The sequence below is a fragment of the Callithrix jacchus genome, chromosome 12 (genome assembly GCF_049354715.1).
Source record: "Callithrix jacchus isolate 240 chromosome 12, calJac240_pri, whole genome shotgun sequence".
NCBI classification, from domain to species: Eukaryota; Metazoa; Chordata; class Mammalia; order Primates; family Cebidae; genus Callithrix; species Callithrix jacchus.
Window position 1 is genome coordinate 99,361,744 of NC_133513.1, and position 72,089 is coordinate 99,433,832.

General features: G+C 38.4%; 1 long non-coding RNA gene across 1 annotated transcript; it reads left to right on the forward strand.

Annotated features, from left to right (window-relative positions):
- Nucleotides 1-2,524: 2,524 nt before the first annotated feature.
- LOC144578506 (uncharacterized) lies at nucleotides 2,525-27,643 on the forward strand. Its single transcript, XR_013524414.1, has 3 exons — nucleotides 2,525-2,720; nucleotides 20,625-20,994; nucleotides 21,848-27,643. It is a non-coding gene; the product is annotated as an uncharacterized LOC144578506 (long non-coding RNA).
- Nucleotides 27,644-72,089: the final 44,446 nt, after the last annotated feature.

Sequence of the window (72,089 nt, forward strand, 5' to 3'; positions counted from 1 at the left end):
AATCAGAATGATATTTGTTTGTGTAATTTTAAATAAATAAGACATTGATATGGGTTTAATGAAAACAGCTACATCTTGAATTTAGGAAGATTACCATAACTTCTAATCCTGTGGCTCTAGGAAGTCTAGTCCACAGACAATAAGGAGGCTTGTTTTGGGAAAGGATTGTTATTGTTTTTATTTCAAATATAAAGTATAAACTAAGTTACTCCCAAAGTTAGTTGAGCCTATGCCCATGAATGAACAAGAACAGCTTGAAGGTTAAGAGCAAGATGGAGTCAATTAAGTCAGATCTTTTTTTACTGTCACAGATATAATTTTGCAATGGCAGATTTATAACTAAATTTATGACTATCACAGTTTTTATAAATAATCTAGTTAAATAATTAAAATAAAATAATGAGGTAAATGTAATGGGATAAATACTTGTAGACAAATTGCTCATTATTTAGAATATAAAGTTATATTAAATTAAATAATAGATATTTTATTATTTGGGTATTTTCCAATAAATATATATTGTAGGAAAATATTCTTGCTAAAAAGAAAAGAGAGAGAATTGTGTCATTTTAAAAAAAAGTTGAACAAGTTTTGTCCAGTTCAAAGCTGTTTAAACGTTAGGTACAAAACAGTGTAAAAGGAATCAGTAATAGAAAAAGATGTAAAGAAAGTTATTAAAATACAGATGATTTTTTAAGGTAAAAATAGCTTAAAGAAATGTAATTTAACATAAGAACGTATCTTGTATTGTAAATTCAGTCCTAAAATAAAATAACTGTTTAAAAAGGAGGGATGTTCAGAACATACCAGGTAGTCCAAGCATTCATGTAATGGTCAGTGTAAGTCACAATAAGAGGATTTATATATTTTTTAAAAATAGTTTTTTTCTTGAGATCGAATTTCACTCTTGTTGCCAAGGCCGGAATGCAGTGGCACAACCTCAGCTCACTGCAATCTCCATCTCCAGGGTTCAAGTCATTCTCCTGCCTCAGCCTCCCAAGTAGCTGGGATTACAGGCACCTGCCACCACACCTAACTAATTTTTTTTTATTTTTAGTTAAAACAGGGTTTTGCTATGTTGGGCAGACTGATCTCAACTCCTTACCTCACATGATCTGCCTATCTCAGCCTCCCAAAGTGCTGGAATTACAGGCATGAGCCACTGTACCTGGCCCAAAATCTTTTATATAATCAAGTTGTCATATTGTAATATTTTGGTTTGCTCAGGAAAAAAAAACTGATATAATTTTTTTTAGTAAGGTTATTTACATCCATGTATATTTCCATATGTGCTTTTAAAGTCCTTGTAACATTGAGTTATAACAAGAGATACAGGGCTTTAACTCTTGGCTCTATAAAGGACAACAATTTCTACTAATTCTTAAACACTGACAGCAATTGAAGCCTCATCTTCAGGCCCATAGAAGATGCCAATCAAAAAAAAAAAATCTGCATTCCTGAGTCACAGGGCAAAAAGAAAAATTAAAGCTATTCAATTCTTCAGGGTCCAGGAATCATCATGAAATAGGTGGGTATGTAAGATTGTAAGGGCTGATTTTGAAAGATAAAATTAGTTCAGTTTCTTTAAAAATTAATCATTAGTGTCAAGACAAACTGATGCAAAACCAGTGTATGGACCACTGTGTCAGATTAACAAAGTTTTCTTGAAGCATTAACCAGCTTCTTAATAGAGGTTATAAAAGGTTTACATGAGCTATATTTTACAATCAAGATTAGGTTTTATATTTGTTTACAAAATTTTGGAAAACAAATGTAATTGGCTTCATGCTGTTTTTATTAGGGTTTCTCGTCTAGGAAATTAAGTCTCCTTGCTCAAAGAATGAAGGTGTTCACTTTTTTTTTCTTTTATAATCCTTGAATGATTACTTTGGTTAACTAAATGAATTTACAATGACCTGTAATCCTATTTTGTAATATCAAGTGTTTAAAACCTTTCATATTTTACAAATTTTCCAAAATCAAATAATAAATTATATATTTTTCTAACCTAAGTAATCCTCTAAAACATTAGTTTCCCTAAAGTCCAGAAATGACCTAATTTGGCTTTTTTGGAATAAAAATTATACAGGAAGCATTTGTCAAATATGAAATGGTATTTGGTTTTCTGTGTTTGGTTTTATTTGGGCTGTATTTGTACAAATATGTTATTGGCATGTGTTCCAAAATTATGGGAAACTCCTGTAATTCTGATATAACCTAGTGTACATTATCAGTAATAATCATAATTGTTATGTTAAAATCATTGGGTGCAGAAGAGGTAACAAATATCCTTGTCAGTTGTATCTATTAAATATGACTGCCTTAAAACATTTTTTTCATCCATGGTCCATTTTCTTGTTTTGGTCCTCATTAGAAGGGGGTTTAATAATCAGCTTTAAAACTCAAACAGGTGCTCTTCAATGCAGGTTTCTGATAACTTTGGAGATTGTGACATCAGAATAGAGGAATAACTTTCAGGACCCCTGAAGAGTAAAATATTCATGATTATCAAGCAGAACAGGCATGAACTGCATGGACTGAACAAATCTTTTTGACTTTTTGCTTAAAATGTTTGCTGATCCTTCGTTTTGTTTTTCAGAGTCTTAAAACTTTTCTTTCAAGCTAATGACAGCCTTTAACAGTTTAGTATACTCCTATGAACAAAATATGGAGCATATTTGTTTCTTTCTACTGAGTTCTCCAGAATTTGGAAACTATCTGTAAGTATTCTTAACTTCTGGCAATATAGTTATTTGCATAAGTACAACAAGAATCTGTTTTCATTTGTAGGAGGACACAATTGGAGAAACTGGTTATTTTACCAAGGCTTTGACTGGATTGGTATGTTTTCCTTTAAGGAGTCAAACTTGACTCATGGGGCCAATGAAGCCCTTGGAAAAACTGACCTTGTGATCCACCTGCCTCGGCCTCCCAAACTGCAGGGATTATAGGAATGAGCCACTGTACCTGGACTATGTAGCTATAGTTTTACCCTTTTCTTGATTTTTGTGGTTAGAAAATCTGTATACATTGGAAAATTAAGTAGATAAATATGCGTCTATGTGTTCTCCAATTATTTTAGCTTCATAGTTTACATTTAATATTTTTAATACATGTTTATGTATCTCTTATTATGAACCCCCAAAATTTGAGACAGATCTAAGTTCATCTAGAAGGTTTATTTTGCCAAGGGGGGGCATATACCCATGACACAGCCTCAGGAAGTCCCGATGTCATGTGCCCAAGGTGGTCTGGGCACAGGTTGGTTTTATACATTTTAGGGAGACATGAGACGTCAAACAATATATGTAGAAAGTACATTAGTTCTGCATCCATAAAGTTGGAGACAACTGATTCCTAAGGATTAGGAAAACTGATTATTTGTAATTGCAATTCCTTAGGAATTTTCCTTAAGGAACTTTCAGAAATAGGAGAAAAATTATGTGCAAGATGTTCATTGCAGCACTATTTATAACATCAGAAAAATTTAAATTGTATAAATTTTCAACAATAAAGGACATTTAAAACAAATAATGACACACCTATACAAAATAATAATGCAGTCATATTTTATAAATATTTTTAAATGGAATAATTTATTATATAGTAATAAAAAGATTACCAACAATATGTATAATACAAATTCAAATAAATAATTTATGCATTAAAAAAGCCTAGCAGGACACTCATCATGATACTGACATAACCTTTGGGCAACTTGATTATCAGTGATGTCTTTGTGTTTTTTATTTCTATTTACCAAATTTTTTTAGAGTGATGTGAGTTTATATTTGTTTCTAAAATTAAAATAACAATAATAACAGCTTGTTATGTGCTTACAGACATGGAGAAAGGAGGTTTTAATAAGATATAAATAAGACATTTTGAATAGGTAAAATATGTATCTGTGTATGGGTGTATATGTGTATATGTGTGTGTGTGTGTGTGTGTGTGTATATATATATATTTTTTTTTTTATGTAACCTCATCTTTATTTAGCCATGTAATCTTGGTTAAGATATTTTATCATCAGGACCTTAATCCCCTCATCCATTACTATGGAATAATCTAATCTTTGTATGAATGTGTATGAATGGTGTAAGCTATTTTAACATAGTTAGGAAACTTACTTAGATGCATCCAACACATATCATTTGCTGACTGTGTAGCAGTGCCCTACTAAGTTTTCCCTCATTGAGCTTACAGGCTGATTGAAGCAGAGTACATCGAGAAATACAATTAAAAAAAAAACAAACAGTGAGAACAAATCATTCATTGGCTTCCCACCCATCATGTAATATATGAGATCATGTACACATTATGATCTCACAGGTTCTATGGATAAGAAATCCAGATAAACCTTAGCTGGGTCACCTACTTAGGGTTTCACAAGCTTTTAGTCAAGGTATAGGCCAGGGTTGCAGTTTCATTTGAGGCTCCTTAGGGTAGGATCTACTTCCTAGCTCACTCACGTTGTTGGCAGAGGACACAGTTTCTTGAAGCTGTAAGAAACAGGGCTTCATTTTCTTACTGATTGTTGGCTAGAAGTCTCCTTCAGTTCTAGGGACCGCCCACAGTTCCTTGCCATGTGAGATTCCCCACTCGCTTCCTCAGAGCCAGCCAGCCAGAGAGAGAGGGCTTATAGCAAGACCAACATTACCATCTTATGTGACCTAAACTCATGATCACAATCATGTACATCCCATCACCTTTGCCATATTAATAAAAGCAAGTTACAGGTTCTTACTACCCTCAAGGAGAAGGGATCACATAAGGTCATGAACACCAGGAGGTGAAAATTATGGGGCCCATCTTAATATCTGTCTGTTCTATAGGGGCAGAATAAATATTTAAAAAAATTTTTTTTTCTTTTTTTGAGACAGAGTTTTGCTCTGTCACACAGGCTGGAATGCATTGGCACCATCTTGGCCCACCACAACCTCTGCCTCCTGGGTTCAAGCAATTCTCCTGCCTCAGCCTCCCAAGTAGCTGAGATTACAGGTGCCCACAACCATGCTCGGCTAATTTTTGTATTTTTAGTTGATACAAGGTTTCACCATGTTGGCCAAGCTGGTCTCAAACTCCTGACCTTAAGTGATCTGCCCACCTGGGCCTCCCAAAGTTCTGGGATTACAGGTGTGAGCCACCTCACCTGGCCATATTTATTGAATAAATTGAATTAATGCTTTCCGAAAAAATTTTGGCATTAAGCAATTATTCCTTAAACAGAAAAGTGAAATAGGGTAAGATGCTTTCTATTCATTCCGCACAAATCTGGGAAGGAAGGATAGAGTACAGAGGCATTAAATAAAACATATTAGAAATTTGGTTAAACTGATAAAAAATATATTTTCTTATATATTTTTGACATTACTTTTATTATTTAATCCTAAGAGAAACAATTGAAAGTGAAAGATTGAGTAATTAAGGTAGTTTATAAGGGCTTCCAAGGATTTGCTTCAGTTCCCATTATCTCTGAGCACATCTGTCAATATTCTTGACTTCTTTTAGATGAGGTAGAAAGACCTCTGACATTTCAAATGTAGCATGCTAATCAGATTCCCATTCTTTGGAACAATTTCAGAGAATGTATTTCAGGAATAAGAAAAGTTGTGAATGTCTAACATGTCAAGCACAATAGACTAACTTGAAGGCAGAGGTAGAGGAAGGGAAACAAGGGGCCAGAGGTGTTACATCAGGTGCCTTTAGGTTCTTCATTATACAGGTAGAAAATTGTCCATATATTCTTTGGAGCAAATGAAAGCATAAATCTACTCAGGCATTTAACATCACCTCTTTGAGTGACATATTTCAGTTTGTACCATGTTTTAATGACAAGTTCAACATTGTCTGGGGCAAAGGAGAAAGAAGCTTTATGCATAAAACCTTTCACTGGTCAGAATCTATGTGTCTGCACGTCTTCCCAGACTCCAAATTGTCAAGTTCAGGTGATTGCACTTGAGGTATTTAGGCTGAAGATTTCTAGTTTATGGTATGTGTGACTTTAGGGAAAATCCTTTAACTCCTTTAGACCGTAATTTCACTCTGTAAAGTGAAAACAGAGGTACCTGTCTGCTATTTCCACGCTGAGCCCACTAATGTGTGTCAGCCTTTTTAGAGTCACTGTTTGGGAAGTTCATATAAAAATACAGATTTCCTGATCCCTCTCCCTGGAGATTCTGATCTAGCAGCCTGGGCTGGTCTGGGACTATGCATATTTAAATTTTTCCCAGGAGATTACAAAATATATTTGGAAACTGCTATCAAGTTTATTTTATACCCAACACTCTATGTTTATCCTATCAGTAGAGTTCTAGGTCTTCTAGGTCTTAGGGCGAAATGCTAATCATGATAGTTTGAGCACTAGGTTAATTGTATCTGGACAAGAAAGTCAAGAGGGAGAATCTGACAGTATTTCTAGTTGAAACAGGCTTGGCCTCAACTTTAAACTCTCTTTTATTTTTTTTTTTTTTTTTTTTTTTAGAAGGATCTCACTCTGTCCCCCAGGCTGGAGTACAGTGGCATGCTCACCGCTCACTGCAGCCTTTACCACATGGGCTCAAGCAATCCTCCCACCTCAGCCTCCCTAGTAGCTAGGACTACAGGTGTGCACTACCACACTTGGCTAATTTTTTAAGTTTTTGCGTATATGGGGTTTCATCCACCCTCCTTGGCCTCCAACAGTGCTGGGATTACAGGCATGAGCCACTGTGCACAGCTAACTTTCACCTCTTGTCGTGTGTATTGGTTGCTCTGATTTATTTACCCATTTCCCTGCCTTAGCCTCTGGCCAGTCACCACCATTATTTTTAAGAAGGAATGTTTTCTGTGAGCTTCTTCTTTACCCCATGGCTACATGCTCGTTGTAACTTAAAGCTAAAACTTTTATTCCAGGTCTGCCCCTGAGAATTCTAGCTCTGGTTTATTTATCTTCAACATTGATTTAGATGACATGAACAAAGAGGATGTCCTGACTCCCATTAGAAAATTTGTCAATGGTAGGATCCTAGTTGCATTATAAGTGGTAGCAAAGGTGCTGAATGATAGTCCCAAGTGCTGAAGAATTGAGTGGATGAAGCAGGAAGGCCAGATCAAAAGGAGAAATAGAAATAAATTTGAAGGTTACTAAAATGATGGAAACACTTCATTGTGTGTGATGATGATGATAGTGGTGATGATGATTGAGTTGCTTTATGAAACCGGAATCTCTTCAACAGCTCCTCCTTCCCTAGAGAAGTTGAGGGAATACCTGTATGCGGTGATTCAAGGCACTCTCCATTTAGCCAATCCATCTGTGGTTGGCAGAATGATGCCCTCCACTGCCAATATATTCACATCATAATTCCATAACCTGAAAATATGTTACTTAATATGGCAAAAGGGACTTCATTTAACATGATTAAGTTAAAGACCTTGAGATAGGGAGAATTTCTGAATTATTTGTTTATGCAAATCTAATAAAATGAGTTCTTAAAATCAGAGTGCCTTTGCTGGAAAAAAAAAAAAAAGCCAGAGAGATCCAGCATGTGAAGGGCTACACCTGTTGTTTCTGGTTTAAAAAATGAAGAAAGGGGGCCCTGAGCCAAGGAATGCAACTTGTCTCTAGAAGCTACAAAAGGGAAGGAAACAGATTCTCCCCTAGATCCCCAGGGAAAATCACAGCACTGCCAATGACTTGATGTTAACCCAACGAGGACTTCCAATAACCATACGAACATACATTTATGTTTGTTTTAAGCCTTATGTTTGTGGTAATTCGTTATGGCAGCAATAGAAAAGAAATTCAACATCCAATAAAATGTTTATGATTTCCCCTGGACCTTTTTCTCCAGCTGAACTGGTTCACAGACTATATTCCCTTTCCCAAATATTTTTGCTTTCTGGAGGTTTTTTTTTGCTTTTACTCACTGTTTTGTCACTTGTGACATTTCACTCTCTCTTTCTTTCATCTATTCTACATTTTCTTTAAAGTCCAGGCAACATTCTACTTTCTCTGTTCAGCTTGTTAATGTTACATTAAAAGTTGTGTATATTTTACTCAAACTTTCATAGTATAGTAGTCACCATTCATCTCACCTTTATTTACACGCTTATTGTGTTAGTGTTTTTGTTTTCAGTGTTTAACTCTTCAAGTGATACATTATTTAAATGCAAGCACTATTTTATAACAATGTAAAATCCCAATTGTGTCCTGAAGGGAAATAGTAGCTCTGTATTGTAATTATATATACAACTGCTTTAAAATCTAAACACATTAAGGTAGAAGTATAATAAAGAAGCTATATTTAAAGATTTTTAAAAAGAGAGTAAAAATATTTAATGATAGCTACTTGCCCAGAAAGGGGAAGGAATCACCAGTCTATCATATTCTAGCTGCAGAAGGGAAGGGTAATGGTTAAAGCGCCTATGTAAGAGATGGTAAAGGATATAGCAAGATCTTGAATGGAAATTTTTATCTCCCACAGAGCAAAGGAACCAAGTAAGACAGTGGTTCTCAACCAGGGTAATTTTCTCACGAACAGGACATTTGACAATATCTGGAGACATTGTCCTCACTGGGAAGGGGTCCTACTGGCATTTAATGGATAAAACCCAGGCATGCTGTTGTTGAACATCCTCCAATGCACAGGAATGCACCCCAAAACAGAGGTTATCCAGCCCCAAATTCAATCATGCTGAAGTTGAAAAACTCTGCTCAAGGGAAACTCTAACTCTAGCCAAAAAGGAACACTGATTAATGAAACAAAAGTGAGAAGACTTCTTAATGGGTTTTGAAATGAAAATTGTGAATAAAATAAACAATTATACTTACTAAGATCTACTATCTAAAGATGTGAAGTCTGTCTATCAAATAACCAGCATAAACTTTTAGTAGGTAAATTTTAAATGTTGAGGTCATCGGAGTGATTCCCTGGCAGATCACACTGAAAGATGGCTGGAGAGGATTTAAGGTTGTAATTCTGACCTTGCAATTGAGAAATATCTCAGTGAGGTGGAAAATGGAAACCAGCATGATTGCATTAAAAAAATTTTCAAAGAGCCCAAATGAGCAAGGAAATATAGAGATCTTATGAAAAAGGACATAGTGATAAATCATAATGATCCTGTCAGCAAAATTAAAGTGGCTTTGCAGAAAGTACTACAGAAATGAGAGTTCCACAAGGATTCTATTGTTTTAATGCTGTTGTTGATAGATATTAGCTTAAGCTAGTCAATCCCTACATTTTCTGATTTCTTTGCAGAAAGTACTACAGAAATGAGAGTTCCACAAGGATTCTATTGTTTTAATGCTGTTGTTGATAGATATTAGCTTAAGCTAGTCAATCCCTACATTTTCTGATTTCTTTGCAGAAAGTACTACAGAAATGAGAGTTCCACAAGGATTCTATTGTTTTAATGCTGTTGTTGATAGATATTAGCTTAAGCTATTCAATCCCTACATTTTCTGATTTCTTTGATGAACAAAATGATATACAATTAATTATGGTAAATAATTACAGAATTCTAGCCAGGCTCCATGGCTCATGCCTGTAATCCCAGCACTTTGGGAGTCTGAGGAGGGCTAATCGCAAGGTGAGGAGTTTGAGACAAGTTTGGCCAACATGATGAAACTCTATCACTACTAAAAATGCAAAAGTTAGCTGGGCATGGTAGCAGACACCTATAATCCCAGCTGCTTGGGAGGCTGAGACAGGAGAATTGCTTGAAACTGGAAGGCATAGGTTGCAGAGAACTAAGATTATGCCACTGTATTCCAGCCTGGATGGAAGAGTGAAACTCTCAAAAAAAAAAAATGCTTAGAGAATTCCAACATGAATGAAAAACTGAGACAGAATATAGCAATTCCAGGCTCAACCTTAGGACTACATACTGGGATGCTGAGGGAAGTAGGTTATCTTAGCCATATCCATGTTCTCAGAAGAATCAGATAGAATGAGAATGATACAAAGACATTAAAAATGGGCAAGTAAAGATCTTTTCTAGCCTCAATATGAAGAAGGCAGATTTTGCTAACTTCTGACTGGCAAGCTTTATGTAGGAAGGCTTGTAGAATGATGTTGCAAAGGAGTGATTTGTGGGTTTTAAGAGGATGAAATAGGTTTGCTAAAAACATGAGCAATTTAAAATGGGCACTATCAAGTGAGTCACATTCCATTTTTGTAGAGTTGAAAGATGACTAAGTCAGACTGACATACACATGATTTAGTAGGATGGCAGTAAGGCATTTGAAAATCCTTTCTTGATAGCTGTATGTAAAGTATTAAAATAAGTTTAAGCAACTTGTAAAATTCAGTAAATTCATAATTGATTGAAGTACCATGTCCAACTAATGAATTGATTCCCTGCAGGGTTTGGTCCCCAGTCTATCTTGATCAATATTTTTGTCAGTGACTTTGGGGAAGGTGTTAGAGGCACTATTTTTCAAATTTGCAGTGACATAAACCTGAAAGTATTCTTGAATAAAATACATAAAAGAACCAGGAACTTAACTAGCTGAGATTGTAGGGGAAACCCAATAAATATTCATAGATTTGTGTATATTACAGGTAAAGGAAATTTTAGTTCAAATCTTCATTTTGGGAGCAAGGAGGCTAGGGTATGGGGTGGTAACTTATATAGCTCACATATGGGTTTACGGGAAAATTGAAAACCTATGGGTTTACAGGGAGGTTAATATGAAGTTACAGGCAGATTATCTCAAGTAGTTATCTTAATATTAATACATTATAACACTTGTAAAAAAGAAAGAAACAAACAAAACAAATTATCAAAAAGCCATCCCATTCTGAACTAATTAACCTGTAGTTACTGATGTTAAGGAGGTAATTGCTTCCAGATTTCTTTCCTCTTACTTTCAGTGTCTTTAAAAAGCATTACACAGCTATTTATAGACACTAGAAAGAGAAATCCATTTTTGCTCGAAGCTGAAATTACGTGTCTGAAAAATGACCTATATGGGACTGACTAAACATATAAAGAATGCCTTTGTAAGGTAAACTGATGTGATAAGAAAACAAAAAAAGAAAAATGAAACTTCAGTGGCTGCAATATTTATTATAAAAATAATGAATATATGTGCAATTCTGAGTTTCTGTGTCATGTCAATTAGCCTTTGCGCTGGCATAAGAACTTGCTATTGCTGTCATATAAAGTCAGATCAGAGGAGGGTGTTAATTTATTTTTCTAAATATGTATCACACTGCTTTAAAATGCAAAAAAAAAGGTCATCTGATGTCACTGTAAGGACAAGGAAAAGTATTAATTATAGCCTCACTCAAAAGAATGACTGACATGTTCATGGCTATCCCAGGGAATCTCAAACTAAAGAAAACTCAATCTGTAAACCTATGAAGGTTGAAAAATAGAGTTCCTATTACCAGGTCACAGGACTAAGATTGAGAGTAATTGAGCATTAAAACAGGGGTGATTATATCTATTGATATAATAAAATATCCATTGCAATTGCATGAATATCAAACTTGATGAAATTAATTAAATCATTGATGTCTTCCTTCCTGCATTCATTGAGCAAATTTTACTGAATGTTTATCATGTGCCAAGCACAGTGATAAGAGCTGGAGATACAATGATAAGTGAAATCCAGGCATTGCACTCAAGGATTTAGTATTTAGGAGGCACATAAATCTCCACCAACGTTTTGCAATGAAACACAATATATGCTATGAGAATCAATTCTATTAGGTAAATGGTGATCTCATGGAGAAAGGGATAAACAGAGTAATGCAGTAAAGAAAGTTTACTAAGGAAAAGAGAACATGAAGCCAGCCATTAATAATCTCAGAAACTTGTTCCGAGTTATAGAAACCTCTTCTTAGAACAGAAGAGCTGAGTTGACATTTTTCCTGGTACAGTGAGCCCTCTCTATTTGCGGATTCAGTATCCAGGAAATCAACCCACTGCAGATCAAAAATATTTGTAAAAACATTGTTTCATATTAAACATACATAGAATGTTTTTCCTCATGATTATTCCCTAAACAATACAGTATAACAGCTATTTCCATAGCATTTAGATTGCATCAGGTATTATAAGTAATCTAGAGATGATTTAAAGTATGTAGGAGGATGTGCATAGGTTATATACAAATAACATGTCATTTTACATCAGAGACTTGAGTATCCAGGAATTTGGGCATCCTAGGAAGGTCCTAGAACTAATCACCCATGGTTATGGAATATTAGTTGTTAATCTGTAACTGAGCTTCTACTGGGTGGAACAATAGGCAGAAGATATAGAAATACTCAAGTCCTACTTCAGAGTACAACTCTACCTCTAACTTTCTTAAGAGAACAATATAAACAAGAAATAATGGTACCACAAAGTAGAATAGCAGTGTATGATGATCCCCAAATCATACACTGAAACATGAATCTCAGATATTGCTGCACTCTAGCTAAACGTGGATACATAACCACAGAAAGAAAAAGATGAGTGTGAATAAAATCAGATCCACTTCTGGACTGATCCTCTTAGCACTCAGGAAACATGGAATAATATAAAGTGTGAGAAAGTCAGCTACACCTATGCACAATAATTATAGCCATGCAAAAATCAGACAAATCCATAGTAATTCTTCCTTGTGTAATCTGGGTGGGGATGAAGACAAGTGAGAAACTAAAGGAGCTGTTTCTGGAAACCCTTCACTTAAGGGGTACAGTGACCAACTGAGGAATGACACACTAAGTTGTCAATTAAGAATGCATCTTGGAAGTACTTTTTCCTTAACCTTTATCTTACAGCTTACATGCATATTACAGTCTACAGAGTAGAAATATAAAGAATTCCATACCTATTTCTAGATTCCTGATCGTTAAGAACAGCACTCTGTAAACAGCAGTTCCTAGAGTTATGCCATTAGATTTTAAAAAATTTAGTGGCACTCAAAGTTGTTTCCTTTAAAACTGTTCTCAAGTGAGGGCATTAATAAAACATTAACAGCAACAATAACAACTCCTACCAAGTACCATCTCGATATTTCATAAAAGAAGTAATCATTTTAAAACCAAAAATATAGGAAGGGCAAATATTATAAAACAACTTTTTAAAATGAATAACAATAGCAGTAGGAAGGACAGAAAGCATTCTTACTGTGGTACAGACCACTGAAACTAGAACCATACACTTGTACTGATCCAAAGATGCGTACGTGGAGAAAATTGCTCTATAAACTTTATACTCACTTACTTACACTCACGCTGTTTAGAATGAGCATCTTAAGAATTTTGGAAACTGTCATCCCTTAACCTATTGGACATAAGACACATTGGCACATTATCTTGTCTTTGGCAGAGGGAACTATTTATTTATTTATGTATTTACTTATTTGAGACAAAGCCTCTATCTCTCACCCAGGCTGGAGTGCAGTGGGTGATCTTGGCTCATTGCAACCTCCACCTCCCAGGTTCAAGTGCTTCTCCTACCTCAGCCTCCTAAGTAGCTGTGATTACAAGCATGTGCCACCACACCAGGCTGATTTTTGTATTTTCAGTAGAGAACGGGTTTCACCATGTTGGTCAGGCTGGTCTTGACCTCCTGACCTTGTGATCTGCCTGCCTCAGCCTCCCAAAGTGCTCGGATTACAGGAGTGAGCCATCACGCCTGGCTGGGAACTATTTATTAAAAGCCACTACTGTTACTCAAATTGTATATATTTGAAATTTCTTGAGTTCATAGATTTACCTCTGCTCACACAAGTCTTCTAAATCCCTCCAAACTTTACCTCCCCAGTCCTCTGTGTGAGTGAACATGGTTGGCAAGCAAGGACATAGAAAGAGTGTCTGAGGGAGATTTAGGAAATAAGCCTGTCTTCAAAGTCCATTAGAATGACTTCATTATCAGAGATTATTTTGATTTTTGTCAATATTGGAAATTTTTCCATAGTACAAGAAGGTAAACAATGTCATACTAACTACAAAATGTGGGGTTTTGCTCAGAATAATGAAACTCAAAACAGTGTTTTTAGGTTCATTAAAAAAGTTTTATAAATACATGGCATGGAACTGTCAAATTGAAAATAACTTCTGAAATAAAAAATAAGAGGAAAATAGTTGCTTTACGAATTGTATGGCAAACTGCATAATTCAGAGCAAGGCTCTCAAAAGCCACTTTCACTTTCCCAGAGAAAGTATGAGCTGAATTAGCATTCTAGTCAGAGCATCTATTGGGAATTCCCTTCATCAGCATGGCTTTATGTGTAACCAAAACAAGGCAGCTTATGAACAACCATTTAAAGAAGAGGTCTAGTTATGAACTTCTACCAGAAAGGCATTTCCTCTGCCCATTCGATCTTGATTCCTGTGCAACGTTGGCCTTTATTGAGAGTTATATGGACAGAGCAGATTCTATTTCATAAATATTTCTCTCCTAAAAAAAGGAGACAGTATTCTCTCTAGAGAAATCTCTGTCACATATCATTCTCTTCAAGCTAAGTTCTAAGCATATTTGCTATGTGCAAAAAGGGACTAACTAGATTTAACCACTAAGCCCAACATTATGGCCCTAAACACACAACACTGACTTGGTAAAAAGAGTCAACTGGGTCTCATCTGAATTTAAAACTTCAAACTGCTGTTCATCACTTGAAATTAAATAAGTGGATTGAGGTTCATGTTACAGTTTCAGCCTTCATGCTCAGTGTGTGTGTCTTAATGAGTCATTTCCCCTTATAATAGACCTTCAGTATCCTTCGCCATACTTTTTAACATACAGGTGGATTTTAGAATTGTTGAGGTCCAAATATCTACCTTGCATAACTGGACATTGCTATCTCAATTCTGTACTTAAGCAACACTTTTTGTCTCCCACAAAAATCACATTCATTCTTTTATTGCGACATGCTAGAGTCATTAAGTAATATTCATTAACTCAATGCCTTATACTCAAATCACTTGGATAACTTGTCCTCACCACTATATAGAAGATTTCTTGGGCTGGGCGTGGTGACTCATGCCTATAATCCCAGCACTTTGGAAGAATGAGGGGGGCAGATCACTTGAACTCAGTAGTTCAAGACCAGTCTGGCCAATATGGTGAAATGCTCTCTCTACCAAAAAAAAAAAAAAAATTAGCAGGGCATTGTGGCACACACCTGTGGTACCAGCTACTCTGGAGGCTGTAGAGGGAGAATCCCTTGAATATAGGAGGCAGAGGCTGTAATGAGCCCAGATCGTGCCACTGCACCCCACCCTGGGTGACAGAGTGAGATTCCTTCTCAAAAAAAAAAGTAGTTTAGAGTGCTGAGTTTCCCCCTCTTCTCATTCTCTGCCCTGATTTGTGCCTGCAAGGCTTAAAACTAAGCACTTCACCCCTCCAGCTCCCCTGCCCTCTGCTTTCCTATTGGATTTGGCCAATCATAGTGGGAAAGGGAGTGGGAGGCACCATGAAGAAGAAAAGGAGAGTGGCAACCGGGCGTGGTGGCTCACTCCTATAATGCCAGCACTTTGGGATGCCAAGGCATATGGATCACCCGAGGATGGGAGTTCAAGACTAGCCTGACCAACATGGAGAAACTGTGTCACTACTAAAAATACAAAAAATTAGCCAGGCATGGTGGCAGATGCCTGTAATCCCAGCTACTCAGGAGGCTGAGGCAGGAGAATCACTTAAACCTGGGAGGCGGAGTTTGCGGTGAGCTGAGATTGCACCATTGCATTCCATCCTGAGCAACAAGAGCAACACTCCATCTCAAAAAAAGAAAAAAGAGAAGGAGAGTGATATGAAAGCATTTGTTCACCCCGCACCCTGCTTTCCGCCTGCCTTACTGTGGTTCTAAGAACGGCAAAGTTTCCTCAGGGGATCACTGCCATGACAGTGACTCTCACTCTGCTCCGATTGCACTATTTCCTTTTTTGCCTGGGTTACTAATGGCATTTGAGGAGTTCAGCTTCTTGTTAAAACACTGCATGTGCTTTTTCAGGCCTGAGCCTAGGCAATGACAAAGGCTTTACGGGACAGGCCTCACGTGGGACAGCTGATCTCCTCATCAGCTTGGTGCAGCCAGGGCAGTGCAGCCTCTAGGAGTAGTTGCAGCCAAAGGACTAAGGCCCCTCTGGCTAGTCACATGTAACACGTTTGCATTCCCAGTGCTGGCACCTTCAGTACTAGGTTAATATCTCAGGCTGTAGGCAGAGGTCTTCTTTAGGTGCCTCCGACAAAAGTTCCTTATGTGGGGGAGACTAGGGAAATCTTGAAGACATTTTCCCACACTCTGACACAATATCTAATACTTTTCCACTCCTACCCCTTCTCCTTCACCACTCCACTCCCTATGCAGTCAGGGCTCATCAACTGCCAGAGTCTTTGGTTTGGGGGCTCCCTCAACAGTGCAAATCTGCCCAGTTCAGGGCCTATCCACCTGGCCCTTCACCGGTGCTCCTTTCCATGGGGAAAAATGGAACAGCAAGAGTCAATGACTTCTCTGGTTCCAGACTCTTGCTTTTATTGTTGTAATAAGTGATTAAAGGCTTATCTTGCTCATATTTGACTTAATTGGCTACACTGACACCTGGCTGCTTAGTGCTCCCTTTCCCAGCTCAGCTGAGTTCCTAACAGCATTTTGCTGCCTGTAGCTCTAAATGCTTTACCAACTTTTGGTGGTTCCATAACCCTGCCCACACCTCTATAAATAGTAGCTTTACAAAATTCTCACCATTTATTCTTGAGTATGACACTGTGTTCTCAGAACCTGTATGACACACTGCCTGCAGAGTTCTGATATGCAGGCGATGTTGAATAGCATTGAAAGCAACCTTATGTGTCATTAGAAGGAATAGGCACTTGGTCCTTGTATTAGTTTTTTATGGCATCTGTAATAAAATACCACAAATACATTGTCTAAATAACATAAAATACCGTCTCCCAGTCCTGGAGCCTAGAAGTCTAAAATTCTAGGTGTCAGGAGAACCATGGTCCCTCTGAAAGTACAAGAAAATGACCTGATGCAGTCCTCTCACAGTTTCTGGTAGTTCCATGGCTTGTGACAACCTAACTCCAATCTTCACATGGCATTTTCCATGTCTGTGTGTATGTCCAAATTTTCCCTTTTTTATAAAGACACTATTCATATTGGACTAGTGTTATCTGCAATGACACTACTCCCAAATAAGGTCACCTTCTAAGGTTTGAGGAGTTAGGACTTCAACACATAAATTTTAGGGACACAGATTTTAACTCCTAACAACCTTGTAAAGGAAGGATTTCATAATAAATTTCTGTGCTCTTTAAATTTGGGCTGTTGTTATTTTATACCTCTTTCTTTGGGAAATGATCCTCCCATACTCGGTATGTGTGGTTCAGGTGGTGCTGACACCACTCACTTGCTCCGGGTAGAACCCATGACCCAGATCTGGTTAATCAGAATCCTCCATCTAATTAGTCACATTGATTATTAGTTCAGGGATGCCCCAGTGACCCCAGAAAAGCCGGTGTGAGTAACCCCAATTCCTGTCCTTTGACTGAGGCTATTAAAGGTCCATGAGAACTATGCAAACCTCCGGCTGCCAGTGGCCCTTTTCAAATACAGAGAAACTGCCTGACAAGAAAACAACCCTGAGAACAGACCGAAGAGCTGCAGTGAAATGATGTCTGGATGGTGTAATTTGAGCTCTAGTGTATGAGCTGTCCGTTTTGACTTCCTAGGTAAAGGAGCCAATAAAAATCTGGATTTAAATTAATTTGAATTGAGTTCCTGACACACACAAAAAAACATAGTCTTTTTTTTTTTTTTTTTGAGATGGAGTCTACCTCAGTCACCCAGGCTGGAATGCAGTGGTGTGATCTCGGCTCACTGCAACTTCCATCTCCCAGCTCTAAGTGATTCTCCTCCTGAGTAGCTGGAACTGCAGGTATGGGCCCCCACACCCAGCTCATTTTGTATTTTTAGTAGAGACAGGTTTTCACTATGTTGGCCAGGCTTGTCTAGAACTCCTGACCTCATGATCTACCCACCTCAGCCTCCCAAAGTGCTGAGATTACAGGTGTGAATGACCACGCCCGGCCATCATAGTCTTAATGTATAAGCCAGTATGGCATAAATAGGTCCAGACTCTGGGGCAGTGGTTCTCAAGCCTTAGCAGGCCATCAGATTCACCCGGCAGGCTTGATAACATCCAGATTGCTGACCCCCACTTTCGGAGCTTCTCGTTCATTAAAATTCAAGTGCAGCTTAAGAATTTCATTTTTAACACGTTCACAGGTGATGCTGAAGGGCTGATGCTTCTACTCTAGGAATCACACTTTGAGAACTACTATATTTACTTTTTAATCAAAAATCATTTTTTTATTTGCCAGGGAGACATGGGGAGAACTACTGTTTTAGAGAGCTCATTGAGGTGGCAGTTTGGTGACTGAAGTAATTCTAGCAAGCAGAACTGAAAATTACATTACTTTTGTTATTCTTATCAGTTTAAAAATTACAGCTGACTGAATGAAAATGCTATTTGGTCTCTGGCATCTTATAAGTGTTTTTCTTTCTCAATGATGTCCAAAAGAAAGCCAGTTCCCATGCTCCAGGGCTTCAGCTAATTTCCATGCAAATGACTAGATCTGTGGGTTGTTTTCACAATATCAGAAATCATTTGCACACCTCTTTTAGAGTAGTACTTCATTGCTACTAGACTGATGAAATTGTCCATGGTACAACTCAAGCTGCAACAGTCCCTCGGGGCTAAAGGAATTTATCATTACCTAGCATCAACAACCACCAAAAAATGTAATCTCATGCTGCCTGTTCATGTATGATGGATCGATTTTGATACCAGGCACTCACGTATGACCTCCTTAATGTGAAATTATTTCTACAGGAATGTTCATTTGGATAGCAGCCTCTCTTGAATCTTGATCAGATCAAAGTATGTGCCCAGTCAGTGAATGCATTTCTGGATTCAAAGTAAACAGGCTGTCAGGGGTGACAGAGAAGAGAATGTAAATGGCAAAAATTTTAAATTCTCGTAGCCATGACAGTTAGTGGAATGGTGTAAAGAGTCTATGATCTAGGGACACAATACTGGCCTGTGAATGTAGAGACATTGGCTTTAGTCGCCTGGTGTTGGCAAAACTGGAATAAATAACCTTGAAAAGTTATTTAACTCCTCTGAGCTTATCTGAAAAGATAATAGATTAAACTAATTGAGCTCTACATTTTGTTTCAGCTCCCTGTCTACTGTGCATATAGGGTTTTGATTTCAGCTGAAGAAGTGACATTCTGACTTGGAATTCTATCAGATGGAAGGAAAGCATTGTGAGAAAATTCAGAGAAAACCAAACCAGCTTTGGATTCAGACACAACTGGCTGTGAATCCTGGCTCTGCCACATCATAGTTGTAGAGCCCTAGATAGATTTACTAAATCACTTTGAGTTACAAACTCCTCATCAGTAAAATTTAAGTAAAAATACTTACCTTGAGTGTTCTTATGAGGATTAGAGATAATATATGCAAAGCACCATGCATCAGTTCTCAATCAAGGGTGGTATAAATCACTTGATATTTAAAGAATCTCTGAAAGTAAAAGCTTCTGAATGTGGAGTAGATTTAAATAATGAGTAAAAATAAAAGCAGCCAGCATCAGGCCCAACCCAACAGAGTTCTATCTCAGCACCATTTCTTTGCCCCCAGTGAAACATCTGATGTGTGCTGGGTTTTGGTCCTCACTGGTCTTCAAGCTTCTGCATTTGTATTGCCCTGAATTGCACTTACTCTTCAGCTGTGGCTTTATTTGGTTTCTGTGTCTCTATGTTGGCACTTGCTTATCACCTGGATATACTCTACTCTCTCCAGCTTTGGACTTCTTCAAGTGAGTGTGTTGATGCCTGTTTCTGGCTTATGACATGGTTGTATTCTGTATTTTGCCTTATTTTGTATTTTGCCTTACTATTTGCCCTATATTCTGTATTTTGCCTTAATTCTAGAATGTTTATACTGATAAGTTTATACAACCAGTATTTCTATAAGAATTAACTAAAATGAAATCTTCTGTTTACAACCTACTCATTCTTGGTACCACTATGAATGTAAACAAGCAGAAGCCTGCTATGACAGCAACAAGAGATAATGAAAATTATCGAAAAAAATCAGACTGAGAGGGAGTTTTAAAGACAGAGGCACTGGAACCAATGCAGGACAGCATTTTGAGCAACTCTCTATTTCCAGATTTAATGGTGAGCCACAGAGGCACAGATCTCAGGGGAAAAGGTTATTGCCTATAATAAATAATAAGAGACTGGCATTACCACACCCTGGTAACCAAAACAAGGATGGATTCTGCAAAATAACTCCAGAGCTGGTAAAACTGTGAATGTCTGAATATAACAGTTTCTCTGAAATCAACCAAACCTAATGTAGCATCCCTGATAGCTATAGACAAATTAGATTTATTCGGCAGGGCAGTCCAAATGCCTGAGCCACTCCTAAATCGGCCTAGAGGTAGAAAGATGATCTTAATGATGTATGACAAGATTTGCATTACAAAATAATTTCAATTACTGAATGTGTTAAAAAAGCCACTTTGCAGCTGTTAGAAAAATTTACAAATAGACTTTAAATACATCTAATGCAAAACAGGCTTTAATTTTCCTGTTTCAATTCTAATTTCACTCTAACCTGTAGAAACCAGCTGGGGAATGGAGCCAGGGATGAGGACAGAATGCTCCCAAGGAAATCTGGATGAAATGAAGCAAAGAAAGCCTTCTTCCAATTTAGAGGAATCTTCCTTATCAGAGTGTCATCATGAAAGAAGATACCTCATTACTTAAGTTATTTCAAATTACACCAAAATTCTGACTCAAAAATCTCCAATGTGGGCAACTAGAAGATCGCCTTAAAGACCCCTCTCGAGAATTCTCACCAGGTTCCTCAGGCCAGCTTCGGAGGTTCTCTCTGAACTGGTACCACTTTGCCTGTGCAACCTTCAAAAGCACAAACTCTGCAGTAAGATCTACGGTCCGTGTTCTTCACCATTGTGCCACCTACAAGCTGGGTAATGTCGGCAAGTTATGTAACTACACAATACCTCAACTTTCTGAAACGTAAACTAAAAATAAGGCCTTCTACTGTAATTTGGTTTCAGATTCCACAAAATCATATTCTGAAAATAACCTACCTGACACATTATAATAAGAATAGCTTGTATTATTAAGGAAAAGCTGCTGTTTCAATCACGTTATTTTCCAAAGGCAACAAGGTTTTGCTATTTGCCTCTCACCAAAAATAGTCTCTTGAATCCTCTCCAACTACATTAAGCCCGCCTATCCCTTAAGGTCTAATTCAATTTGCCATACTCCATGAATTCTCCTATGGATACCCCAAACCAGAGTCATCTATGTCTTTATTAAACTATTAACTTCAATGCTACCTCCCATTTTGACAACTATCTAAAGCTATTTCCCAATTCGACTGCTTCATATAAGCAATCCTATCTTTCCAGCCAGAAATGAAAGTTGGCGACAAGAAGACCTGGTTTTTAAAACTTTTTGTTATTCACAGTAAGCCCAATGCCACAATGTCTACAAAGTATTGTGCAAAGATCATTATCAATAATATATCCATATTAATAAGTATTTTTTGATGTTCACTGCTCTCAGAAATATAGTATGACATGGCCATAGTACCATAAGACAGCCATAAATAAAAATTGGAAATTAATACAAGTATACATAACTGTGGCATCAAAATCAGGAGTACAGTAAATCTGTTTTCCTGGATCCAAACTTACAAGGCAAGGCAGAAAGGATGACCACACACAGACACACACACACACACACACACACACACACAAACACACACACACTTTCTCTCTCTCTGTCTGTCTCTCTCTCTCTCTCTGGAAACAGGAAAATGAGCCACAAGTTGAGTATCTCTCAAGAAACTCTCTCAACACCAAATAACAGAAAACGTGCCTCAAAATGGAAACGTATTTGTTTACCTAAGAAAGCCAGGAATTTGGCCAACTGTAAGTCATTCCCTAATTGCTCCCTGTTCTCTGAGCCTGTTCAGCTGTACTCTCACTCTCTTTGCGGTAGCAATATGGTCTAGCGCAGGTGTCCCCAGTGCCCAGGCCACGGACCAGTATCCATCTGTGGCCCGTTAAGAACCAGGCCACACAGCAGGAGGTGAGTAGCGGGTGAGCAAGTGAAGCTTCATCTTTATATACAGCCCCTCACCATCCTTCACGTTACTGGCTGAGCTCCGCCTCCCACTAGATCAGCTAAGGCTTTATATTCTGATAGACGGGCAAACCCTATTGTGAACTCCGTGGGCGCGGGATCTCGCAGGCTTTGCGAGAATCTAACGCCTGCTGATCTATCACTGTCTCCCATCCTCTACGAATGGGACCATCTAGTTGCAGCAAAGCAAGCTCAAGGCTCCCACGGATTCTACATTATGGTGAGTTGTATAATTATTTCATTATATATTCGAATGTAATACTAGTAGAAATAAAGTGTAAAATAAATGTAATGCACTTGAATTATCCCGAGACCATCCCCACCCCCTGTCCGTGGAAAATCTGTCTTCCACCAAACCGGTTCCTCATGCCACAAAGGTTGGAGACCTTTGATTTAGCAGATCTAAGCCCCTATTCTGACATGATAAAGGAAGGAGAAACAGAAGAGAATGCTTTTCTCTCAGCAATCCCAACAACAGTCCCATTTCATTGTATTGAGTCGGATTATCTGCCTGTCAGTGAACCAATTACCACATCCAGGGCCGTGAGATACTCTGATTAACCAGGGTAAAAATTATGTCTTCTCCTGGAGTGGTGGTCAAGCTGACTCCACAGAAAACCTATAAGCTGAAAGTAGGAGAAAGATGGGGTTCCCCCAGGGGAAAGCTGAACTGCTGCTATCAGAAAAACTGTGAATAACTTCTGAATGATATAAACAGCACAGACGTTTGTGTTCCTAGTAAATATGACTAGCTGGTTGATATTTAAATTGATAGATGTGGAAATCATCTAACTTTCCCACCTTGTACACATGTTTTTTTGATTCCTGAAGAATATATCCACAAGTGCAATGTGTAAACTAAGAGCAATTCTTTGGAGAACAGTAGTTGACTGAGTCTCCTCATTACATAATCTGTTGATTTCCACAGATCGTGCAGTGGTAATTCTCAAAGTCTCTTTGCCTAGGCTACTATTAAGCCCATGCATGAGACAAAAGGACAAAGTGCTTATCTAGTTTCAGTCTTGCCATAAAGAACCTACCACAGGCGGGGAGCAATGGCTCATGCCTGTAATCCCAACACTGTGGGAGGCTGAGGTCGGCAGATCACTTGAGTTAGCCAGGCATGGTGACAGGTGCCTGTAATCCCAGCTACTTAGGAGGCTGAGGTAGGAGAATCACTTGAACCTGGGAGGTAGAGGTTGCAGTGAGCCAAGAGTATAGCACTGCACTCCAGCCTGGGTGACAGAATGAAAGTCTGTCTCAAAAAAAAAAAAAAAAAAAAAAAAAAAAATCCTACCATAGAGCTTTGGAAGTTTACAGTCAGTAAAAAGTAAAGATAATCAGCCAGTATACATTATTTTTCTTTTTCACAAAATGTAAAAACAGGATCCAAAGAATTACAATCATTCTAGAGTCTCATTCCCACCCCATGTTCTCAAAAGTAGATTTATTCCGTTCTGGTTAATTGCATGCTGCTTCTAAAAATACGCAATTTAGGGTTCAGTTTGCTCCTTCCTTTATTTTTAATTGCACGTCTGTATTGTGTTTTAATTACTATAATTCAAATCAAATTAGATGTTGTTCTTTTATTTAGAACACAAAATAAGTAAATCCCTTCCCTATTGAAACATCAAAGGCTTTGTGCAAAAACAGCAACAACAAATATTTATTGAGCACTTGCAGATATAAAACAGGTACAGTTTCAGTCTCAGGAGATAAATGCTCTGCAGGTGATGAAAACAGGGCAACATGGTAGAAAAGGATCGGATGGTCAGAGGAGACGTGTTTAGAAGACAATAGTAAAGTTGAAATTTGAATTACAAGGAAGGTAGCCAAGCGAAAATGAAGTACGTTTCAGTACACTAATACAAAGACCCTAAAAGGGACTGAATGTTTCTGTACCCTCCAAAATTCATATGTTGAAGCCCTACTCCCCTGTGTGATATATTTAGTAGTGAAAACTTTGAGAGGTAATTAGGTCTAGATAAGTTTCCAGGGTGGAGTCCCCATGATAGATTAATGCTTTTATAAGAAGATATCAGAGAGTTAACCTTACCCGCTGTTATGTAAAAATCCAAAAGGGTGGCCATCTGAAAACCAGCAGAGGGTTCTCATCAGACACAGAATCTATCAGCACCTCAGTGATGGACTTCCCAGACTGTAATACTGTGAAAAACATATTTAAAACACTCAGTCTGTAGGATTTTGTTATAGCAGCCCAAGCCGGCTGAGACAGACCCTGAAGTGTGAGCAAGCTTAGTGTGTTGAGAACAGAAAGAAGCCACTACATATATGTGAGTGTGGTATGTTTGTGTGTGTATTAGGGGTGGGAGGTAGGAGGATTGGTTGTTTTATTTTGTTTTTCTTTATGACAATAAACTCAGGAAATCTGGTATGAAATGAGGTCAGAGAACTGGTCACAGGCCTGGTCATACAAAATTTTATAAAGCAGAGTAAGGAGTTAGATTAAAATCCAAGTTCCACTGGAAGGTTTTATTTCCAGCAGGGGGAGCCAAGTTACTGGCTTCAACTTCTTAAATATTTAACATAAAATGTATATGGACAAAGGGTTGTATTGGAAAAAAAACTGAAAGCCAAGTATTTGTTAAAGACATTCAGGCAAGATAGGATGGTAATTTGAATGAGAACAGTAGGAGCGGAGAGACAGAAGTGGGTACGTATTTGAGGCATTTTGGCAGCAGAGGCAAGAAAAATGTGGTTGTGGATCTTATATGGTAAGAGGACGGGAAAATAAGGTTAAGAATTCCTCTTAGATTATTGACATATGCAACTAGTGGGTGGTTTTGCCATTCACTGGAAGAAGAAAGAATATAGGAAGAGCTGAGTGAGAATAAGCGGCAGCCAAGAATTCTGGTTCCTGTACTACATTTTCTTTACCCATTCATCTATTGATGGACACTTAGGTTGCTTCCTAATTTTGGCTATTATGGAGTATATGTCAGCAATAAAAAAGCATGAGATTCTGTCATTTGCATTATATTAAGTGACGTAAGCCAAGCGCAGAAAGACAAACATCGCGTGTTCTCACTTATTTGTGGGATCTAAAAATTAACACAATTAAACTCATGAAAATAGAAGGTAGAAGGATGGTTACCACAGGCTGGGAAGGGTGGTTGGGTGGGGGAGTGGGTAGGGTTAGTGGCTATAAAACAATAGAAAGAATAAGACCTAGTATTTGCTAGCAGAACTGGGTGGCTACACTCAAAATTTAATTGCACACTAAAAACGAACTAAGAGTATAATTGGATTGTTTGTCATGCAAAGAATAGATGCTGGAGGTGATGGGTAATCGCCCATTTACCCTGGTGATTATTATGCATTGCATGCCACGTCTCATGTAACCCATACATCTATATACCTACTATGTACCCACAAAAATTAAAATAACTCCAGTTCAGACGTCTTAAGTCTATGATATCTATAAGAAATCTAGGCCGAACGTGGTGGCTCACACCTGTAATCCCAGCACTTTGGGAGGCCAAGGTGGGTGGATCACAAGGTCAAGAGATCAAGACCATCCTGGTCAACATGGTGAAACCCCGTCTCTACTAAAAATACAAAAATTAGCTGGGCATGGTGATGCGTGCTTGTAATCCCAGCTACTCGGGAGGCTGAGGCAGGAGAATTGCCTGAACCCCGGAGGCAGAAGTTGTGGTGAGCCGAGATCGCGCCATTGCACTCCAGCCTGGGTAACAAGAGTGAAACTCCATCTCAATAAAAAAAAAAAAAAAAAAAAAAGGAAATCTAAACAGTGTGGTAAGTAGGTATTTACATACACTGGTGTGGAGTTGTGGGAAGAGGTTGTGAGTAATGAATTTGAAGGTGAAGGGCATATGCATGGTATTTATAAGCAGGAGGCTGAATAAATTCACCTAAGAAGAGTGAGTCTTTAGGGCAGAGAAGGGGGTCTAGGATTGAGCCATGGAGCAATGCAATATTTAAAAGCTGAACAGTTAGCAAAGTAGGCCAAGAACAAGCAGCCTCAAAGGAGCCTCAAAATAGGAGAAAAGCCAGGAAAGTGTGCTGTTCACAGAAGCCAAGAACACAGAATGTGAATAATCATGGAACAAACAGCCACAGTCGGTGCTTTTGAATTTAGTTGAAGATAGTTTAACAGTTTAAGAAAAGAACAGACATAATCAGTGTGCTGGCAACATGGATGTCATTGATACGAAGTGAGAATAAAGTGGAGTGGCAGGGGCTGAAGTACAATTATAGTGGGTTAATAAGAGAATGCAAGATGATAAAGTAGGAACAGCAACTACAGACCACACTTAAAGAATCTTACAGGAGAATAGGGGGAAAAATGTGTTGACAGTAGAGTCAACAGAATGTCAATGAGTCAATATCTCAAATATTGAGATATCTATAGGGGATATAGTGATAGTAGAACAGTTCAACAGAGAAGGACAAATTGATTATTCTAGAAAAAGTATTCTGTATAAAGCAGATATGAGGTCATTAAACAGAAGAGGATAGATTCAGGAGTCTAAAAGGGAATGGCTGTTCTCAACTAGGGGCAAGAACACAGTCATGGTGAGAGAAGAACAATCAGAATAACTATATTACATAAATGCAGGGGGCGTTAATAAAGATGTTGAAAAGATAAATAAGTACATTTATTCTTATTAGCTTAATAAACTATGAGGGAAATGATAACTGAGAATTAGAGGTTGTTGAAATGGATGAGGCTTGAGGAGAGAAATTAGTCATTTGGAGAGTGGGAAAATACACATATTGACCTGTAGGGTAGGACTGCTGGAGAATACTGTGTCTACGTTTGAAAGGAGGAGTAAACATAATCACTAGGTTTGATTATTGTTCACCAATCCTTGGCATTTAGATGTAAGAAAGAAAACATATTTTAAGGTAAGTTTACTTGTTCTGTAGCATAGAGATACTAGACATGAACGACCAAGAAATATTTGTTTAATAAATAATGCAAAATGTGTAAACACTGACCCTGTAATGCCAAAGATACTGATTAAGAGAATATTAAACATTCAGAGCAAAGCAAAAGAAAGTGGGATTATATGCAGGCAGCAAACCCTTCCTCAATGAGTAACTAGCAATCTGCAAGACTAAATACTAATGTATTGCAGGGAAGCAAACCCGCCGTACAATTCTACTGCTAAGTGACATTTGTTCTGCCAGTGTACAACTTTTGCAGTGTGGTCTTCTCCCGCAACTTTCCTCCCTGCTCAAAGTGATGGGACACTGTAGTCTGTTTTCCCTGATGTTCTTCTTTACATGGGCATACCTGATTCATGCCGAGATGAATGTGTCACCCACATTACTCTATCCACTTTGTCTTGGGTGTTTGAATTGGGATTAATTGATACTTATCATTCTCTGCTGGGCATTCGATCCAGACTTGTGAACTGAGGAGCTGAAAAATTAAGAAAAAGTCTTCCCCCCCCCCCAAAAAAAAAACAATGTTGAAATTACAGGTCTAGAAAGAGAGGTCTTTCTTTGCACCTGCTCTGATTCTTGAGAGCTTTACAGTACCAAGTTTCAAACTTCCCTTGGATTTGACTCTACTTCCCAACATAGGGTTCTAGGATAAAGTCCTGTATCCTTATAATGAGGTATGCTCTCTTGCCCAAGCACTTTGCAGGTGCTTGTTGTAATTTTTGAACAAAGAAATTATCAAGTCTTGAAGTGAACTTTAAATAAATATGTAAACAGTGTCAAGAATCTTCTGAAAATCTAAATCACTTATTTCAGTTTATGTAACTTATTCATGTAATGAAACAACTCCTGTTCCCCCAAAACCTATTGAAATAAATTCAAAAACTACACAAAACAAAAGGAAGCTTCTGAAAATCAGAGTAAAAATAGCTCAATGTTGACTGCCATGCTTACTCACAGGATATGAGGACAAAGGTAGGTATAAAGTGAGATTCTATTAAAACAGACTGTTTTCTCAGCTGTACTCAGCGAAGCACTTTTACTAGTTCTTAACTGGAAAGAAAAATGCATAGTGGCTTCCCTCTGTGTAACATTGAAAGTTGCCATATTAAATCATACTAATATAGATTATGTAGCAAAGTATATATATTTACTCCATAATGTGGCTTCCTTCAGTCTCAATTCATCTTTCTGTTATTTTCATCAATTTCTAAACCTAGATCATTTCTGGATAAATTAAAGATAAATAACACAACCGAACTGACACACTGCCTATTTTAGACACAATTCCTGTGCTCAGGGTGGATTAAAAACACATCTGAAAAAAAAAATGCTGTTTTAACCATACTTACATCCATCCAGCTAGTTGTATTGCAAGTTGAATTATAATTAAATATTATGATAAACAATGGCACCCTGGAAGAGCAGTGGGAAGAAAGGACAAAATTTATTGTCATTGCTGCCAACTATTAATTGAAATTTGCTCTTTGATGTCAGCATTGGATGCCTTGAAGAATGTGTAAAGATCCACAGTATTTTCATCACTGAGTCTCCTGCCAGTTAGCATGCCACCATCCCAGGTGAGAACAAAAGATAAGACAGACAAGAAAACCTCCAGAATATGTATGAGGAAAAAAAACACTTTTTATTCCAGCATTGCTAATACTTCATCGTTTGGCTTATATTACACTAAGAGTCTATAATAACTTGGAAAAATCTGTCACTTGTTCTTAGCCTAAGTTTAGTGTATTTATGTCTATGTGGATTTAGCTGGTTAATCTCTAATATTCATTTGTGCTTTCATAATTTCTGATATTAAAAACCCACACTTTTAGTTTTCTTAAAGTTGAAAATAAAAATATTTACTCTCTACCTCAAAGTTGTTACATATGAAAGCTATCAGATTGGCACAGGCATATAAGGATTGGCATTTAATTGAAAGCAGAGAGCTAACTGTGTATTTCTACTTTATTTTAATTATTTGTATGAACCTACAAATATGACCTGTTTAATCATTTAGTCAATTTAAAAATCTATACAAACAGCATGGTACTGGTACCAAAATGGAAATATAGCCCAATGGAACAGAACAGAAGCCTCAGAGGTAGCGCCACACATCTATAACCATCTGATCTTTGACAAACCTCACAAAAACAAGCAATGGGGAAAGGATTCCCTGTTTAATAAATGGTGTTGGGAAAGCTGGCTAGCCATGTGCAGAAAGCAGAAACTGGACCCCTTACTGACACCTTACACTAAAATTAACTCCAGGTAGATTAAAGACTTAAACATAAGACCTAAAACCATAAAAACCCTAGAAGAGAACCTAGGCAAAACCATTCAGGACATAGGCATAGGCGAAGACTTCATGACAAAAACACTAAAAGCATTGGCAACAAAAGCCAAAATAGACAAATGAGACCTAATTAAACTCCAGAGCTTCTGTACAGCAAAAGAAACAATCATTAGAGTGAACTGGCAACCAACAAAATGGGAAAAATTTTTGCAATCTACCCATCTGGAAAGGACTTCCATCCTAAATCTACAAAGAACTAAAACAGATTTACAAGAAAAAAAAAACAAACAAACCCATACAAAAGTGGGCAAAGGATATGAACAGACACTTTCCAAAAGAAGACATATATGAGGCCAACAATCATATGAAAAAATGCTTATCATCACTGGTCATTAGAGAGATGCAAATCAAAACCACATTGAGATACCATCTCACGCCAGTTAGAGTGACAATCATTAAAAAATCTGGAGACAGCAGATGCTGGAGAGGATATGGAGAAATAGGAACTCTTTTACACTGTTGGTGGGAATGTAAACTAGTTCAACCATTGTGGAAGACAGTGTGGCACTTCCTCAAGGACCTAGAAACTAGAAATACCATTTGATCCAACAATCCCATTACTGGGAATACACTCAAAGGATTATAAATCATTCTATTATAAAGACACATGCACATGTATGTTCATAGTGGCACTGTTTACAATAACAAAAACCTGGAACCAACCCAAATGCCCATCGATGATGGACTGGACAAGGAAAATGTGGCACATATACACCATGGAATACTACGTACCCATAAAAAACGATGAGTTCGTGTCCTCTGTAGGAACCTGGATGAATCTGGAAGCCATCATTCTCAGTAAACTGACACAAGAACAGAAAATCAAACGCCGCATGTTCTCGCTCATAGGCAGGTGTTGAACAATGAGAACACATGGATACAGGAAGGGGATCATCACACACTGGGGTCTGTTGGGGGGTGGGCAAGGGAGGGACAGCAGAGGGGTGGGGAGGTCACGGAGGAATAACATGGGGAGAAATGCCAGATGTAGGTGACAGGGGGGATGGAGGCAGCAAACCACACTGCCATGTGTGTATCTATGCAACAGTCCTTCATGATCTGCACACGTACCACAGAACCTAAAGTACAATAAAAAAATCTATACAAGCAAATGAGTAATAAATGTTAAGGGCGCTGTATTGATTCAGTTCAATTTGACAAACATTTATTGAGTGATTATTATGTGCCAATTTCTGCAATAGGTCCTGATTCTGATATGGTCCAGATCTTGAGGTGTTCACAACCTTGCAGAAAGAGTTTTATAAGAGAGGTGTATTAAGAAAATGCTGTGGATAATTCAAATAAATGAATATGGATATGCATATGTGCATTTGTGTATATTCATATATAATTTTGGATGAAGATAAAGAATGGCTAAAAGTAGGTGGATAATGGGCAAAGGAGGTGGAAGTTCTAGTTAGGTTAGTCATATGAGGCTTCTCTGAGGTGGTGACATTTGAAAAAGTGGTAATTAAAGAGGGGTGAGTGAAATGAAGATATAGGGAAATAGTGTTCCCGGCATAGGGTCAGCATGCTGCTGGCCTGGTACTTGATGTGCACAAGAAGCCACAGGAAAGCCTGTGTGGCTGAAGCAATGAGAGAGAAAAGAAGGGAGGAAGGAGGTTAGGTCAGAGAGGTAACCTGTGACCAATAAGAAACAGCCTTGTTCAGTCACCATAAGGATTTCATTCTGTGTATGATGGAAGCTCACTGAATGGTTCTGAGCAGATCAGTGGCATGCTCTGACTTGGGTTTTTAAAACGTCACCCTGGCTGCGGTGTGGAGAATTGATGCGAGGAGGACTAGGAAAGAAACAGGGAAACCATATCAGAGATCAGCATCACTGGCCAGCCCAGAAAGGACAGCAGCTTGGAGTAGGATGGAAAGTAGATGTGGTCAGATTGGGGACATGTTTTGAAAATAAAGCTTAGAGAACTTGCTGATTACAGATAAGGCATGAAGGAAAGAGAAGAATAGAGGAAGACTCACTATTTTTTTAAACTTCAATAATTCATTTAAAAGTAATGCTTGCCATTATTCAGAAAGAGGAATCCTGTAAGAAAATGACTAGGGGCTGTCTGTGGGGGAGGTCTCAGAAGTTCTGCTTGGGGCATGTAACACTTGAGATGCCTATTTGATGCTCAGTAGATGTCAAGATGGCCCCTGGATTTTCATGTGTGCTGCTTAAAAGAGAGGCCATGGCTAGAGATAAAACTGGGTCTTCATCAGCAATACGTGGTATTTAAAGCCATGACTCGGAATTAAATCACCTAGCGTGTGAAGAGTGAGTATAAAAACAACGAGTAATGAAGGGTAAGTGACATAGGAGATTTAAAGCTGTGTTCTTAGGAGCTCAGTCAAAGATGACTTTAGGAATCTTAACAGACAAAAATATGTCTCATGAGGTTTAATAATATTGGAGATAATGGAGTATACACACATATGCATATTCACAAACACATGCAAACACACACACCAAAAATTCCCCGGAACCTCACCAGTGCTGCGGAGCTTATAGCTTGCAGTGACTGCCAAGAATGAAGTACTTGGACAATTCCAGCTGAGCGGGGCTAAGGGTAGCTCTTCTGAGAGAGTCCACCCCAGCATTCCATCCACAAGTATTTATTGAAAGGGCTTGTATTAACTCCGAACATCCACTAGATGGTCATTTGAGGTGGGTTGCTAAGATACCTGCGACCTTGTACACACTCAAACTGCATTCTCACGAGGCTGTTTTTAGCGTTCCTTATTACACCACACACTCCACTCTCTGTCCTGTTTTCAGGGTCAAGGAGTTTCATTCCTATGCACAAATAACCTACACACAGTGCCTCAGTATTTTTTCATGCTCTAACCTCAAATGTCTTGTACATAGGCTTGAATATGTTGCCGTGTACCCCCATATCTTCCCCTTCCTTAATTCTTAGAGCATGCTGGTCATCCCATGCAAGGTAAGCTTCTAGCATTCTTCCCTGGTTGTAGATGCATGAGGTGGCAGCACAAAGCCATCTGCAGTTGCCTAGCACACAGATACAAAAAAGAGTAAGTATAGCGGCCATCACCCAAATGTGTATGTTTAACCCAGACAGCCAAGTATTTGGGTTTAACCATTGCTGAAGGGCATTTGTTTGTAATTGCTGCAACCATTCTTAAAGCGGTTCTTTAATTCACACTGGAGTGGAAATTTGAGAAGATAAATGTTCATGATAAGCCCTTTGCAGTAGTGCTTTTCTGAATAACTGCAAGGTGGAATCTCCTTCCCAGTTCCCGGTTACATTTACAGGCCGCCACAATTCTGTATGTCGTTGAAAGATCATGACATAGGTTATATTTAACTGTGTAACATTTTGAAGAGACAAACATGTAGCATACCAGCTACTGGAAGAGACTTTAATACCATAAAATGATTAATTCTGCTTTATGTTAGGAACACCTTGCCCAAACAAAAGTATACAGGGGTGTGTAGTACAAATCAGGACTGTATCAGTAACATTATTGAGCAAAGAGCGGGTATAGTTGCCGTAACTATAGTAATGTGAAAGCGAGTATAGTTGCCATCACTAGTAATGTGAGAGAAGCCATTCAAAATAGGAAGACCTAGTCTCCAAATCTGGGTAGGAGCAGGGCTTAAAGATTGCTTTTCTTTTAGTTGTAATATTGATCCTGAAAGCCATATTCTGACCAGGTGATGAACTACTGAAGGAACTCCCAAATCCAATAGTCTGATTTGCAGACCAAAGATAACCAGAGAGGCCCCAACCAAGTAAGGTGCCATTACCAAACAGAGGCCCTTGGTGCAGCACAGGCTGTCTGCACAAAGACCAATAGATGGCCTCAAACTTATATTGCCAGTCACTACTCAGAAAGCATATGGGAAGATCTGGCATTTGTGTAGCTTTAGTAGAGACCTCAGTAAGATTAGCAGTAACAGCAGAAATAAAGGTTAAATTTACAAGCTTAGCATCCCTTTGGGCTGATAGTAAAACCCCTGAGGAATGAGAGTAACACCCTTATGTGCTATTGTGGAAAAACAGGGATTACTAGTCAATAAAGTCAAGGATTCATTAGGTTTAATCTATCTCAAATTTCAGTCAAGGGGTAAGACAGGGCATCTCTTGACCTCCTTCCTGTCCAAGAAATATCATTAGATGACAAAGGCAGGTCAGCATCCTACCATGTAATATTAAAAACAGGAGGATTTAGAATATGACTTCAATAAACATGTTCTTGAGCTGATCCTACTGGCATAGGACAAGAATTACCAGCCACCCCAACATCCATGTCTGTCTTTCTCAGACATTTCCAGAATTATCACCAGATACATAAGAAACCAATTCTCTGCAGTTGCAGGGGCTTCCACAGCAGCAAGTTGGGATAGCTGCTTGTGAATCCAATCTCTTTAGCTGTCCTCAGGTAATGTCAGGTGCCTTTGGAGTCATCACCGTCATTGTTGGTCTATTCTCCAATGACAGGTTCTGTTCTCAAGAAGAGAGTCCCATCTTCCCCCTTTTGGTTTATCAAGATATACTTTAAGAGTTTAATGAGCTCATTTAGCAATGACCTAACTGGTTCAATTATAGGGGATGCTGGTTTGGGGTTTGTGTGTGTCAAAGTTGCAATGCATATGTAAATTGAGCACTAAGATAGTAAGGTCCGTTATCAGTTTTTAGAGTTTATGGAAGGCCTAAAGTTATAATAGATTCAAACAAGTTAGCGATTCCACCTTTGGTTTTTTTCTCATGTCCAGGGGGAGCAGGAGCATGTATCAAACCTGTATCAGTGTCCGTGGTAATGTGCAGAAATTTAAAACATCCAGAAGGTGGATAACTGAGTAACATCAGTTTGCTAGATAGTATTAGGCACTGGACCTGTGGGTTGGCACTAAGCTTTAAGGAAAAAGGAGAGAAAGAATGCTGTTGGCAATTGGAGCAAGTTGTAATAATTATGTGAGCTTGAGCACGTGTTTTTTAAATTATACTTTAAGTTCCAGGGTGCGTGTGCAGATTGTGCAGGATTGTTACATAGGTACACATATGCCATGGTGGTTTTCTGCATCCATCATCTCCCTCTCCCACCTACATTAGGGATTTCTCCAATGAAACTGTTGTTTAAAATTGTGGGCATTCTGACAAAAAAAAAAAAGTCATGATCAGCTTGAGCTTGCAAAAAAATCAGGAAAGTTTGTAAACCACATTTGTGTTGCACTAGAGCACTGGCTCCAGCATTCCCTTCTGATAAGGGACCAGGTAACTTACAATGAGAGCAAATATGTGTGATGCAAGAAACGAAGCTAATAGGGGTTCATTAGTAATGCCTTTCACATGTGCAAGATCTAAATGAGCAATACTATATACCACATAAGCAGAATCGCCACCTATATTTATGTCTTGGCGAGGCAAAGTTTGTAAGGCCAATATTAGGGCACCTAACTCCACCTGTTGCATAGTTTTAAAATGTTCCTGAATTTTGTGTTGCCAATTTTGCATGGCATCTTGCCACACTACAGCTGCTCTTCCAGTTTTTTCTGAACCATCTGCAAAGACAGTAGTGGCGTGAAGCAAGGGCTCAGAGACAGCAATAGACACAAATTCAACAGGCACAGTTTGTAAAAAGTTCCGGAACTTAGAGGCTGGTAAATGGAAGCTGATATTACCAATACAGTCAGCCATTGCTACTTGCCAACCAAGATCACAAGCTAGGAGAGTGTGAAATTGTTCCTTGCTTAAAGGTAGGAAAAGAGTAGCAGGGTTATACCCTGATAACTGGACGCAACGCTGGCATCCCTTTATGAGAAGAGAAGCTATTAAATCTGTGGCTTTTTTGTGTGTTTACAGGGATTATGAGACAGGTACATAGCACATAAAATACAGAAGTGGCAAAAGATAAAGCCTACCTGTTAAATTAAGGCATGGAAGGGGTGGATATTTTAAGTGATTTTTACCATATTTTGGCCTTCAAAAGTTATTAGAATGTGACTGCAAGTCACCAGGATAATAAACCTGCATTGAGTTAGCTTGAGTGTGTTAAGGAAAAGCCCCCAAAACTTCTTTCACATGTCTTTAGGTGCTGGCCATTTTCTTGCATTAGCTGGAATGTCTTAGAAGTGAGCTTGGGAAAGTAGGGCTGTGGCCAGTTTCTTCCCATCTGCTTCAGGCTCCTTAGGCAGGCTCTCTTTCTAACAGCCTGCCACCTGTTGCTCCCCTTACCCTGAGAGGAAGGAAGGAAAACTACAAGTGGCAGTAAGAGACCAGAAAATGACCAGGTGGTAAAGTGTGTGTGTAAGTGCAAAGGCAGGAGGCAAGAGGGTAACAGTCTGGAAGAAAAATCACTCCTCTCTTCTTCCAGGCCACCTATGCTTGGAGCCAACTCTGTTAGGTAAGGTACTGAAAATATACTGGGCTTTTTATTATCTTTACTACCCCAAGCACAGAGGCTCAGGGGAGGAGCAGACATGCAGCATAGGGTCTGCTCTGAAGTTTCCCAGCCACAGTGCTTTTAAACATTTTATTAAAACATGAAACAAACATTCCTTATGGCTACATCTATTTATGAAGATGACAGCAGTTGGCAGAGCTCCTCCACCTCAGCCTAGTATTTAACATATGGCAGTGGGAGAGTGCCCCTTCTTAGTGGTCTCCTCCCCCAAGCTTTGTACTCTAGGCTGCTCCACACTCCTCTGCCCACCTTAGGTTAATAAGGTCAGGGTGCACATGGACTGTTTCTTAGCTCTTTCCCTAGAGGGCGAGGGAAGACAAGGAATTGCTTGTCAGCTGAGATGTGTGAGGGGTAGCAGGTAAGGGCAGAAGTAGGAAAAGCAGCAGCACAGGGAGTAGCAGGCCACTTTCTGGGCACAGTTACTAAGGCAGGTGACCGTGGTGAGGAGGGTTCTTAGGACTGGGCTGGAGCTGCCTGCAGCCACCTGGGGACTTGGTCTGTGCTTCTTGGCCTGCCCTTGGTCACCACAAACCCAGAAAGGGGCAACTTGCCTAGATTGCCAGTGATTAAATGGGCACTCCATGGCATTTTAGCAACTCTCCTGCCCCAGGCTTCTGTGGGCAGCAAGAAAGTCAGAGCTATTTGGGATAAAACTTAGGAGGCAGCATGCAGCTTTCCCTTATACTCCAGGGAAACAGAAAAAAGACAAGGCCAGGAAGGCCAATGCTGGAAGTAAGAAGTGAGAACTGCATATTAAGAAGACAATCACAATCAGCCACTTTCCTTCCCTCCTGGAGGCACCCCTCCAGCAGGGAAGTTTGTCAAGGGAAAGCGGCAGCCCGATCATATAGATGTTTGCTGACCAGGGATCTTATCCAAGAAGTTTCCCTTGGGTGGCCTTCAATTTCCTCAAGGGGAATAAGAGGTGCTGTTGCCTGAATGGGGCCAACGAATGCAGGTCCCTTCAAAGGTGGAAGAAAGAAGGGCAACAACTTCTCTATAGGAAGAGGAAAAGGCTCCACTTCGTCCTTATCCTCTATAGAAAAAAATCTCTTTCTTATTCCCCATAGAAGGGAATGAAGTGGAAGAGAGAAGCCTCTCCCTGTTGTTCTGGTTTCTGTTTTTCCTTCTTTAAATCCCCTGAATTCCCTTCAGGTGGAGAAGACAGGTGGTCTGACTCACCACAATCTAGCAGATAACGAGGATACAACAAACACAGAGCATACCAGCACCCAGGTGGTCAAAATAGTAACATTAGTAAAATGACCTTGCTCATATCCTCTTTTCAGGCAGCAACTTACCTGCTCCTATAGCTCTAAGTCTAAGGTTCCCTGATCAGGAAACCAGGGGCATTCCTGCTGTATTAAGAGAATAAGCTAGAGCTCCAGGCTCTACAGGGCACTGGATAGCCTTAAGTCACTGTGCAGTTTAAATGCTTTCTGCTCTTTGGTCATTTCTTGACCCATGATAATCTAGCCCCTGATATTTTACCTGTGCATCCCATCCTCCTGATGTGAGTCAGGACTGTTTCCTACCAGGATTCCGTGAAAATTAATGAGCTCTCCTCCTTCACGCATAACTTTGAGGTGATCACCTTGGGGGCACCACTTGCAGAGCTTATAGCTTACAGTGAATGCCAAGAATGAAGTACTCCTACAATTCCAGCTGAGCGGGACTGAGGGTACCTCTTCTCAGAGAGTCTGCCCCAGTATCCATCCACCAAGTATTTATTGAAAGGGCTTGTATTTAATGACAAATATCCACTAGATGATCATTTGAGGTAGGTTGCTGAGGCACCTGTGACCTTGTACACATTCAAACTGGATTCTCAGGAGGCTGTTTTCAGCATTCCCTATCATGCCACACACTCCACTCCCTGCCCTGTTTTCAGGGTCAAGGAGTTTCATTCCCATGCACAAATAACATACACACAATGCTTCAGTATTTTTTCATGCCTCAACCTCAAATGCCTTGTACATAAGCTTGAATATGTTGCCATGTGCACCCCCCCCAACAAGTACAAAATAGTGATTACCTTTTGTCTTGTCCTTTGCTGTCTTTCCTCATATTCCTTTTTTTTTTCAGAACGATAGTAATACTTAAGCCTTATACTCAAATATATATCATAAGCATATGATAGGTAACTGCAAATGTGAGTGGCAGACATGAGAGAAGGGATCACTGAACAGTACAATTTCCATGTGATGGAAAGTACCACAGAGAAGGACGTAATAAATATTTGCTGAATGAGGTAGCAAATGAATATATGTATTCCACAACTAGTCTCCAAGTCAGAAAAAGGTATTTGTGGATCACTAGGGAAAAAAATGTCAAAATTGTCCCTATGCTCACTTAAGATCCTTAGGAATATTACTGGGGTGATAATTACTGGTGTGTCTCTTTTCTTGGGCACAAAGTAATAGGAATATTACTGGGGTGATATTACTGGTGTGTCTCTTTTCTTGGGCACAAAGTAATAGGAATATTACTGGGGTGATATTACTGGTGTGTCTCTTTTCTTGGGCACAAAGTAATAGGAATATTACTGGGGTGATATTACTGGTGTGTCTCTTTTCTTGGGCAAATGAGACACAAAGTCACATAAATTCAAAGAAGGATGTGCATTTTCCTATCAGGTTCCTCATGACTCGCTTCATTTAAATGAAAGCATAGCATTATAATGAGACTTTTCCTGTCTTTTGTTGTTTGACACTGAATTTTCAAAAATTAGTCCAAATATCAACTAGCCATAAATGATGAGAACGTACAGTCCTTGTCTTCTTGCTGCTTTAAAAAGGATCATTCTGTGACAGAAATAATAAACTGGAAGGTCTTAGAAGGAGTATGGACTTACTCATTAGTGTTAATGATGGTTGCCTAGCTGACAAAATTCTGTTTTATCCACAGCTGATTCAATTACTTTTTCTTACTTTCTGTAGAAGAGTAAAGTTATACTGAATACCAGGTACTCTAAACAAGACAGTCAGACAGAAGCTCCCTTTACTAATTATATAATGGCAGCTACCATTTTAAAAGGCTAGGTTTTTAGTTGGCTTAATGCAATATCTTATTTGATTCACGTGGCAACCCTTATAGGTAAATTATTGTGCATGTATATGTGCATGTATGCACATACACATAAGGACATAAAACTTATGAATAAAAGGGCTGGTGCCTGAACTAAGATCTGTCCGATGTCAAAGTTGCAATCTTAAGCACTATGCTACAAAAAAGGTCCCAGAGATTTCCTGTAGTGATGATTGGCAGAGAAAGTAATATAGTATAATATGGATGGGATTTACAATTATATGATTCTCACTTCAAATATCAGATAGCGAATTCTCAGAGTCTCATTTTGCTTATGTATAGAAATGGAAATAATAATTTGCTTTTCTTGGGACTAATATGAGAATTAAGTGAGAAAATTTATGCTAAGTTATGTAGTATTGTATCTGGTATTACTAAATTCCAATCCCTTTGAAAATATATATTTTATTTGTATTGCAAACTCCTAGCATTGTATTTGTGGGAAAAGCTAAATACATATATGTTGAATAAATAGCATACAGTAGGCATTCCTACAAAACAACTGCCTAATTGCCTTGGGAAACCACAAAACAAAGTCAGTGGGTTATGTCTTTACCTGGTAGAAAAAGAAGATAAAGGTGACAGAGTTTACTGCTGTAGCTCTGAAAGAACAAGCCACCTAAATCAGATATTTCACCTCATGCCCAGTTCACTGGGTACGTTCTAAGCAGACCACAGTGTCCCAGAGTAGTGGAGATCAGCTTATTTTAGTCTGACCATTTTCTGGGTAGTAAATTAACATATGTGACACATAGCCCCACTGAACATTGTTTACTATAAGTTGCTTTTATGAGGAAAAATTAAATGGGAGTCTCCTGGGAACATTTTTTTAGACAAGGATATTCCCTTAGTTGTGAGAATACTTAAAGAAATCCATGGTGCTGCCTCTGACTGATATCATCCCATTTTCATAACAGATAATTTTCTCTGGAAACCCAGAGGAGAAAAATCTGAATCTCTCTCTCTCTCTCTCTCTCTCTCTCTCTCTCTCTCTCTCTCTCTCTCTCTCTCTCTCTCTGTGTGTGTGTGTGTGTGTGTGTGTGTGTGTGTGTCCGTGTGTCCGTGTTAACAGCTGGTACCAACCAAATGAATGAGAATCAAGGATGGCAATTGCAATGCTCAACTGCCTTCCCAAATTCATGGAACTCTGTATCTGTCATTAATCTCCAACGAAGTAGAAGAGTCATAGGGTTACCCACTGTGTATAGATAAATAAGCAATGAATCAGGACAATTATAAACATAACAGGGGACTTGCCATCCATAACATATATTGGAAGAAGCGCTGTACGCAGAGGCAATAACAAAAAAAGCCTAACCATAGCAGACCAGATAAAGGCCAACATTTTCCTGTTGGTGGGAATTTAAATTAGTACAACCTCTATTGGAAAACATTATGGAGATTTTTTCAAAGAACTAAGTAAATCTAGCATTCAATTCGGCAATTCCATTACTGGGCATCTACCCAAAGGAAATAAGTCATTCTATGAAAAAGACACATGCACATGTATGTTTATTACAGCACAGTTCACAATTACAAAAATATGGAACCAACCTAAGTGCCCATCAATAAATAGATTTTTAAAAATATGGTATCCATATATCATGTGATATGATTTGGCTGTGTCCCCACCCAATTCTCAACTTGAATTGTATCTCCCAGAATTCCCATGTGTTATGGGAGGGACCTGAGGGAGGTAATTGAAACATGGAGACTGGTCTTTCTGGTGCTATTATAGTGACAGTGAGTAAGTCTCGTAAGATCTGATGGTTTTATCAAGGGCTTCTGCTTTTGCTTCTTCCTCATTTTATCTTTCCACCTTATGTAAGAGGTACCTTTTGCCTCCCGCCATGATTCTGAGGCCTCCACAGCCAATGTGGAACTGTCAGCTCAATTAAACCTCTTTTTCTTTCCTGTCTTGAGTATGTCTTTATAACCAGCATGAAAATGGACTAATGCACCATGGAATACTACTTGGCCATAAAAAAAGAATGAAAATGTCTTTTGCATCAACTTGAGTGAAACTGCAGCCATTATCTTTAGTAAGGTGACTCAGGAACAGAAAACCAAATGCTATATGTTCTGAATACTGTATGTTTAAGTGGGAGCTAGGCTATGAGTATGTAAGGGCATACAGAGTGGTATAATTACCATCGAAGACTCCAAAGGAGGAGGGTGTGAAGAGAGTACAGGATGAAAAATTACGTATCGGTATTGGGTACAATGTATGCTATTGGATGACAGGAACACGAAAAGCCAGGACTTTACCACTATACAATTCTTTCATATAGCCAAAAACGACTTGTGCCCCTGAAGCTACTGAATTTTTTTAAAGGCCAACATTTCAGTTTGGTCTTACTAATTTAGACTATGGAAATCAAGCAGACCTGGGTTTGAGTATGGCTTTGACATTTGCTAGTGGAGTGACCTTAGGCAAGGAATTTCTATTCTAAGCTTCAGTTTTCTCATCTATAAGAGGTGACAGTACCTACTTTACAGGCTGTTAGAGGTATAAAAAGAGAATGCTAACACAAATGCTTCACGTGTATTAAACACCCGATAAACATTGATGGAGGTTGCGGTAGTAGTCAGTTCTCAAAGAAGTTAGTCTTATTATGGTTTAAAAACTGGGCTGAGTGCATTGAATCCTTGTAATAACCTATGAAATAACTGAAATTATTTTCCTCCTGCAACAAATGAAAAGAGAGAGGCAGAGAAGATGATAGAGAGACTTGAATATGAATACACAGCTGGTATGTGGTAGAGATACAACTGAAACCAAAGCAATGGCTGTAGAATCTGGGCTCTTACCAGTGATGGCAGTAGAAATAGAGGTGGTAATATCAACACTGTAGAAGTGTAGTAGTATAATAAAACTATTAATGTCAACCTTCATCAATAAATCATTCTGCCATTCATTTATTCATAAAATAGGAAATGAGTATTTGCTTCTTGCCAGGTAGTCTGAGACATTTAAAAAGCAGCGACTAACTTCTAGAGAGGTCGAGGAAATGTGTACAGTGTAATCTGAGGTGTGTGACATGGGGAATGTTGCCTAATTGTCTCAGCTTCTTTGGCAAAACTTCACAGGATTCTCATGAAGATTAAAAAGGATAATCAGGTAATGCACCTCGAATGTCATATAGCATTTGATAAATGTTAAGCCTGCAATCTTCTCTTTCCTTTAAAGTAATTGGTAGATTTGTATTTACATTTACAAAGTTAAACAAACAAAAAATGAGATATCAGTGACACTACAATATATTGCAATCTCAAATTTGTTTCTTCCTTCTTCCTTCCTTTCTACCATTCCTCCTTCCCATCTTCCTTCTTTCCATCATGCACCATGTACTATATGCCCACTAGAGATTAAAAATCATCTCTAGTTCTCAGTTTAAATTTCTGTAAACCCACTACATGCCATTCCTGAACAGAAATGAACCAGACAATAAAGATTTGATTAAATGCCATATTTAGCCTTTCAAAGAAATGGCTCTGTGCTGAAATGATTAGGAACAGTCTCCCATAGAAGATAAAACCTGAGCTGGCCCTTGAGGATGGAGTATCTGGATAATAACCTAGGAAGGGGCAGAAGCAAAAGGTCAGAAGCTAAAATATGAGAGATGTTTGGTTTCCAGTGAAGGATATCACTTGGCTAAATACACTGTTCACATAGAATAGCCATTGTAATTCCATCATGTTTATAGAAAGTTTGGTTTGGTTTTCTTTTTTAAATCAAGATCTCACTGTCGCCCAGGCTGGAGTGCAGTCATACACACCCATAACTCATTGCCCCCTCGACCTCCCAGGAATCAAGCTATCCTTCTACTTCAAACTCCAGAGTAGCTGGACCACCGGCACATGCCACCACACCTGGCTAAGTACAAACTTAAAAAAAATTTTTTTTTGCAGAGATGGAGACATTCCTACATTTTCCAGACTGGTCTCAAACTCCCGGCTCAAGCAATCCTCCTGCCTCTGCCTCCCAAAGTGCCAGGAATATAGGCATGAGTCACCACATCAGCCTATTGAAACATTTTTTTAACAGTAAGCTTGCAGTGAAATTCAATGCATACTCCAGATAAAGTGGAGGCACCCTGAAGCTGGGGAAGCACATCCAGAGATCTTCCCACCAGATTGCCTTTTTTCCCAGAATAGAGAATCCTTAGCAATGTTGGAGGAAAAAAATGTAAAGAAAAATAAGAGCTCCCTTAAAAGAATAGTGAAAGTTTAAAAATTCAGCTGGAAGCAGCCTACGGGGAATTTTGAATACAAGTCTGAGTAACTCTGTGCATGCTGGAAACTGAAAGAGGACTTACGGCTAAAAAAAAAGCATAATTAAAGTTGAGAAAAAATAATCTGACTTAGATGGAGTCTGATGGGTCAGATTAAAATATTGCCTGCAAGGTGATGAAATGCGTATAACTAGAGTCTAGTTGTAGTGCCCTCAAAGATTCCTGTAGGGAAACCAAGATCCAAGATTATGTGAACTGCAATAAAGATCTAACCACAAATATGCCTGTACCTCTGAGTGTCCCCTTCCAAAGGGAAGGAAATGGAACTCTACTACCTTTTATCAATTTTAGAAGTTTGAACACTTTTGTATATGAAATCAAATACGTAAAACAAATTTTCTTCAGTGATTTTCACAGATCCATGACAAAGCAAACCAATTTAGTTGTTTATATTTTTAACAGTAGCCCAAAATCCCAAATGAAGGCAAAATTATGCCAGTAAATTAGCATTTGATTTGACTAAAAAGATGTCTCACTAAACAATTTTAATATGTTGCATTAAATGAATGCTGGTGATTTACTTACTTCTTAGGAAATGCTCCTAAATAAAAAATCTAAAATGTCTTCCCAAACCGTTTCTTTCTATTCTCTGTATAGACTATGTGGGAGGTAGAATAATGGACTCCCAAAATTATCCATGTCCTTGTTTTTTTGTTTTGTTTTGTTTTGTTTTGAGACGAAGTCTGACTGTGTCACCCAGGCTGTAGAGCAGTCGTGCAATCTCGGCTCACTGCAACCTCTGCCTCCTGGGTTCAAGCAATCTGCCTCAGCCTCCCGGGTAGCTGAGGTTACAGGCACATGCCACCATGCCAGCTAATTTTTGTATTTTCTGTAGAGACAGGGTTTCACCATGTTGGCCAGGCTGGTTTCAAACTCTGACCTCATGTGATCCACCTACCTTGGCTTCCTAAAGTGTAGGAATTACAGGCATGAGCCACTGCTTGTGGTTGATATCCATGTCTTAATCCCTGGTACCTCTGAATGTGATCTTACATGGAAAAATAGATTTATAGATGTAATTAAGACAAACATCTCAAAACAAGAGTTTTCTGGATTTTCTGGCTGGTGTTACATAATTCTGAGGGTCTTTATAAATGAGAGAGACGGGAAGAGTTGAGGAAAGAGATGTGACGACAGAAGTGTAGTCAGAGTGCTGCTATGTGAGAAACACTCCACTGGCCATTGCTGGTTTTGAAGATGGAAGCAGGGTCTTGAGCCAGAGTCTGGGCAACCTCTGGAAGCTAGAAAAGGCGAAGTCTTTTCTAGAGACCCTGCAAGGAATACAGCTCTGTCAACACTTTAATGTCACCTTAGTGAAACCTATTTTGTTCTTTTGACCTTTAGAACTGCAAGATAATAAATTTGTATTGTTCTAGGCAACCAAGTTTTTGATAATTTGTTTTGGAGCAATAGAAAACTAATACAGAACTCTTCCAATGACTTGAATGATGGTTAACTAGGAGAGCATCTTGGAGGTCGAAGAAGCTCATCAACTCATTCACAAAGTAAATTCTTAGAAAATTCTTTCTACTGGCCACCTCACTCCTCTAAAATTTCTCAGTGACTATCTATGCCAGCCTCATATTCTCAAGTTATCTTGAAAATGCAACTTTAAGACATGAATCAGTTGTGTATTCATGGAAGGTTAAAAATCATCCCTGAGTCTCAGTTTACATTTCCACAAAACAAGATCAATAGGAGCACCTATTTTATGGCTTGCTTTTTTGTAGACGGAAGTTGGAGTTAGTTTTAAACAAAAATTATTTAGTTTAATATGTGTACTTATCAAAAAATGTGTTTGCAAGAAGTATAGCTACTCTGTACTATGTATTTTGGTAAACTCTCAAGATACAGACATGGACTCTACCAGGTGCAATGGCTCATGCCTGTAATCCCAGCACTTTGGGGGGCTGAGGTGGGCAGATCATGAAATCAACAGATTGAGACCATCCAGGCTAACATGGTGAAACCCCATCTCTACTAAATATATAAGAAAAATTAGCTGGGCCTGGTGGCGTATGCCTGTAATCCCAGCTACTTGGGAGGCTGAGGCAGGAGAATTGCCAGAACCCAGGAGGCGGAGGTTGCAGTGAGCCAAGATCGTGCCATTACACTCCAGCCTGGGTAACAAGAGCGAAACTTCGTCTCAAAAAAAAACAAAAAAACAAAAACAAAATCAGAAATTAGCTAGGCATGGTGGCATGTGCCTATAATCCCAGCTACTTGGGAGACTGAGGCAGGAAAATCACTTGAACCCAGGAGGCAGAGGTTGCAATTAGCCGAGGTCTTGCCATTGCATTCTAGCCTGGCGACAGAGCAAGACTCCATCTCAAAAAGAAAAAAAAAAAACCGACCTGGTCTCTAACTTCAAAGAGTTTATACTCTTGCACACTTGGTGTTCAGTGCATATTTACTCTACAACATTGGCCCGTAGTAAACTCTCAGTAATAGTGACCTTTAGTAAGTTCTTACAGTGTTCACATACGGTAAATATCAGAAGTATTTACCAGCATTGCTAGTAAAGATATGTTTAGCTAATACAGACATGATAAGCTACTCAATACTTTGAAGCTGTATTAAGTATGTTATATGCATGCATTGATACGCAAATATGCACACATTTTCTCCATAACTGTACGTAACTTACTTGGTCAATTATTGGAAATTTGCAACAATATGGCCTGTGTAACATATTAGTTGACAGGAAATCCTAGCACGGTTGTAATTATCTGCTTAAACCGTGTTGGAAAAACTGTAGTTGTGATGTACTGTGAATTGTCTTTTCTGGTATCTGATGTTAGGGAGAGGCCTGAATATATAAATATTGCACTAAAACTAAAGCTAATGATCTGTGGCAGCTGGTCCTATATATCAGAATGACATGGGAAATTTAGCAAATTCAGAAAAGTTCCCAAGCAAAGAGCAGATTCCTTAATTTTCTCTCTTTTGATTTTTTCCAATGTCCATGTCTATGTAGCAACAGCAACGTGCATCCTTTAGAAGCTGCCAAAGGAACACAGGAATACAAATACAGCGGCACACTGTCACTTAAGTAAATCACACCAGGTTGAATCCCAGGGAAGGTGGCAGGGCAAGTGGAACCTTCTTGAAGACAAGATTAAAGTGCAGTTCAGGGAAAAGTCACTGAAATGAATGCTTCATATTCGAAGGCAACATATATTTACAGAAAATGAAATCTTGGGTAAAACATTTTTTAAGCATGTCTAAGTGTTCCCTATAAACTAGAAGGATTTTGCTTGATTTACTTGGTTCAATTTCTAGGCTTTTCCCCCTTCTGTGCTAATGGCAAGGTATCAATCATCAAAGCTGTAATCAGATTTTGCAGAAGGCCACCAGCATCATTTTCAATCATTTAAACTTTGCCAGCCTGCCTCCCTTCTTTATGAATCACAGAGATTAATGTGAAAGGATTTTTAAATGCATTTTAGGAAAATTAACAAATTATGATTGTTTCTTCTTTAACTCAAAGCTCACCATTTTACCAAACATTATGCATAGTCTTTGTTGTGGCTGCTAACAGTTTTATTGCCCTGAGGAAGAAAAATAGTAAAGGCATCTTATATTTAACACTGAGATGGCTCTTTGGGCAGATAATACATATATTCAAAATAGAAATCTTTAGAGAAAGGTGTTTTTATGAATACGTATTTTACCCCCAGTTATTTTCCTGAATAAATAACTTCTAAATAAGGCTTTGGCTCAAATAGCAACATAAAAATATGACAATAATTTTGTCTTCAGGTTGATCTGGTCTTGTCTTCTGACTGGACACATGGTCACACAAAGTGTGTGTGTGTGTGTATGTGTGTGTGTGTGTGTGTGTGTGTGTGTAATTTTATTTAAGATATATTCTGCTGTAAAACAAGATTCTGAGTGAGCTAGATGAAACAATATAGTAAATTATTTCAAATAGAATGACGTTAAGAGGTACAGTGGTTTCAGAATTGGCTAATTCAGAATCCATACTCTTTCATGGATCTCCTCAATGTGTAAAATTGACCCTACTCATGGTCACACAATGTTGCCATGTCTCCAAATGACACATGCGTGTATGACAACAATCAACAGGAGAAACATTTGCTTTCACTTTCGTAATTCAGTGAGAAAACTCTTTCCAAGGAGCTCCCGGAGACTTCCTTTATTTCCCCTTAGCCAATGACTTGCTGAAGAGATAAGATGGAACCATTGTGCTTAGCCTAGAGTAATCGCTATTTATTCTCTGAGTTCAGAATGGAATTATTTTCTCTAATTCCATGATTATGCAGAAGTGAGTGGATATCTCAACAAAATTATAGTTACATTAGAATGTGTGGGGTTTGGGGGCTGAGGATGGACAGTTTGTGAATGGATATTGGTTGGAGCAGGCATTCCCTCAAGCCCCCAGTACTGGTCTGTGGCCTGCTAGGAAACAAACTGCACAGCAGGAGATGAGTGGTGGGTGAGTGAGCATCATCACCTGAGCTCTGCCTCAGCTCAGCGGCAGCATTAGATTCTCATAGGAGCACAAATCCTGTTGTGAACTGCACATGTGAGGGATTTAAAGTGAAACAGTTTCATCCCAAAACCATCTCCCTATCCCCATTCATGGAAAAATTGCCTTCCATAAAACCAGTCCTTGGTGCCAAAATGTTGGGGACTGCTGGGTTAGAGCACTAAGAGTGACTGCTTTATTAGCAATTGATCATTTTCCAAAATTGAATTGTACTATATTCTAGCCCCTATATATTTTTCATATATATATACATATACATATATACATACATACATACATACACACACCCACACACGCACAATTGCATTTTAGGTTCTGGGGTACATGTAAAGAACATGCAGGGTTGTTGCATAGGTAGATAAATGGCAATGTAGTTTGCTATCTCCATCCCCATCACCTATATCTGGCATTTCTCCCCATGTTATCCCTCCCCGCCACTGTCCCTCCCCTAGACCCCCTCCAAAGACCTCAGTGTGTGATGCTCCCCTCCCTGTGTCCATGTGTTCTCATTGTTCAACACCCACCTATGAGTGAGAATATGCTGTGCTTGATTCTCTGTTCCTATGTCAATTTCCTGAGAATGGTGGTTTCCAGGTTCATCCATGTCTCTACAAAGGACATGAACTCATCCTTTTTTATGGCTGCATAGTATTCCATGGTATATATGTGCCACATTTTCCCTGTCCAGTTTATCATCCCTGGGCATTGGGGTTGGTTCCAAGTCTTTGCTATTGTAAAGAGTGCTACAATAAACATACATGTGCATGTGTCCTTATAACAGAAAGATTTATAATCCTTTGGAGATATACCCAGTAATGGAATTGCTGGTAATGGAATTGCTGGGTCAAATGGAATTTCTATTTCTAGGTCCTTGAGGAATCACCACACTATCTTCCACAATGGTTGACCTAAGTTAGGCTCCCACCAACAGTGTAAAAGTGTTCTTATTTCTTCACATCCTCTCCAGCATCTGTTGTCTCTAGATTTTTTAATGATCACCATTCTAACAGGCATGAGATGGTACCTCAATGTGGTTGTGATTTGCATTTCTATAATGACTAGTGATGATGAGCATTTTTTCATGTTTGTTGGCCTCATATATGTCTTCTTTTGGAAAGTGTCTGTTCATATCCTTTGCCCACTTTTGTATGGGTTTGTTTTTTTTCTTGTAAATCTGTTTTAGTTCTTTGTAGATTTAGGATGTAAGTCCTTTGTCAGATGGGAAGATTGCAAAAATTTTTCTCATTCTGTTGGTTGCTAGTTCACTCTAAATGAGTGTTTCTTTTGCTGTGCAGAAGCTGTGGAGTTTAATTAGATTCCATTTGTCTATTGTGGCTTTTGTTGCCAATGCTTTTGGTGTTTTAGTGATGAAGTCCTTGCCTATGCCTATGTCCTAATGGTTTTGCCTAGGTTTTTTTCTAGGGTTTTTATGGTGTTAGGTCTTATGTTTAAGTATTTAATCCATCTGGAGTTAATTTTAGTGTAAGGTGTCAGGAAGGTGTCCAGTTTCTGCTTTCTGCACACTGCTAGCCAGTTTTCCCAACACCATTTATTAAACAGGGAATCCTTTTCACACTGCTTGTTTTTGTCAGATTTGTCAAAGATCAGATGGTTGTAGATGTGTGGCATTGCCTCTGAGGCCTCTGTTCTGTTACATTGGTCTATATCTCTGTTTTGGTACCAGTACCATGCTTCTTTGATTACCATAGCCCTGTAGTATAATTTGAAGTCAGGTAGTGTGATGTCTCCATCTTTGTTCTTTTTGCTTAGAATTGACTTGGCTGTGCAGGATCTGTTTTGGTTCCATATGAAGTTTAAGGTGGCTTTTCCAATTCTGTGAAGAAGGTCATTGGTGGCTTGATGGGGATAGCATTGAATCTGTAAGTTACTTTGGGCAGTATGGCCATTTTCACCATATTGATTCTTCCTAACCATGAGCATGGAAAGTTTCTCCATCTGGTTGTGTCCTCTCTTGTTTCCCTGAGCAGTGGTTTGTAGTTCCCCTTGAAGAGGTCCTTTACATCCTTTGCTGGTTGTATTCCTAGGTATTTTATTCTCTTTGTAGCAGTTGTGAATGGCAGTTCATACTTGATTTGGCTCTCTTTAAGTCTGTCATTGGTGTATAGGAATGCTTGTGATTTTTGCACATTGATATTGTATCCTGAGAATTTGCTGAAGTTGCTTATCAGTTTAAGGAGATTTTGGGCTGAGATGATGGGTTCTTCTAAATATACAATCATGTTGTCTGCACATAGAGGCAATTTGACTTCCTCCTTTCATAATTTAATACCCTTTATTTCTTTTTCCTGCCTGATTGCTCTCACTAGGACTTCAAATACTATATTTAATAGGAGTGGTGAGAGAGGGCATCCTTGTCTTGTGCCAGATTTCAAAGGCAATGTTTCCAGTTTTTGCTCATTCAGTATGATATTGGCTGTGGGTTTGTTGTAAATAGCTTTTATTATTTTGAGATATATTCCATGGATACCTAGTTTATTGAGAGTTTTTAGCATAAAGCGCTGTTGAATTTTGTCAAAGGCTTTCTCTGCATCTATTGAGATAATCATGTGGTTTTTGTCTTTGGTTCTGTTTATGTGGTGAATTAAGTTTATATACTTGTGTATGTTGAGCCAGCCTTGCATCCCAGGGATGAAGGCTACTTGATTGTGATGGATAAGCATTTTGATGTGCTGTTGCAATTGGTTTGCCAGTATTTTATTGAAGATTCTTGCATCTGTGTTCATCATGGATATTGGCTTCAAGTTTTCTTTCTTGAATCTCTGCCAGGTTTTGGTATCATGATGATGTTGGTCTCATAAAATAATTTGGGAAGGATTCCCTCTTTTTGGATTGTTTGGAATAGTTTCAGAAGGATTGGTACCAGCTCCTCTTTGTATGTCTGGCAGAATTCAGCTGTGAACTTATCTGGACCTGGGCTTTTTTTGTGTGGTAGGCTCTTAATTGCTACCTCAACTTCAGCCCTTTTTATTGGTCTATTCAGGGTTTAAACTCCTTCCTGGTTTAGGCTTGAGGAGGTATAAGTGTCCAGGAATTTATCCATTTCTTCCAGGTTTACTGGTTGATGTGCATAGAGTTGTTTGTAATAATCTCTGATGGTGGTTTGCATTTCTGTGGAATCTGTGGTGATATTCCCTTTATTGTTTTTTATTGCATCTATTTGATTATTCTCTCTTTTCTTTTTTATTAATATGGCTATTGGTCTATCTATTTTGTTGATCTTTTCAAAAAAACCAGCTCCCGGATTTATTGATTTTTTGAAGGTTTTTTTGTGTCTCTATCTCTTTCAGTTCTGCTCTGATCTTAGTTATTTCTTGTCTTCTGCTTGCTTTTGAGTTTTTTGATTCTGCTCCTCTAGGTCTTTCCATCTTAATGATAGGGTGTCAATTTTAGATCTTCCCTTGCTTCTCATGTGGGCATTTATTGCTATAAATTTTCCTCCAGACACTGCTTTAAATGTGTCCCGGAGATTCTGGTAAGTTGTGTCTTCATTCTCATTGGTTTCGATGAACATCTTTATTTCTGCCTTCATTTCATTGTTTATCCAGTCAACATTCAAGAGCCAATTGTTCAGTTTCCATGAAGTTGTGCAGTTCTGAGTTAGTTTCTGAATTCTGAGTTCTCATTTGATTGCACTGTGGTCTGAGAGACTGTTATGATTTCCATTCTTTTGCATTTGCTGAGGAGTGATTTACTTCCAATTATGTGGTCAATTTTGGATAGGTGTGATGTGGTGCTGAGGAGAATGCATATTCTGTGGATTTGGGGTGGAGAGTTCTGTAAATGTCTATTAGGTTTGCTTGGTCCAGGTCTGAGTTCAAGTCTTGGATATCCTTGCTAATTTTCTGTCTCATCAATCTGTCTAATATTGACAGTAGCATGTTAAATCTCCCGCTATTATTGTGTGGGAGTCTATGTCTCTTTATAGGTCATTAAGAATTTGCTTTACATATCTGGGTGTGCCTGTATTGGGTGTGTGTATATTTAGGATCGTTAGCTCTTCTTGTTGCATTGATGCTTTTACCATTATGCAATGCCCTCTTTGTCACTTTGATCTTTGTTGGTTTAAAGTCTATTTTATCAGAGACTAGGATTGCAAATCTGGCTTTTTTTTTTTCTCTCCATTTGATTGGTAGATCTTCCTCCATCCCTTTATTTTGAGCCTATATGTATCCTTGCATGTGAGATGGGTTTCCTGGATAGAGCACACTGATGGGTTTTGACTTTTTAACCAATTTGCCAGTCTGTGTCTTTTGATTGGGCATTTAGCCCATTTACATTTAAGGTTAATATTGTTATATGTGAATTTGATCCTGCCATGTCAATGCTAGCTGGTTGTTTTGCCCATTAGTTGATGCAGTTTCTTCATTGTGTCGATGCTCTTTACCATTTGGTACATTTTTTGAGTGGTTGGTACTGGTTGTTCCTTTCTATGTTTAGTGCTTCTTTCAGGAACTCTCGTAAAGCAGGCCCGGTGGTCATGAAATCTCTGAGCAATTGCCTGTTCATAAAGCAATTGCTTCATGAACAATTGTTTTATTTCTCCTTTGCTTATGCATCTTAATTCGGCTGGATATGAAATTCTAGGTTGAAAGTTATTTTCTTTAAGGATGTTGAATATTGGCCCCCACTCTCTCTGGCTTGTAGGGTATCTGCTGAGAGATCCACTGTGAGTCTGATGGGCTTCCCTTTGTGGGTAACCCAACCTTTCTCTCTGCCTGCCCTTAGCATTTTTTCCTTCATTTCAACCCTCGTGAATCTGATAACTATTTGCTTTGGGGTTGCTCTTCTTGAGGAATGTCTTTGTGGTGTTCTCTGTATTTCCTGGACTTGAATGTTGGCCTACCTTGCTAGGTTGGGGAAGTTCTCCTGGAGAATACCCTGAAGAGTGTTTTCCAGGTTGGGTTCATTCTCTCTGTCACATTCAGGTACAACTATCAAACGTAGATTAGGTCTTTTCACATAATCCCATATCTCTTGGATGCTTTGTTCATTTTTTTTTTTTTTGAGGTGGAGTTTTGCTCTTGTTACCCAGGCTGGAGTGCAATGGTGCGATCTCAGCTCATTGCAACCTCCACCTCCTGGGTTCAGGCAATTCTCCTGCCTCAGCCTCCTGAGTAGCTGGGATTACAGGCACATGCCACCATGCCCAGCTAATGTTTTGTATTTTTAGTAGAGACGAGGTTTCACCATGTTGACCAGGATGGTCTTGATCTCTTGACCTCGTGATCCACCCGCCTCGGCCTCCCAAAGTGCTGGGATTACAGGCTTGAGCCACTGCGCCCAGCTGTTCATTTCTTTTACTCTTTTTTCTCTAATGTTGCCTTCTCGTTTTATTTTGTTGAGTTTCAATAAAGGATTCAATCTCTGATATCCTTTCTTCTGCTTGGTCAATTCGGCTATTGAAACTTGTGTATGCTTCATGAAGTTCTTCTGTTGTGTTTTTCAGCTGCATCAATTCATTTATATTTCTCTCTAAGTTGTTTATTCTCATTAGCATTTTGTCAAATCTTTTTTCAATGTTCTGAATTTCTTTGAATTTGTTTAGAACATGATCTTTTAGCTCAGAGAAGTTTGTTATTACCTACCTTCTGAAGCCTTTTTTTGTCAATTCATCAGACTCATTCTCCATCCAGCCTTGTTCCCTTGCTGGTAAGGAGTTGTGATCCCTTGGAAAAGGAGAGGCATTCTAGTTTGGGGTATTTTCATCCTTTTTGTGTTGGTTTCTTCCCATCTTTGTGGACTTATCTACCTGTGGTCTTTATGGTTGGTAACTTTGAGATGGGGTCTCTGAGTGGATGTCCTCTTTGTTGTTGATGAAGTTATTTCTTTCTCTTAGTTTTCCTTCTATCAGTCAGACTCCCCACCTGCTGTAGGACTGCTGGAGGTCCACTCCAGACCTTGTTTGCCCAGGGATCACCTGCAGTGGCTGCAGAACAGCAAGGTTTGCTGCCCGTTTCTTCTTCTGTTATCTTTGTCCCAGAAGGATACCTGCCAGATGTCAGCCTGAGTTGTCCTTTATCTGGTGTCTCTTTGGTTATACAGGAGTCATGGAGCTGCTTGAGGAGACAGCCTGTCCTTTATAGGAGCTCAAGTGCTAAGCTGTGGGCTCTGCTGTTCTGTTCAGAACTGCTGGGCAGGTATGTTTAAGTCTACTGCAGCAGAACTCATAACCACCTTTTTTTCCCAGGTGCTCTGTCCCAGGAAAGTGGGGCTTTATTTATAAGTTCCTGTCATTCCGTTGCCTTTTTTCAGAGATGCCCTGCCCAGCGAGGAGGTAGCCAATCACAGTCTGCCAGCAGAGGCGTTGCTGAGCTACCATGGGCTCTGCCTAGCTGCTGTGTGAACTTCCTTGCAATTTTGTTTATAGGGGTATAGTTAGAACTGCCTCAGTAATGGCAGTCTGCCTCAGTAATGGTGGACTGTAACGGCAGATTGCCCCAGTAATGGCAGACTGCCTTGGTAAGCATTGGTAATGGCAGACTGCCTTGGTAGTAGTGGACTGCCTCACTACTTTGGCAGATGCCCTTCCCCACAAAGTTTCACATTGCTGTGAAACTCTCAGTCATCATTTCAGATAGCTGATCTTTGTTGGGGTGGGACTAGCCAAGCCAGATCACCTGGCTGCCTGTTTCAGCCCCCGTTTTTTTTTTCAGTTGAACAGGTGACCCTGTCTCTCAGGTGTTCTAGCTGCCAGTTGAAATAGTGCTTGGATTTGTGTGAGTTTTTGTGCAGAGACCACCTGAGCTAGCTGAAACAGCCAGGCTGGAGACTTGTGGTGCTTTTCTGCCCAGTAATTTCTTGGTCTATGGGGAGTAAAACTTCGTTTGGAAATGTGGTGATCACTCACCCTCTGCATTTTCGTTGGGAACTGCCATCCAGAGCTGTTTCTATTTGGCCATCTTGGATCTTCTCCATTCCTATATATTTTCAATTAAAAATATATACCAGACTTCAATTAAGTCTCACAGTATTTAATTAAATATACAACATGAGCTGCTTTGTGCATTTTAAAAGTATGCCCTTTTCAAAATACTCATTTCCATTTTTCAGATTATTGATATATATCTTTAAATTCTAATGCTTTTGTTTGTTTACATGAGATAATTTGTAGGAGTGGAAATGTTAGCTTAAAAGACTTGTAATTTTGAAAACAACAGAAGTATTACCAGATTACTTCTCTAAAATGCTTAACATTTCTATTCTGCCAAAAATATTTAAAACTACTTTTCTTCACTACACTCCTACTAGAAAAATAAGTTTTCATCCTTTGCTTTGCCAACTGGATGAGTGAGTAAATTGTTACTTTAGTTCATATTTTAACTTCTACTAACAAAAATAAATAACTTTTTATGTATTTCTTGACTATTTGGATCATTACTTTTATAAACCCTCATTGCATATTTTTTAATAGTTTCCAGACCCATGCCTAAATTCCCGAGCTTGTCATTTAATACCATAAAAATATTAGTAATAGATATTTTGAAAGCAGTATTTGATCATTTCAGTATTTGGATCTCCTATCTGCCTACCTTTACTATTTGTTTTGCCTTGGTTTTTGGTCAAATCTTACCTTTTTGTTTATATGATGTCACCAGATGGGAGACAGGGTTAGTGTGCAGTTCCCACTTGAATGGACAGACAGTGTCTGGAGACTCGCACCATGAACTCTTGCTCCAAGAACCATGACAGGAACATAACAGGAAAACCAAAAGAATTCACAGATCATTTGAAAGAAGCAGCATGCTGCTACAAATTTCACAAGGTTATAGCAGGAGGGAGTGGAGGGGTAGGGAAGTTTATAGCCCAGAGCAAGGTCTGAAGGGAGCACTGCAGGATTGAGACTGGCCTCCCCAACAGTGTGGGAGCTGAGTGAGGTCTTTCACTGCCAACTATTCCCCACTTCCCTGGTGAACTATATGACAAAGGAGAGGCAGCTATAATACCCTCTGGAGCATAATCCCATTGGCCTGAGAACCATCCCCCACAGTAGCCATGGTAAGCCTAGCCCAAGGAGAATCTGAGCCCAGACCCACCTAACCCTGCCCCAGCCTGACAGTATTTATCTCCCTGTCCTGGCAACTGAAGCAAAAGGCTTCAGTTTTTCTGAATATTTTCTCTTGGGAAATTTATGTCCCTGCCCATCACCTGAGAAACCAGAATATATACCCTGGCCAACCTAGGGCAAGCTTAGATTCCCCTACTTCTAACACATCTGGTACTCTATTGAAAGCACCACCTTCTGGCTGGAGGGCAAGGAACTCAGGCTATTATAGCAACTATTGACAGAATAATCTTGTTCCCAGGAAAGAGAAAACAATAGCTAATTCCACTGCCTTCAACATCCTGACTAACCATTCGTCCTGAGTCCATGGACCTCATAAAAACATTCCTGCTAGCATAACCAGCATTGAGAAAGCCAGCACACTAAACATATCCACAACCAAGGACTCTCTCAGAGTCTCCTTCACTCCCCTACGACCTCCACCAGAACAGGTACTGGTATCCGCTTCTGGGAATCCTGAAGATGGATCACATCACAGGACTCTTTGCAGCCCAGAGCCTGGTAGCCCTGCTGGGAGGCTAGATCCAGAAAAGCAATAACAATCACTGAAGTCTGACTCTCAGGAAGGTCCCATCCATAGGGAAAAGGTAGAACAGCACACCAAGGCATCACCCTGTGGGACAAAAGAATCTGAACAGCAGGCCTTGAGTTCTTGACTTCCACTGAAATAGTCTACTCAAATGAGAAGAAACCAGAAAAGTAATTCTGGAAATATGATGAAATAGGGTTCTATAACATCTCCAAAAGATCACACTAGCTCCCCAGCAATGGAGCCAAACCATGAAGAAATTTCTGAATTACCAAATAAAGGATTCATAATATTTATTATTAAGTTACTCAAGAAGATAGCAGAAAAAAAGCGTATCTCATTGTGGTTTTAACTTGCATTTCCCTGCTAATTAGGGATGTTAAGCATTTTTTTCATATGCCATTTGTATATCTTGAAAATTGTCTGTTCATATCCATTGCCCACTTTTGTTGGGCTTATTTTTTTCTTGCTGATTTGTTTGAGTTCCTTGTAGATTCTGGATATTAGTCCTTTTTTGGATACACAGTTTTTGAATATTTTCTCTCATTCTATGGGTGGTCTATCTCTTCTGATTATTTCTTTTGTTGTGTAGAAGCTTTTAAGTTTAATTAGGTCCTATCTATTTTTGTTTTTGTTTCATTTGCTTCAGGGTTTTTAGACATTAACTCTTTGCCTAAGCCAATGTCTAAAAGAATTTTTCTGATGCTATCTTCTAAAATTCTAGGTTTCAGGTCTTAGATTATGTCTTTGATCCATCTTGAGTTTTTGTTTTTTTTTTCCTATAAGGTGAGAGACGAGGATTCAGTTTTATTCTTCTGCATATGACTTGCCAATTATCCCAGCACTATTTGTTGAATAGGTTGTCCTTTCCACACTTTATGTTTTAGTTTGCTTTGTCAAAGATCAGTTGGCTGTAAGTATTTGGCTTTATTTCTGTGTTCTCTATTCTGTTCCATTGGTCTGTGTGCCTATTTTTATGCCAGTACCACACTGCTTTGGTAGCTATAGCCTTGTAGTATAGTTTGAACTGTGATGCCTCCAGATTTGTTCTTTTTACTTAGTTGTGCTGCTTTGGCTATTCAGGTTTTTGTGTGTGAGTTTCATAGGAATTTTAGGATTGTGTTTTCTACAACTATATATTCAATTGATATAATTTCAGTTTTCTTAAATTTTACTAAGACTTGTTTTGCGACTTATCATATGGTCTATATTTGAGAATGTTCCATGTGCTGATTAAAAGAATGTGTACTGGGGTAGAATGTTCTGTAAATATCTGTTAAGCCCTTTTGTTCTAGGGTATGGGCAGTTTTGGAGTAGAATGTTCTGTAAATATCTGTTAAGTCCTTTTGTTCTAGAGTATAGTTTAAGTCCATTGTTTCTGTGTTGACTTTCTGGCTTGATGACCTGTCTAAGGCTGTCCATGGGTATTGACATCCCCCACTGTTATTGTGTTACCATCTATATCATTTCTTAGGTCTAGGAGCAATTGTTTTTAAAATGTAGGAGGTCTAGTATTAGGTCATATATATTTAGGATTGTGGTATTTTTCTATGGATTAATCCTTTTATTATTGTATAATGTCATCCTAATATCCCTCTTTATCTTTTTTTCCCCCTGTGATTGCTTTAACGTATGTTTTATCTTAATTAAGAATAACTACTCCTGCTTACCTTTTTGTATGGTTTGACTCTGTGTCCCCACCCAAATCTCATGTTGAATTATAATTTCCAATATTGGGGCAGAGACCTGGTGGGAGGTAACTGAATCATGAGGGTGGTTTCTAATGGTTTAGCCCCATCCACCTAGTGCTGTCTTAAGACAGCATTCTCATGAGACCAGCCTAGCCAACATAGTGACACCCCGTCTCTACTAAAAATAACAAAAATTAGCCAGGCATGATAGTGAGCATCTGTAATTCCAGCTACTCATGAGGCTGAGGCAGGAGAATCACTTGAACCGAGGAGGTAAAAGTTGCATTGAGCCGAGATGGCACCATGAAGATTCCTTAAAGATGTAAAAGTAAAACTACCATTTTATCCAGTAATCCTACTACTGGGTATCTACCCAGAGAAAAAGAAGTCAATGTGTGAGAAAGACACTTGCAAACTCATGTTCATAGAAACAAAAACATGGAAACAGCCTAAATGCCCATGGTTGTTTCAAAATGTGTAGCACTTCCTCCTTCATACTCTGTCTCTCCTGCTCTGCCATGGTAAGATGTCCTTGCTTCCCCTTTGCCTTCGACCATGATTGTTAGTTTCCTAAGGCCTCCCAGTTATGCTTCCTGTACAGCCTTTGGAACTGTGAGTCAATTAAACCTTTTTCTTCGTAAATTACCCAGTCTCAGTTCTTTATAGCAGTAGTTCTTTATAGCTAGTATTTTGCTATGGACTAATACACTTTTGGTTTCCATTTGAGTGGAATATCTTTTTCCATTTCTTTACCTTAAATTGATGGGAGTCCTTATATGTTAGGTGAGTTCTCGAACACAGCAGACACTTGGTTCAAGATACTTGGTTGGAAGATTTTTATCCATTCTACCACTCTGCATTTTTTTTTTTTGAGATGGGGTCTTGCTCTGTTGCCCAGGCTGGAGTTCAGTACTGTGATCTTGGCTCACTTCAACCTCTACCTCCTAGGTTCAAGTGATTCCAGTGCCTCAGCCTCCTAAGAAGCTGGAATTACAGGTGCCCACCATCATGCCTGGCCAATTTTTGTATTTTTAGTAGAGATGGGGTTTCACCATGTTGGCTACACTTGTCTCAAACTCCTGACTGCAGGTGATCTGCCTGCATCAGTCTCCCAAGGTGCTGGGATTACAGGCATAAGCCAATTTTGTATCTTTTAAGTGGAGCATTTATGCCATTTATATTCAATGTTTGTATTGACAAGGTACTGTTCTAGTCATCATATTAATTGTTGCCTAAATACCTTGTTTGTTTTTCATTGTGTTATTGTTTTATACCCTGAGAGATTTGTGCTTTAGGAATATTCTATTTGGGGGCATTGTTCATTTTTTCGTATTATTTTCCCTTTGTTTTTGTCCAATTGGATTAATTTAAATTCAAACTCTAAAGTTGTTTTTTCCACTTATTCTAGTCTATTGTTGAAACTTTGTAGTGCATTTTGTATTTCTCTAAATCTGTCTTTCATTCCCAGAAGTTGTGATTGTTTTTGTTTTATGATGTCTATATCTCTGGAGAATTTTTCATCTATATCCTGTGTTGTTTTCATAAATTTCTTTAAGCTGGTTTATGCTACTTTACTCCTACAAGAGTGACCATAATAAAAAAAATATTAAATAATAGATGTTGGCATAGATGTGGTAAAAAGGAAACACTTTTACACTGCTGATAGGAATGTAAACTAGAATGCCCACTATAGAAAGTGGGATGAGTTAACCAGGAGTGTGGAGGGTTCCAGGATTTGAATAAAGTACAACATAATTGAAGTTTTGTACGTCAAGAAAAGTGGGATACAAGCTGAACCTGAGAGCCAAGTATGAGGGAGAGGTTCTTATAGTTCACTCATATTATTTATACACTATGGATTAACAAATTACCCCAAAACATCATCTTAATACAGTAAACATTTACCTTGACAGTTTCTGTGGGTCAGGAATCCATGAAGGGGTTAGCCTGGTGGTTCTGGTTCACAGTATCTCAGGAGGCTGTAGTCAAGCTTCCATCCAGACTCAAGCACCTGAGGGCTTGACTGGTGCCAGAGGATCCACAAGTAAGGGAGCTCATGTACATGCCTGGCAAGTGAGCACTGGCTGTTGGCAGAAGCCTTTAGTTCCTTACCATATGATCTCCTCCAGATACCTCCTTGAGAGGCCTCAAGATATAATTGCTGGCTTCCTCCAGAGTAAGTGATCCAAGAGAGAATAAACAGAAGGCATAATGTGTTCTATGACCTAGTCTCATTTGTGTCTTGCATGGTACAAATTTTCAGTGTTTAATGATATAGATGGAGATTTAAAATGCATTAGATTGTAAAAAAATCATTATATATATATACATACTAAATATTTATTAAACATCTATGTGTAAAGCATTCTGCTAAGCTATGGGACATAATGCTGAATTAAATGGACTCAGTAAGCCCTTCCTTTTACTTAAATGTATTCTATCCTTATCATATTGGTAGGGGCACAGCTACCCTTACCTGCTTTCTCTTTCCTCTTGTTTTTTTTTTTTTTTTTTTTTTTAGCAAAACCTTCCCTAACCTTTTTTGTTGTTGTTGTTAAGAGTGACAAAAAGTTTATTCTGTGCTTCTTGCAGCTTCAAATAGGGGATAAAACTGGAGAGAGGGCCTGGTTTAGAGGTGGAGGGATTCCTGTGGGCTGTGGGCTTCATTCTGGTAGGAGGAGAGCATCAGGGCAGGCCTTTTGGCTGCTGCTCTGGGTAGCGGAGTGAAGGGTCATAATTACAGTGGGGGCCCTTAGGTAGCACAGGTTTGGAAGAGCCCCAGGCAGACATGAATTCTCCTGAGACATGAGGTAGGTTGCTTCAGCCAGCACAGGCAGAGAAGAAGGGCAGAGAGTGAACGTAGGAGTCCAGTCGGGAGTGAAAGAGCTCACTTTGTACAGCTTGGCCCAGCGAGCACAGGGTGTTCTTTACCACTAGCTCCTCATACAGTGCACTGTAGATATGGTACAGAACATCTCCGATAGGTCCCATGCCCAAGTCGGTATTCATGGCAACTTTGATCCCAGTGGCCATCTCATAATAATGAAGTTTTGTTTTGGGTTATATTTTGTTGGTTGTTTTCAAGATGGTGTTTCACTCTTGTTGCCCAGGCTGGAGGGCAGTGGAGTGATCTCAGCATACTGCAACCTCCGCCTCCCATGTTCAAGTGATTCTTCTCTGACTTAGCCTCCCTAGTAGCTGGGATTAGAGGTGCCCACCACCATGCCTAGCTAATTTTTGTATTTCTAGTAGAGACAGTGTTTCACCATGTTGGTCAGGCTGGTCTTGAATACTTGACCTCAGGTGATCCATTTGCCTTGACCTCCCAAAGTGCTGTGTTTGTTTTTTTTTGTTTGTTTGTTTGTTTTAAGACCAAAGTCTTGCTCTTCTCACCCAGGCTGAGTGCAGTGGTGTGATCTCGGCTCACTGCAACCTCTGCCTCCCAGGTTCAAGTGATTCTGCTGCCTCAGCCTCCTGAGTAGCTGGGATTATTAGCTGCCACCATGCTCAGCTAAACTTTGTATTTTTAGTAGAGATGGGTTTTCACCATGTTGGTCAGGCTGGTCTTGAACTCCTAACCTCAGGTAATCCACCCACCTCGGCCTCTCAAAGTGCTGGGATTACAGGCATGAGCCACTGTGCCAACCAGTAATGAAGTTTTTCATGGCTAATATGGAAAGCCAGGAAGCTGTTCTTCATGTCTAGCTGAGATATCTTGCTGACAAATAAGCGGATAGAGAAGAGCATACTGTACATCAGCTTATAATCCTCCTCCTTGGGGATCTCTGCTTGCTTCTTGTGGTGCCATTTGCTCTGGTGTAGACACACTTCATTCTGGTCAAACAGGTAGAGGTGTGGACAGTTGTCTGAACTGTTCCAAGTGCCCCTCAGGAGTTACTTTCAGCTTTTCCTCAAAGCTTGTTCATGTTCTAATTGTCATTGGTTTTAGGGTGTTTTTGAAATGTATTTATTGATTTCCACAGGCAAATTAGAAAAGCTATAACTGAAATAATTTGGAGAAACTTTGCCATGTGACTCATTTTGAAAGACTTGTACAAGTTTTAGCCATTTCGTGCTCCTTAATCCAGCAGTTCGCTGTGCATCAGCACCAAGGATTGAGGTTCTTTTCCTTCAGTCCCTCTCCTAGAAAGTCTTCTGTGCATATGCCCCTGGTAATTACTCATTTAGTCAAAATCAGTGACTGTTTCCTTAGTAACGATCATATTGGTGAAGTAGCAAAATACATCACTTTTTTTGAAGGCCCTTAATTTCACAAAGAGAAGGCTTAATTTTATAAACTAGAAAAAACAGTTGTGTTGCTAAGCTGCATAGATTGTCTTGACTCTGCATTTATCTATACTTCAACTCTACTCCGCTCCCTCTCTTAATACATTTTGACCTTCTAAACTCAGTTCATGCACAGCCTGCTTCCAGAAACTTGTTTTACGTTTGTTCCCGATGATCTCATTCAGTGCCATACATTCAAACACACGATTTTATTTCATTTATTTTGTACTTTTCAATCAAGTTTTCTGTTCTTTGAGGTTGGAATCATGTAGCCTATTGCTCATTGAAGAGTCACAATGCTGAGTTTATAATGAAAGACTGATATGAATACAAACTGAGGAATACTGATTTCTTATTCATTCAGGATATAATCCTTGAGCATCTATTATATGACAATTGTTGTGCTAGCTGTCAACAAGATTCTCATATACAGAAGAAAAGGCAAACATTGAACAAAAAACTTTGCAACATTAAATTGACAATTATGTACATTAGGAAGAACAAATGAGACTATATGAATGGCTACAACTGGAGAAGGAAGAAGCATTCTCATCTTTTGCTAATTTTTTTTTAAATGCCAAGCCATTCAACTTTATTTATTTATTTATTTATTTATTTTTTTAATTTTTTATTGCATTTTAGGTCTTGGGGTACATGAGCAGAACATGCAAGACAGTTGCGTAGGTACACACATGGCAGTGTGTTTTGCTTCCTTTCTCCCCTTCACCCACATTTGGCATTTCTCCCCAGGCTATCCCTCCCCACCTCCCCCTCCCACTGCCCTCCCCTTTCCCCCCAATAGACCCCAGTGTTTAGTACTCCCCTCCCTGTGTCCATGTGTTCTCATTTTTCATCACCCGCCTATGAGTGAGAATATGCAGTGTTTCATTTTCTGTTCTTGTGTCAGTTTGCTGAGGATGATGTTCTCCGGATTCATCCATGTCCCTACAAACTGGATCCCTTCCTGACACCTTACACTAAAAAAAAGAAAGCAGAATCTTTTGCTAATATTTAAGCTTTCCAGGGACAAGTATATGGGAGCGTGTATGAAACAAATTAGGAGACTAGAAGATATGGAGTTCACTGTCCTCCGTGAGTCTGGCAACTGGAACAATTCTAATTGGCTATAGAAATCAAATTATCCCAGAGCATGGTAACTGTCAAGCAATCACAATTTTTGTAATGCCACAATATAAACAGAGTCAGTGTCCAATCCATATCAACATCCGTATTAGTCTTTTCTCACATTGCTATAAAGAACTACCTGAGACTGGGCATGATGGCTCACACCTGATATCCCAGCACTTTGGGAGGCTGAGGTGACTGGATCACCTGAGGTTGAGAGTTTGAGATCAGTCTAACATGGAGAAATCTTGTATTTCCTAAAAATACAAAATTAGCCGTGCATGGTGGCACATGCCTATAATCCCAGCTACTTGGGAGACGGAGGCAGGAGAATTGCTTAACCTGGGAGGTGGAGGTTGTGGTGAGCTGAGATTGCACCATTGCACTTCAGCCTGGGGAACAAGAGTGAAACTCAGTCTCAAAAAAATAAATAAATAAATAAAAAGAAAAATAACTACCTGAGACTAAGTAATTTATAAAGAAAAGGGGTTTGATTGACTCAGTTCCACATGCTGTATAGGAAGCATGGTTGGGGGCCTCAGGAAACTTACAATTGTGGCAGAAGATGAAAGGAAAGCAAGCATGTCTTACCATGGAGGAGTAGGGGAGAGAGAGAGAGCAAAAGGGAACTGCTACACACTTTGAAACTACAGTATCTCCCGAGAACTGTGTCATGAGAGCAGCAAGGGGGGACGTCTGTCTCCTGATTCAATCACCTCTCACCAAGTCCCGCCTCCAACACTGGGAATTACAATTCAATGTGAGATTTGGGTTGGGACACGGAGCCAAACTGTATCAACATCCTAGAGGTTTCCCAACGTAAGCGATCTATTTGAGGCACTATGAAAAATTCAGTAGCTCGTTGTCCCACATGTTTAGCTGAATCACAAAATTAGCTAGTCCCTACTTTTGAGTGTTCATAACAAATTAGCATTTTTTACTACTTGTGCAAAAACAGAATATTGAAGTTACATTTAGTTTTCATCACTATTTTCTGCCTGTGATGAGCAGAGTATTTACCTTTTTCTCATAATCCATTAAAATTTTACTCTATTTTTTAGCTTTAAAATGGTGTTATTCTTTCTAGCACTTACCATAGAAAAATTCCAAGTCTAATTAAATGTTTTTCACATTTAATGTGATGACATGACGGACCTACCTAAGGATGTCTTTGTGGAAATGGAAAGATCCTTCTTACCAAGGCTCTAATCTCCTCACTCTCTTAATGTTTTCTGCCATTACTATTATAAATTGCCAGGATGTGTGACTCATTTCCTCGGGCAATACTTCCTCTAAAACAGTCTTTCTATGTGGAGAGGAAAATGCAGAACCAGTTGGTTACTTTCCCATATTTTCTATCTCCTGACTTATTTCTTCTCTAGATTTGCAGAGCTGCCTTCTGAAACACTAGTTCCCGAGGACCATGACTTTAACTTGGCAAAATTTCTGCACAGCACCTAGATAAACCTTATGCACTCAAGGGTTTCTGATTCATTGTTTTCTTAGATTTAAAAGGGTCTTCAAAGGGCATTTTAAATTTAATGTTAGAATTAAGCATACCTTTGAAAATCAACTTTTATATACAGATGTACCATTTGTTCTTGTTCTGAAGCAATATTGTTTAAGCATAAAATAATCTTCACTGAATTCTATTAGACTATATAACATTCTAGACAACTGAAAAGGCTTTTTCCTGGAATTAGATATGGAACATTACAGAACATTTCTGGCTGGCTTTGGTTGCAGGCATACATTATATGCTAGGGCCAACACTTTTATGTCTCAAGAAAGTCACGAACCAAATCATCTGGAGTTCAGAAAGTTGCTTAAACATGTCAGAGAAGAAATAAATTGTAGGTAAATTGTGGTGTAAAGGTTAGTATGCAGGAGCCCATCTATGACATTGGTAGACTCCAGTGTTCATTTGTTTTAAAGATAAATCTAATGTATTACAAATAGAAATCCAATAGTGTTAACAGAATAGATGCTGACAATCTAAAACTAAGTGAAACCACCTCCAATAAACTCATCAGTCAGTGATCATTATTCTTTCATTTTATCATCATATTCCCAGAAACACAGTTAATATTAATTCATGGAACAGCAGAAATCTGCTGTTATAAGAATAAAAGCAGAAAGAACCTGATATTACAAGATACATTATTCACTGTAATAAAATAATAAAACATTCAAAACCCAAGCCATCAACATGAGCTTAAAACCAGTCACTTGATGAAATATAAAAGAAAAAATGAGAAATAGTCTCTTTGTTCAGATGTTTACTATTTCAGTAGAAAAAAAGAGAAAATATCGGAAAAGTATTTTAATGTACTGTTTTAGATTTTATTTTTTAATTTGAAGAGCATATTTGGAAAGCTTGGATCCAATTGGTTGAAGCTTTGAAGTCATGAGGAATTCTTATATTTTTAATCTGGAAAAGTTTCTCACAAAGGAAAGAATTTAATGTGGGTTTTGGAGTTCATATATGGTTGGACCAGAAGGAGTTTTCTAAAATGTTCATTATGTTCACTTGTCAAATTGTCAAATTATCTCCCTATTACTATGAGTCAGATAGTAATCCCAAATGGGTTCAGTTTCTTCTTGGGCTTCTCCCAGTTAAAATTAGCATATCTAAACATCGAAATTATTTTTAAAATTTCATCAGAAGTTAGATTTTTGGTAATTTTGTCAGCCTTATGATAAGCTAGAGTCATAAATGGACCCCGATGTCATTTGTGCAACCCCACTGTTTTGCTTATGAAGAAATGAGCCTTCCAGTCTGCATTTCTTAGGCTTAGGTTTGATCTGCTTTTGAGAAATTATGCTGTTTTGAGATTATCATGGTCAAATATAGAAACAGATTAACTTTGCCTTACAGTCATATGTAATGTTTCTCTTAAAACTTGATCTTTACATGTATTTCCCCATTATACGTGAATAGAGTTGAGTCATAACTTTTATAAATTACTTGTTTGAAGATCCTCTGCCTCAAGACAATGGATTGGGATTCAGAGGACTCATGGTAATATGTTGTGTTGGTAAGCTCTTCCCTCACAGTACCATTTACTTACATGACTGAATCATAATGACTTTTCCAATATACTAAAAAACAGCTAATCATTTCATGTGATATGTCAGCATATGTTTGAGGCTGGGGGCTAGGATATGACCATGACCTTAGAAGTGTTCACAGGCTTATTTAGTATACTTGGAAAAGATGTACTTTACTATCTCTATCCATTTTCATTCATACAATGCTTAATTTTACTAGAGGCAAAAATAAGGGACAATGTGAGAAGAAGAGTTATTTATAAATAAAAGTGCATTACTTTTATTTATTTATTTATTTTTGAGATAGTGTGTTGCTCTGTTGCCTAGGCTGGAGTGCAGTAGCATGATCTTGGCTTACTGTAACTTCTACCTCCTTGGTTCCAGTGATTCTCCTGCCAGATAGCTGGAACTTTGGGCACCTGTCACCACACCCAGCTAATTTTGTATTTTTAGTAGAGACAGGGTTTCACCACATTGGCCAGGCTGGACTGGAACTCCAGACCTCAGGTGATCTACCTGCCTCAGGCTCCCAAAATGCTGGGATTACAGGCGTAAGCCTCCATGCCTGGCCACATTACTTTTTTAACAAAGAAACTGGAAGGTTTTTAAGAATAAGATGGCATGAATATTCCTGCTCTGTGAAAGCAACAGAACAATTTTCTCTATGACTTCTTATTTAAATTTTACTAGAAGCTTCTGAAGTTAAAGTCAAATTTTATAATTGATTATTTCTTGTCTTTAATTGAAGAAATATTTCTGAAATATTGAGTCTAAGGCCATAATTTGGAAGTGTGCAGATGTGGCCCACCCTTATTTAAAGTTGGTAAGAAAAACTTGAGTTAAAAAATAGAGATATCCCAAATGGCTATACTTCATTCCTCAGTATTACATAATAGACATATCTTCACCATGCTACAATTCTGTTAGCTACGGGTGATTAATTCATTAAAATAAACAAATATATATTGAGTCTTTGCCATGGCCCACACATGGTTCCCCTTATATTTTAGTGAGAACAGATAGAAATAATAATGAAATAAATGTATCATATGACAGGTGATGCTACAAGAGAAGAAAAATTAAGCAGGAAAAAGAATATAGAGAGTAAGTCATCACATGGGTGCCTTTTTATATAAAGCAGTGGGGAAATAACTGTCTAATAGGGTGATATTTGAGCAAAGATTGGAAAAAAATGAGTCATGTGTATGCCTGGAAGAAGAGCATTCCAGGAAAGGAAAAGGAAAATGCAAAGCCTGTGAGGTGAGAGTGTGCTTAACATGATAGAGGAACAACAGAGGAGGCCAGGGTAGCTGAATAAGAATGATTGACGGGACAAGTGGTAGGAATTGAGGTAGGAAAGATGATAGCAGTTACATCAAATTGGACTTTGGCTTTTTACTTTAAGTGAAAAACGATTGGAGAATTTTGAGCAAAAGGTTAATAAATATTTGCTGCTGTGTGCAGGGTGGACTGCACAGAGACAAAAAGTAAAAACAGGGAAACAAGAGTCTGCTGGAATGACCCACAGGAGAAATATGGCAGGTTAGACCCAGTGGTAGCTGATGAATCGGTGGTCTTTTTTTCAGCTTTCTAACATATTTAGTGGGCTTTTTCTAACCTCATAGATCCTACCTGCTCAAGCAGCCTTCTCTCTGTTGAATCTAGCTAGTATCAAAAGATCACATAATAGCTCACAAATGTATAATTATTAATTAAATATAATACAGATTTTTTAAAATTAACAATAAAAAAAGACCTTCTGAAGCTTTCCAGATTCCCTTTCTAGTCTCTGGCTAGGTCGTCACCACTACAGTGATGAGTGTTGCGGATCTACTGATTCTCAACTTTGTGTTCAACTAAATGAAGGCTTCCCTAGGGAGGCTGGTGAGGAAAACTATTAAATTCTTTCTCTTCTCACTCTGGGACATACTTCCCCTTTAACTCTGCTTGAGCCTCACATTGTAAGGTGGGAGTCTAGGTGGAAAAGTTTCTTCTAGAGTATGAAGGAAAGTGACTCATTCTGAGAGAGGTAGTTAAGGGTACATGTGGGAAAATCCTTCCTAAGTGCTTTCTCCTCTCTTCCATCTTTTTAATTCACACTGAATTAAAAAGCGTTGGCTTCTTTTAACAGGCCTTTATGTCATATCATTGCAGCAGCAAGGCTTTGTCTGGATGTAATAGGGAAAAGAACTTTGGAGAAGTCTCTTTGGTTACCAAACTGATTGTCTTGCTAAATAAGTCAAGTAGATACTTTTCCTTATTTGAGGAAAAAAAAAAAAAGATAAAAGTTGGGAGTTAGGGCTCAGTGATTGAAAGCTACAAGAAAACATAATTTAATATTAAAATACATCAGTTTGTAATTTGTTAATTATTATTCCTGGAACAGCCATGATAAATGCTATTAGATCAGTGAAGAAAATAATAAATTATTTAATAAATGGTATGTATTAGCTTCCTAGTGCTTCTATAACAAATTATTTCTTAAAAAACACTTATGGCTTAAAACAACATAAATTTATTCTCTTACAGCTCTACAGGTTAGAGATTCACAATTAGTCTCAGTAAGCTAAATTCAAGTGTCCATGGGGCAGCATTCATTTTGGAGGTGCTACGCTTCCATTTCTCTGCTTTGTACAGCTTTTAGAACTTTCTGGGATTCCTTGGCTCATAGCTCCTTTTCCACCTTCAAAGCACATGACTCCAACTTCTGCTTATGTTACAATGCAACCTTCTCTGACTTTGTCCCTCTTGCCTCACTATTGTAAAGACCCATGATTATATTGAGCAAAGCCAAATAGTTTAGAATAATGTTCCATCTCAAGATCCTTTTCTTAATCACATCTGCAAAATTCCTTTTGCCATATAAGGCAATATATTCACAAGTTTAGGAGATTAGAATATAGACATCTTTGGGTGGGTTCTATTCATCATATCATGCAAGATAAATTACCTAACTTTCTCTCTTTCTCTCTAACAATTGAAATTGATCCATCAATTGAAGTGTGAAGAATTGTCATCAATTCTTCAGATTGTCATTGATCCATCCATTTCAATTCTATTTCTCAAAGTAAATGTTTAAATATGCAAATACATATTGAAGCTAATTTACTTCCATGATTGGTTGCTAATGATTGCTAATGTTTGGAATTAGTGTGAGAAGTCTATAGATCTGACAGCTAGGATTCCCTAAATTTATATTACTATATACTTTAAAGATAATGTGTGTATATACATATATAGAGAGGGTGCAATATCTATATAGAGCAAAACATAGAGAGATATCTCTATATAGACACACATATTGTATATACAGTGCTCTCTCTATATATAGTAGGTATATCTATACACACACACACTAACAAGCACAAACATAATTGTATTTAAACCTCACACTGTATTCCTCAGTGAATTACACAGAGATTAAAATTTGAGTGTTAATTATGAGAGCAGCATTTATAAAATTTTTCTTCCAGGAGGGTCATGACAGGTTCAAAACATAACAGAAGAGTTCAGAGCAATATAGCAACTTATGATGGTTCATGTTATCTATCAACTTGCCTGGGCCATGGTACCTAGATATGTGGTCAAACATTGTATTGGATATTTTTGTGAGGGTATTTGTGAATGAGATTAACATTTAAATTGGTAGAATTTGAATAAAGCAGATTGCCATCTATGATGTGAGTGGGTTTTATCCACTCAACAAAAGACTGAATACAACAAAAGACTGACCTCCCCACTCCCCGCTAGCAAGAGTCAATTCTACCAGCTGACATTCTTCACACTTGAACTGCAACATCAGCTCTTCATGATCTCTATCCTGCCAGTCCTCCCTACAGATTTTGTACTTGCCATCCTCCTTAATCATGTAAACTAATTCCTTAAAATAAATCTCTTTCTATATATACGTCCTATTGATTTTGTTTCTCCGAAGAACCCAAAATTAACATACAACCTTAAAAGCCAAACAAGCTATATGTATAGAACAAAAAGACTAAATATCCTGAATACATAAAAAGGTTTTGCAAATTAATAGGGAAAAAAATAACTCCAAATACTACAGGAACATGAATAGAAAAATATTGGCAGCGGGGGAGAAAAATACATCTAAAAATGGATAAAAATAAGTACAGGTGCTCTAGTTTTCAAAGAATTATTGTTTAAAAATGTAAAACAGAAAGACCTAAAAAAGTGGGAAGATCCAGTATTGTTTAATAGGGAAATCAGTTTCCTATTATAAATTTATATTGAATCTATTGTTTAGAATATAAATTGCTGTGCTGATTTCTAGGAACATACTAGAATTATAGTTATTCATATCAAGGGTCTAAAAAAAGACATTAGATCCATCAATTTCAGTTCTGCAAATTTCTCAAAGTAAATTTTCAAATATCCAAATATATATTGAAGCTAATTTACTGCCATAATTGGTTACAGATGATTGCTAATGATTGGGATTAGTGTGGGTCATCTATAGGTCTGTTAGCTGTGATTCTTTAAATCATAGGAAGACAGGTGAAATAATAGAAAACCATTTAAAACATAAAAATATGTCACATATAGAATATATTTTCTATTAAAAACAATAAATGATGAGTTATAGTATAATGTATTTTGATGCATTGTACACAAATTTGTGTACATACATGGGAAAAATCAGTATATATGACAAAGTTTTAGGAATGATCATATCTTAATGATATAATCTGAGGTGGTCTTAATGTTTTTCATTTTCTACAACTGTATTTCTTTTTTTCTATCCATTGATTTTTTTTATTTGTATATTTTAAATTTTCAGAAAATAGGTTCACCTGGAAGAAGAATGTTTTAAAAGCTATTCTGCATGAGAAATGTAATGTTGTCGAGTTGATTTAATTTTAAGTTAATAGTTAATAAATAAAAAAATAGGAAGTACAGGAGTAAGGTGGAAGTTACCTGCTTTAGGAGTAAAAGCAGCAAAGAGCACTGATGATAATCTCTTTGGCAAGATCTTCTTTATAGTTGGAGCTTTGTCTTCCCTGGCATGTAAATACAGTGTTGGAAATTTAAGTTCCATTTCAGTTTAAATAGCTTAGCTGAGTTAGATCAACTTTTTTAAGGGATAACCTAATCAAATACTAAGATAGCAACAGACCAGTGGTGTTTTCCCATTGTCACAAACTGAAAATAAAGGACTCACAAATGTCACTCAATAAATTAGTGAAAGTTAAAAAATACAACAGTGAAACATTTTAAAAATCACTAAAGAGGTACAACAGCATATTTGAACAAGCAGGAGAAAGAATCCGCAAAGTGAAGACAGATCAGTTGAGATTATCCATTCTTAAAAACAGGAAAAAACAGAATGAAGAAAAATAAAGAGATAATTAGAGACCTGTGAGACATCATCAAATGTAACAAGTACACAAACACATTCTGTGGAATCCCAGAATAGAAGAGAAAGAAAAAGGGAAAAGAATGTTCAAAGAAACAATGAGAAAACATTTACCAAACTTTGAGATTAACATTAACCTACATATCCAAGA